This window comes from Vitis vinifera, chromosome 18 (genome assembly GCF_030704535.1).
Source record: "Vitis vinifera cultivar Pinot Noir 40024 chromosome 18, ASM3070453v1".
Taxonomy (NCBI): domain Eukaryota; kingdom Viridiplantae; phylum Streptophyta; class Magnoliopsida; order Vitales; family Vitaceae; genus Vitis; species Vitis vinifera.
In genome coordinates, this window is record NC_081822.1 from 22,594,577 (window position 1) to 22,655,524 (window position 60,948).

The following is a 60,948-nucleotide window of genomic DNA, read 5'->3' on the forward strand; positions in this document are numbered from 1 at the left end:
GATAAATAAGATAATTATTTCTAAAAAATCAAGATGTAAGGTGAAAATAAAATTTAATTATTATAATTCAAATAAATATTATTATTAATTATGATAATTAGAATAAATGATAATTATAATAATAAATAATAAGATAATTATCTCTAAAAAAATCCAGATATAAAATTAATATAAAATTCTTAACCTTATAAATTGAGGGTTCTCTCATTTCAAATCAAAGCACACTTAGAAGATTGAAGAAAATTTTGAGAGCTTTTAAAGAAATCCCTTGACGAGTCAAGATTTCTTAAAGACTCCATTTTCTCCATTATCTATTATTTATTTATTTTATTCAAAATTAAATATTAAATGACTTAAAAAGATGTTCATGTCTTTGTAAGAAGAATATTAAATTGCCTAAAATGATGGTTTTGTCTTTCTAAGAATAAGAGAGCACTTTAGAGATTATCCCCTCCAATTATCAAATTTTCAATTTTTGTCCATAATTTCTTTATTTGAGAAAATTTTAATTTAAAAAAATTATTTAATTTAAAAGAAGTTAAACTTTATAATAAAAATGATTCAGTAATAAAAATCATTATCTATATTGCTATTAAAAATAAGATGGGCGATGTTAAATGCATTTGTCTAAACTTTTTTACATCCACTTTATTTACAAATCCACCAAAAAAAAATTAAAAACTTCTAAATACACGGATCCTACAATTTTAAAAAAACTCAAAACACTCAAAACACCAATGTTTTCAGAACTGAACTGGACATTGAACCGGAAAAGTTACCGGTTCACAGTTCACTGGTTGGACCGATGGTCGAACAGGTGACATCATAAATATATAATTTATATATTATTAAAATTAATAATAATAATAATAATTTATATATTATTTAAAAATTAAATTTTTATTTAAAAAATCATAAAATTAGTTTCAAATTAGAAATTTGAATTAAAATCAGAATTTAAATTTAAATTTTGAAATTTTAAATCAAAAACTTATTTTATAATCATAAATTTATTTTAAAATTATAATATTTATTATTTTCATTCATTTAAATTAAAATCACAAGTTTTAAAAATCATGAAGTAAAAAAATAATAAATATAAAATAAAATAAATAATAACATTGATGGAGTAAAAAAAAAATTTTAAAAAAAAAATTGGAAAGGACGGCCAAAAAGGTAGGAAAATGTCAGAAAGGAAAATAAAAAATGTCAAAAATTTGGGCGGCCAAAAAGGAAAGGTTTTGGGGCTACTGGAAAATGTCAAAAATCTAGGTGGGAGCACGGGAAAGGAAATGGAAAAAATTTGGGTAGGAAAGGGAGAGGTAGAAGGATGGGTAGAGAAATGAGAGGTAGAAGGAAGGGTTTTAGCACCGAATGGTGAGGAAGAAGGAAGGGTTTTGGGGGGCACCGGAAAATGGAAAAAACCTAGGTGGGGACATCACGGCTGGGAAGAAGGAAAGGTTGCGGGGCACCGAAAATGGAAAGGGAAAAAATCTAGGTAGGGAAGAAGGAAGGGTTTTGGCACCAAAAATGGGAAAAAATCTGGATCGGGACATTGCGAGGGGCTGAGAAGAATGATGGTTGTAGGACGGCAACGGTGTTGAGGTGAGCTGATGAAGCGTTGGATGGGGGAGGAGAACTGTTCGGTTCACCCGAAACCTGCCGAGTCATCCGGTTCATCAGTCCGATTGCGGTTTCGGTGCCGATTTAAAGGCTCCCCGGCTCAAATGGTTGAACCGGACCGGATTGGTGACCGATCGACGATCAAACCGATTGGACTTGTCGGTCTGGTCCGGTTTTTAAAACCATGCAAAACACTATTTCCATTTTTCTCTCCATAAATCCATCTTCTTCTTCGTTTATCTCTTAACCAATTTTCTCCCAACCACAAACCCTAGTTACGAATCATCTTGTTTGAAGTTTATTGGGATCAGAAGAATATTGTAGTTATGTTCATAGCTTCTTTTTTTTTTTTTTTTTTTTGAATCCATATAACATATAACATAAAAAAAAAATAAAAAAAAAATAGGGCTTATTGATGTATAATTTTTTATTTAAAAAAATAAAAAATAAAAAACAAAAAATAAAAACGTGTTGTAAAATTGGTTGAAAAACAATTAGGAATAATATAATTGTGATTTAAAAGTGAAAAATTATGAAAGCTATAGTATAAATAAGTAGTCAAGCTAGAAATTTTGGTGGAGGGGCAAAATAAAAAATTAGTGTATTATAATAAATATAAAGAACTTTTCATATTTTACAAATAATAGCATTGGTATCATTCAATAAAATAAGTAATTATTGATATTAGCTATAAAAGAAGAAAAAAAGAATTTATAATATGATAAATTAAATAACAAAAATGCTAAAAACATTGACAAGAGAGTCTTGGATTTTACTAAAAATTTATCAAAATTATTTGAATTTTTTTTTACAAGATAGTAAGAAATTTGACCAAAATAATTTCAATAATTTTTAGAAATATTTTGGTAAAGAACTTTTAGAAAAATTTAATAATTTCATTAATAATTTTTTGGAATTTTTTAAAATAATTAAATATAAATCACTTGATAGTCACAAATTTTTTATTAAAAATTATCTATGATGGAAGTATAATGTCATTATTAAAACTTAGGTAGTCAACTCTAAGTTAATAAATGTTCGATTAAATCTAAAAATCTTTAAATTAAATTAAAAATAACCTATCAATAAAAAACATATTTGATAAAATATAAAATATTTAAGAAAATTAATTTTTATCAATAATAAAATATCAAATACAAAATTTTTAAAAAAAAATGTTAGATTTAATTTATGTGCATTAGGATTTAAATAAATTTAATTTTATTAACTTTAAATAAAATTAAAAATGCAAATAAACAAATATTTTATAAAATATATTCAATACTCATGCTTATCTAATTTTTTATTCTATCTATTTCTTTTACACACAAAATTAGTTTTTTCAATGGAGGTAAATTTGCATTTTTTTTTTTTTAACTTTCTAAAATTCCTAAATCAACAAAAGATTTTTTTTTTTTTTTAATATTTGAGGAAGGGCATGTGTCCCCGAGCCTATAGTGACTCCACCTTGATGTAAATGGAGGATAAAATAATAATAATAATAATAATGGGAATCGTGGTGTCCGGTCTTGGAAGGCTAGACATAATTAAGATGTTCAGTCTTCAAAGGTCAAACATAATTGAGATGTCCAGTCTTGGAATACCAAACATAACTGAGATATCCAATCTTTTAGTTCTAGATATCTCAACTATCTGGTCCTTAGGTGTTAGACATTTGAGCTTTGTCCGATCTTATAGGATTGGACACCACAAGTTCCAATTCTTTATTTTTTACTTTTATATTGAAAGGTACTTTGGGGATTTCACAAAAGACATTTCCATCTAATCTTAAAAAACAATCAAGTTTCAAGCCATTGAGCATGTTTAATGCGGTTTTGCTCCACTCAATCTTTTCAATTAATTCTTTAGAATCAAGTTACTATTTCTTTATTAAATTCTATTTATTTGCAATCATTTAATTTGTCATGCAATAGTTATGATTGGCGTCCTATATATATAAAGCTTTGTAAGAAAGAGAGCTTTAGACACCAACCCTAAAGAGGATTCCACTCCCCTAGTATTGAGATGCAAGGAAAGAGTCATTGTAATAGAATATCGATGAGTTTGTGAGATGTATGACAACTACCATGCCTTTAACATTTTTCTTTACTGATAGGATTTGATCTGGGAACATCCAAACCTAAGGCAAATCCCATTCTCATCTAAATCCAATGTTTTAAATGTTATATTTGCTACCATTGCTAGGATTCAAATAGCATAGGAAGAAATGCAAGCACCCTAACTAGTCCAAGGATTGGAATAGAGTCTTCTAGGGTTTCCTTACAATTGGTATTAGAGCCCTAGTTAAGCTTTGAGAATGGTAGAACCCTTTCCAGGTCATGCTAGCTTTATTTTACAAGGTTGTGTTTTCATCTGATGGCTCAAGTGATGAATGTATGTATGAACTTGTGGATGTGTTTTAATATCATGTGGTGGGATATGATGTTGGGATAGATCCTTATAAAGTTAACCTGATGTAACAAATTTTAGATTTAATTAATAAATTTATTTATTTATGATTATGGTTTTCTTTATTATCCCTTTTGTATTAATACTTTATCTAAGCATTCATGCTCATATCACTAGCATTGTACATGACTTAAGTGCATTAGGAGTAGCATAGAAGATCCAAGTTATGGGTTTCTTGCAATGTGATAAACAATTCATAGTTGGCACATAGATTTGGGTGTTTTAGTAGAGATTATAATGCACTACTTCCTAATTGAAGGGATAACTTGTCTTGCTTATTAGGATGACTTTCTTATAGTGAGTGCACTAGTGTGTATCGTTGCACATTAATAGGACTTACGGTTAACCATAACTTTAGTTATCGGATAGATATGATTCACTTAGCTAATATACTACAAGAACTTTCAACCTTGAGAGAATTTTAAATCTGTGCTAAAGTCAATAGGAGGAGACTTTAACTTATGAGTGAGACCTTAAGGTGGTCAAATATTCCATACAAATTAGATCACTATTGATGAAGGTTGGTGACAATTGGTATTTTGTATAGAGGCACCATGATATCTCATGGGACTGAAACAGTGTGTCCTCTTAGGTAATCCTAAGGACATGCGGTTAAGAAAACTAATATCATGGTAATTCCTTGAGTAGAATTTCACATATGCTCTTTGAGAGTTATAGTACATCAATTTTTCATATAATAAGAGAATCTATAACTCAAGGATTGAAGAGGTAATCTTGAGAGGTTGATAACACTACCTTGTTAAATTACAAACATCAGTTCATAGGAAGTTTACATGTAGTGGATAGTAGGTCAAGGACTTGATCTTTACCTCGTTATAATATCATAGGATACTGAAGTGCAATTGACTTTGATCTTTGGTAGAGTGTTGAGACAATTTTAGAATTGGATTCTAAGTATCCCATGGTGAGTGCACTAGTGTGTATGGTTACACATCAAATAGGACCTATAGTGAGTTCTGATGTAAGGTTATAAGGTTGTCAAGACTTCACCTAGTTGTTATATTGTACGGTATCTCAACCTTGAGAGAATATTGAGTTTGTGTCAAAGTTTTCAATGGCTTTAATCTACGTATAAGACCTTCAGATGTTCATATATATCCTATGGATTGGGTCGTTGTTAATGAATGTTGATAACAATGTGTATTTTCAATAGAAGCACCATAATATCTCATAAAAATTAGGACAGTGTGTTTCCTTGGGTGATCCTAAGGAAGCATGTTCATGAAAACCATAGTCATAGTAATTCCTTAACGATATTGACTATAGTAGTTGAGCTCAGCATGTAGTAAGCCATGTGCCTTGAACCTATGACAAATGCTCTTTGTGACTTAGGGTATGTTTGTTGATCACACAATAGAAAGATTTGAAACTCGGTGATTGTAGAGGTTATCTTGAGAGGTTGATGACATTCATTTTTTTATATTATAGACACCAATTCATGAGGAGCATCAAAGCATACATATGGTACGATAGTAGATCACGAACCTGAGCACTTTTGTCTCGTTGTAACATACATAGGATATTAGAGTGTAGTAATTGGCTCTCTATGGTGGGGATATTGAGTCAACTTTAGAATTGGATTCTTAGGAAGCTAGTAGTTGCCTAGGGGTCCCAATGGTCCATATTCGAGCTCATATTCCTTGATGGCAAGGTTTATGAGGGTTGATTGAGTTCTTTATTCACTTGTGTGCATAAGAACATTTTGGTAAATACGTGATATTGCACAAGAGCTTATGAATGATCTCTTTAGATTAGACTAATTCATTAATCAAAGCTCAATTGGGTTAATTAATAAATTAGACCCACATAGGATAGTTTAAGTGACCCAAACTCAAAATGGGCTAAAGTCATTTAATACCCCTTTTAGGGGTTAGGGTTTTAGTCTTGCTTGTTGTTCAATTTAAAGTGAGAGTCTAGCCACCACCCTTGTGAACTAACATCTTTGTGCTTGGATTCAAGGAAGAATGATTGTGATCAAAGATTTGTGGGTTTGTGAGATCTACAATGACTACTGTGAATTCAACACTCGTCTTCATCGAAAATATTAAATATGAGAACATTTAGATTTTAAGTTTAACACATTTATCTAGATCTAAATTTTTTTATTTCTTATATGCTTTTGTTGTGTATAGATCTAGATACTTAAGAAGAATTGCATGTACTTAATTGGTCATAGAATAAGGAATAGAATAATTTAATTATTCCCTACAAAATGAACTTCTTAAATTTTCTTGAAATGAATGCAAGGTCTTACTTTTCTTCATTAGCTTCCTTTTCTTTTATTTATTTATTTTTAATAGTGGAGGCTTTGAGAGCTATACTCATCGTCTTTTTGTCTTCCACCTCTTGTCAGTGTGATTTCATGAGTCATCAATGAGTTAATCAACTTCTCTAAATGAAGCTTTATAAGGTATTTTGCCTCTTGAATTGCAGTAACCTTGATATTTTCCATTACTTGGGTAAGGACCTTAGTAGCTTAATGAATTTCCCCATCTTAGTATACACCTTTCCTAAAGCTTGGAGGTTGTTGATGGCATCAATGAACCTAGTGAATATCTCAACAATAGATTAATTATCTTTCATACTAAACAATTCATAGGTATGCATAAGAATGTTTATTTTTTATTCCTTCACTTGATTAATACCTTCATGGGTTATCTCAAACAACCTCCAAATTTCTTCAACCGAATCACACTGACACACTCTATTATATTCATTTCTATTTCTAACATAATGAAGATAATAGATTGCTCTTACATTTAGTTGAGCATTTTTTTTGTTATGTTATATTCATGGTTGGGTTTGAGAATAGAAAACTCATTTTAAACTATTGTAGGGATATGGGGACCATGTTAGATGACATTCCACAGATCATAATCAATAGATTTTAAAAATCATGTTATCTTTTTTTTTTTTTTTTTCAATAAGAGTAATTGATTCCTATATAAAAAAAATAAAAATAAAAATGGATGTCTATTAATTTGATAACCCTTCCATGTGGGATGAATTTGATGAATTATTCATATCATTTTAAATGGTTAAGTATCAACAAAGAGATCTAGTTCTGATACTAAATGTTGAAAAATAGCTAATTTAACTTAAGGTAATCACCCAATAAGTGAATATATTAGATAATGGTCAATTTTGCAAGATTGTTAAATTAATGAATGCAAATGGAAAAAATATAAGATAATTAGCAATTAAATCGCAAAAAGGTAAGTATAGAGATGGAGAGATAATTGCAAGCATGAGTTTTATAGTGGTTTGACCAAGACCTTAGCCTACATTCACTCTCATCAAACTCTAACCGAGTGAAGATTTCACTATCTTCAAAAGCTTCAATTTAAATCTTTACCTTGCACAATTGGATTATGGTTCTAATTCACCCTTATACGGTCCTTTCCAAGTAACCATAAACAACGCTCTCAAATCTTTGAAGAAAGTAATGAAAGAACTAGTCAATCCTAGGAAGCAATAATAGCTGACATGCAAGATACAATAAAAGCTAAGATTGGATCAAAGGTGCACTAAAAGATGAGCAAGTGCGTAGATGAATGTACTTAAGAACGTTTAATGAGAATTTTGGTAGTTTTACAATTGAAAACTCAACGTCACAAATTCCTAAACTTATTTGGAAGGTCATATATATAGGTTGGAAGATTAAAAACCTCAAAAATCAAAACTTTAGTTCAACGGATCAAGCAACTGGTTTGATTGGTTAGTAATTATTAACCATTAAACTCCCTAACAGGTGACTAGTGTGGTTCAAGAGTTCAACCGATGGAGTAACCAATTTGACTAGTGCTTGACCGATTAAGGCTTTTGCCTCAATCAACTCAACAAATTCTTGTACACCAATTGTGCAATTTGAGACCAAATCAAGGTTGAGAAACTTTAGGAAAGTTTCCAACAGACTTAATAAACCCTTTGATCGTATTTTTGAAAAGATTTAAGTTTAGGCTTAGAAAATTAAGAACGCAAAATCATCGGATTTTAAGAAAATTAATAAACTCAATTTAATAAACTCTTGGAGTCCTAAAATAAAGAACTTGATGACCTATTAGTATCATTTTGTTATCAAATGTTAGGAAAAACCCTTAGTTAGCACAAAATAATATTCATAGCAAAAACAATACAAAAAATAAAACAATATTATTTTTATAGTACAAGAAAAATAATCATGTGATATGAGATAAGTTAGCAAAAAATAATATTCATAGGAAAAACAATACAAAAAATAAAATAATATTATTTTCATAGTACAAGAAAAATAATCATGTGATATGAGATAGGTTACAAGAATAACATTTTTTCACTTCATTCCTTTTTAATAATTTTGATCGTAATTAAGTATTGAATAAACAAATAATAGAAAATATAATTTTGAATCCATAACACTCCTAATTCTTTCAAATAAGATAAATTTATCTTTAGAAAGAGTTCAACATAGAGAGGGAGAGGTAACTGCAATGTTACTCTAACTCCTAACTAAAATTAAATATCCAACAGCTTTGATAAATTCAAAGTTCTTTTCTTTACAAACCACTTGATAAGGTATCAAGAACAATGTTACTTTTTTTCTTTTCTTTTTTCTCTCAAATGGTTTTTTTTTAAATAAAAAAAAAATAAAAATCTAACAACCCATTTTCTTAGGTTATGTTAGGTTCTTGAAAAATTTAAGGAAAAATGTAGGGGGAAAAAATAAAGAAGAAAAATGCAAGGAAAAAAATAAAAGAAAATAATAAATAAATTTAAAGTCCATAAATTAGTTTATATGTTTTTTCAAATTTATTTTACTTAATTTTCTCATGATACAAAAATTAAATAATTTTAAAATTTATAAATTTCTAACTAATTTTAATTATATCTAATTGTTTTTTTTTTTATGTTTTTCAGATAATGAAATCAAATACGAAAAAACTATTTTTTATTTATTTTTTTGGGTTTTCAATAGAGTTTGTTGGAAAAGGTTTTTTTTTTTTTTTTTTCAAATATCTAACAACCCATTTTAATAGGAATTTCAATAGATGGTGGAAAAGTTTAACATAACAAGCGGCAAGATATATTTTTTTTTTCAGATTTTTATTTTTATTTTTTTATTTTACTTGATGATTGTGGCCCTTTTTTTCCCATTGTATTTAAAATAAATATTTGAAAAAATAAATTAACTGAAAAGAGTGTAAATTCAAGGAGTCAGTAGTGGAAAAACTAACGAAAGAAAAAACGTGTGGAATTAGAAGAGTGGGAGATGGTAAATTCCACAAACAGAATAACAACTCTTTCTCATGAACAGCTAATATTTCAGCTTCACGGTTGGATATTTTAGTGTTTGATTCTCAGGAAACTCTGGAAAAGTCTCCCAGCAAAACCAGACTCTCTTTCTTTGTATATAATAGAATTAAGATTAAATTCTCACCATAAGAGATAAAGTTATCGGTGCAACATGGACTGCGATCCCTTCCCCTCCCAGTTGATTCGGACTCATTGGACTCGCCTTGATGATAAGATTTTTGAGCAGGCCTTGGCCATCTTCCCCGAGGAGATGCCGGATCGGTGGCTGAGTATAGCCCAGCAGCTGCCGGGAAAGACGCCCGAGGACATGAAGCTGCACTACGAGCTGCTGGTGGAGGACGTTACGAACATTGAAAACGGCAACGTTGAGATGCCCAGCTACCTGGAGGAGGCGTGGAGGCGGGAGACGGAGCCCAGAACGAGCCATGACTCGGTTGGGAAGAAAACAAAGGAGGTTGAGAGAAAGAAAGGGACTCCATGGACTGAAGTAGAACACAGGTCCTTTTATTATTATTATTATTAACATCTGTTTTTACTATAATAAATTTTCTTTTTCTGTTTGGTTTCTGAGAAAAAGTCTCAAACAATATTTTTTTTTAAGGGAATTAAAAAGAATATTGCAGAGGCGTCAATGTTTTGGCATTGAAATATCTTCATGCATGGCTCATGCAAAGCAAATGTATCTTATGGGTATACGTAGATTTGCAGATTATTTCTATCGGGGCTTGTTAGATTTGGAAAAGGCGATTGGAGGAGCATTTCAAGACATGTGGTGATAACAAGAACGCCAACCCAGGTTGCCAGCCATGCCCAGAAGTTCTACCTCCGCCAAAATTCTGTGAAGAAAGAGAGGAAGAGATCCAGCATCCATGATATCAACACCATCGAGAATTTCTCCCCCTCCGATTTCCCCAATAATTTCTCAGGTCAACAAAAAGACGAAGTTATTGACAACCTCGACAACTTTTCCGATCTCCCCAATAATTTCCCAGATCAACAACAAGTTCACCACTTCCCCAATAACTTCCCAGATCAACAACCTCAAGATATCAAAACTACCCTCAACAACTACCCCAACTATCCCACAAATTTCCCAGATCAACAAGCTCAAGATATCAACAACACTGTCTTCGACAACTTCCCCACCAATTTCCCAGACAAACAAGCTCAAGATATCAACACTACCCTCCAAAACTTCCCCAACTATCCTCACAATTTCCCAGATCAACAAGGTCAACAAGTTCAACTTGCTCAAGGAGAGGGAATAGGATATCCCACAAATTTCCCAGAGTTGCAATTGCAAACTTTTCCTCAACAAGGAGGGGGAGGGTTTCAAACTTTTACTCACTTTTTCTCAAGATGAATCTTGAATGTTTTCTATATCACCATATAGAAAGCAGACTATGTAGAAAGCAGCAGCATATCATGATTTAATGCTTTATCATGGTTTAGGTTATATGCCTTCCCCTGTAAATACCGACTAGTATTTTATCTTAAACTCAACTTAGTTGTATCACTGACAATTTACAAATGTTTGGATTTGGATAAAATACTCGATAACCATAGATTTTTATATTTTCTAATACAATTTATTCTATGAACAATATATATAATTTATGTTTTTGTTTTACCTGCATGTAGTTGTTAGTTGCAACGAGATCTTTGGAGTAGGCTTTATTATATTTAAGTTATTTACTTTAAATTTATTATTTAATTTTTATAAATTAGAAAAGAGATCATTGAGATAATTACGATAAATAGGTATAAAAAGGTAAAATAAAAATATGGACTTAAAAATAGGTTAATTTTTTTACTTATTATAAAATTGATTTTTACTTTAAATTATACCATTGAATTATTTTACCAAATAGGTGGTGTCAATTTTTTAGTTGAATAGAAAAAGGTAAAATATTTACCTTTTTCTATTCAGTTAAAAATTGTAATCAATGATTCAATTTAATTATGTTAATTAATATCAACAAGTTACTTTTAGTATGATAGAAAAAGTGTTTTAATTTATTTAATGACTTAAATTAAGTTATTAAATCATTTTAAATTATTAAATTGGTTTACCAAATACTACTAAAATGTGGGAGAAAAATTTGGTTCGCGATCTCTCCTCTTTTCTCCTTCGTTCTTGCCTTTACAATATTTTTATCTAAATATTCCATGTGATTTTAGTATTTGACCTCACTTAAATATTTATTATTATAGAACAAGCCAAAATAGAAATTAAAAATTTCTCAACATCTTGATGTTTACAACTGAGTTCTAGGTTCTATTTAAATTTGCATTTTTTTATGATTGTAAAATAAAGTTGAAGAACTAGTGTTTTTAATTTTAGAATTTAATAAGTGGATGATTATAATTATTTATGCTCCTAGTTTGCCTACCATTTAGCACTCTGGCTATGTTAATGTTTTTGAAAACCTTCAAGGGAAATAGAATAGAAAGAGAACATACAAGTAAAAAATATAAAAAATTTCTCCATTTTGATTATGTACGAAAATATTAAGACTAAGGTGGTGTTTGTTTTCAGAATGTATTTTTTTCAAAATTTTCTCAGTTTTTTTATAAAAGAAATGGTGAAGAAAAAAATAACTTTTTGTTTTTTTATCTCACTATATTTGTTTCTTGAAAATTTTAAAGGAATAGATAAAAGAAGAAACAAAGCAAAAAATTAATGTAGAATATGGAGGAGGTGGTACCCATCCCATAATTGTTATCATCTGTAAGATCCTATTTTACAACTATTTTTTAGAACAACTTTATTTTTTAGAACAAAAAAAAAAAAAGAAAACAAAAAAAACATGTTTTACAACCACTGTTTTTTAATTTCTGTTATTAAAAACAGAAAATATGGTGTTTTCAAGGAATATCGTTTAGTTATTTTAAATTCTATTCACTTGTTTTTTTTATGACTATTTTAAAAAATAATTATACAAACATGTAAAATAATGAAAAATAAACTACTACATATAACAATTTGTGATCATTGTAATTCTTAAGTGGAATTTGACATATATTTAGAGAATTAGAGTATGTCAGTTGATCACATAATAGAAGGATCTGATATTCAAAAAATGTAGAAATAATCTTGAATAGTTGGTAACATCTACCTTTTAAGAATACGAACACCAGTTTATAGGCAATTTGAATATAATGAATAATAGGTCATGGACTCGAACTTTATATCTCAATTTAACATCATAGGATATTGGATTGCAGTTGACTCTTTATAGCGGGATGTGGAGTCAATTTTAGAATTAGATTTTTAGTGAGCCAGTATTTTCCCATAGGTCATAATGGTGCCCATTTGAGTATATATTCCTTGGTAGCACAATTTTTTAGGGATGCATAAGTTTTTTATTCGTATCATGTATGCATAAGGACATCTTGGTAAAAACATAAGATTGCATAAGAATTTATAAATAGTATTTTTTTTATTAAGCTAATTAATTAATTAATTGGAGTTTGATAGGACTAATTAATTAATTAGGGTCTAGTGAACTAAATTCAGTGATCCAAACCTAAGATGGGTTGACTAAGCCTACATCTAATTGGTGGGATAGGATAGGATATGAATATCCTAAGATATTGTATCCCATTGAATAGAATATGCATATCCTATGATATGATTTTCAATGAGATATGATATCCTTGGATATGATATTTTATGGTAGTATATCCAATAGGAATACTATATTATATTATATAATATCATATTTAATTTGTGAAATGAATAAAAAATAATATGAAATATATATTATTTTCACTGTTTAAAATAAAAATTATATCACATTCAAATATTTTCTATTTTAAAAATTGAAAATTTCGTTATGTTTAACAATATTCATGATTAAAATAAACTTTACAAATAAATTTTTTTATGTTATGTTATTTAATATATAAAAATAATTTATATATCATATATTAATATTATTTTATAAATATTTTTTTAGTTTTATTTTTTAATCATAAATTTAATTTATAACAAAAAATTTATTGTAAAATGAGTATATTAAAAAATAAAAAATTGATAAAAAATAATTTTTTTTATATATGGAATTTTCCATGAGATTAGCATATCTCATGTGAAAGGAATAAATTTTAAAAATAAAATAAAGACAAATAAAAAATAAAAAGTAGATAATATATCTCACCACTTATCCTATCTCATATTTAGTTGAACATAGGATATGATAAGTAATGAGATAACTTATCATATCCTATCACCAACCAAATATGAGATAAAATATAATATTCCCTCTTTTATCCTATCTTATGCTATATCCGACCAATCAAAGATGGCCTAAAGGAATTACTACAAGCCTACAAATTTCATGATTACACGTCCTTAGGATCGCCTAAGGGGATATACTGTCTCAAAGTGCATGAGATATCATGTTACCTCTATTGGAAATACCTACTACTATCAGCTTCCACCAATAGTGATTAAATTCATAGGTTAAGTTTGGTTCCTAGGATAAGATAGGATGTGTATATTTTAGGATATCATTTTCAATAGGATATAATATCTTTGGATTTACATATCCTATTAACATGATATTTTAAAATAGCATATCTAATGAGATATGCTATATTATATTATATTTATATTTAATTTGCAAAATGAATAAAAAATAGTATGAAATATATATATATATATATATATATATATATATTATTTTCAATGTTTAAAATAAAAATTATATCATATTTCATTGGATAGAATATCCATATCCAAGGATATGATATCCTTTGGATACATATATTCTATGAACATATTAATATTTTAAAATAGCATATCCAATGAGATATGCTATATTATATTATATTTATATTTAATTTGTGAAATAAATAAAAAATAATATGAAATATATATTATTTTCCCACGTTTAAAATAAAAATGATATCACATTCAAATATTTTATATTTAAAAAAATGAAATTTCATTTATGTTTAACAATATTTATCATTAAAATATTTAAACTTTACAAATATTTTTTTTATTTTTTGTTATCTATTATATAAAAATAATTTATATATCATATATTAATATTATTTTATAAACATTTTTTTGTTTTTCTTTTTTAATTGTAAATTTAATTTATTATGATTTTTTTTATTAAATGAATATATTAAAAATAAAAAATTGATAAAATAAATAAATTTTTTATGCATGGGATATGTATATCCTATATTTTACCATGGGATTAACATATCCCATATGAAAGAGATGAAAAATAGAAGGTGGATAATATATCTCACAACTTTTCTTATCACATATTTGGTTAATAGGATAGGATAAGTGATGAGATAATTTATCTTATCTCATCACTAACCAAACATAGGATAAGATATACTATATCATATCTCATACTATATCCGACCAACCAAACGTAGCCATAAAGAATATGATCAACTTACAATCTCACCTATAAGTTAAAGTCACAATTAACTTTTACACAAACTCAATATTCTCTCAAGATTAAGAGACAATACAGTATAGCAACTTAATGAAGTTATGACTACCCGATAACCTCATGTTATGACTCACAGGGAATCTCATCTCAATGACCAAGACCAGTTATCCCTCCAATTAGAAGGTGATACACTACTGCCTTAAATTGATTACTTAAGTCTACAAATTAGTTGTGCACAAATCATCTACTTATAAGGAACTCATGAGTTGGATCTTTCGTGCAAGTACTCTTAATGCACCCAAATCATATACAATGCAAGATATGTGTAAGCCAGAATACTCATAAAATATAATGCATGGAATAAGGATAAATAAGAGTAAATCTAAAATGTCATCAAATGAATAGTGAATTTCAAATTTGTTGCATCATATCATGTTTTTAAGTGCTTTATCCTAACAACACCATCCTCTTATTCTATTGGAATTTATTTGGGAATATCCAAATTAGAAGTAAAATTTTCAAAGCCCTAGATCTATGGTTTTGTATTATTATTACTTTCATTACATAGATCTAGTGTCCCTGTCCCAAGATGTTTAAAGAGTATGCGCCTATGATCTAGGAGTATCCCAACAAAAATACCAGTATATGATGAAGACCCAACTTAATAAATTGTGTAAAAGCAATGAAAAAATATATAACACAATATATATAAGAATTTAAAATTATGTATTTCTTAACCCCCTCTCACACATTTGATTTTATAAGTGTAGGGTAATTTATACATGAAATAATAAAAAATTACTCCATAATCAAACTAATTATAATGATGGATCAATAATTTCTATTCAAATATTATTATGATCTAAATTAATATGCAAAAATAGATTCGTAGGCCAAAATTTCAAGGAAACTTATCATAATCTAAAACATTTTAGAATTGTCTATAACTTAAAACTTTTAATTGAAACACCATGAATCTATCTAAAATAATATATGCAAAAATATAACAAAATATATTTTGAATAAGATTTGAACCTAATGTATTCTATAATAAAATAATCAAAGTAATAAGAATACCATACATGGCAATAATTCACCATCTTAGCCATCCGCTTCTCTTGCTTTTCAAGTCTGCCAAGATAAAGTAGGTCCCTTTCTAAATAAGTCATCCTTCTCGAGAAGAGATATGGGTTACGACTCCAACATCCCTTTGGCGGGCTCCTTCATGGAAGCAATGAGACTTGTTCTCATTGGTGGGGGATGATTTCCAAGAATCCGAAGTTGGAGTGGGGAAAAAATCTTCAATGGAAGCAATCCCTCCGTTATAGTTCAAGACATATTAATTATTTTTATGTGACTCAAAATTTTTAACATAAATAAAAACTTGAAATCTCAAATTTCAACAATATACGTATATTCTATCAATTTTAAATCTCCAAAAATTTTGAAATACTTCTACATGGATATTCCTGCATAAGATATTAATTAAGAAATATCATATATATAAAATATATATATATATCAAAAAGTAAAACATATTCTCAAGATCATAATTTTCAAAATGAAGTCTTTCCATGTTCTAAAAAATTCAAATGAGTAAAAGCAAATATATTAATAGGTAACTAAAAGCATACCAGAATTTATAATTTTTTTCACATAAATATAATATTTATTTCCATATTCTTCATAAACAAGATATATAAGAAGGGAAATCAAATCATAACTTAACTCTATATTAATTCTAAAATCATCATCATATGAGTCAGGATTAATTTAATCTAAGTAATTATATTTTAAAAATAATTTCAATAAATTATTTATGTGATAATCTCAAGAAAGTGAAGACATAAAACTAATTTTCTCATATAGTTTTCAATATTTACAATATAGAATTTTTTGCATTAAATTCTTAATAAATAACCCAAAACTTTTTTAATGTAACAAAAAAATTTTATGCATGTTTCTTAGAATATTTAAAAATCGAAATTCTGTACAAACAAATAAAAAGATATTATTCAGAATATCCAGAATATAAGTATATATTATATCTAGAAATTTCAACATTCTCTATGAATAAAAGACATTTTAATATTATATATTGCTCTTAAATATTTTTAAAAATATTAAAATTAATCTCAACTTATATATGATATAGAAAAAAATCTTGTATATTAAACCCCTAGAATATAAAATATTGCAAGATGGCCTCTATTAGAAGAATCATAAGCGGCAAAATATCATGCTTTCGTACACTCAAAATTTCATTTCTGTAAACAAATATCTCTATCAGTGATTCTGCATAACTTCTAGTTATAAGAATTCAGAAAAATTATCAATTACTTACCAATTTTGTGTATCTTATAATAATAAACAAAATATTAATTTTTTGATAATATTTAAATATTATCTATGTACTTATTACCATTTAGTTTTAAGCATAAAAATATTTTTACATAATTTCGTTGTAATAAAATGTAGAAAAAAAAAAAGTTTCGAGGCATAAAATAATTTTTGATAACTTCTAGTTACATGAATTTTATAAAGTTGTACAAAATTGTTAATTAATAATTTTATTCTTTATAACTTCTTATTATAAGAAAAGATATAACTTTTGGCAATATGTAATATAAGTTTACAATAAATATTTTTCATATAAATTTTGGCTATAGAAGTTTTAACGTTTTATATAAAAAATTATAGCTTCTATATAGTTTTAGGATATGAATAATTAAAATTTGAATGATGTAAAAATAATATAAAACAATTGAAAAATTACAAAAAAATAAAATAAAAATTATATTGTTGTAAACTTTTGGTTATACTACATAATTAGAAATGATTTCTATAGCTTTTCAATATGGAGTTGTTAATTAACAATTTTGTTTTATATAATTTTTAATTATAAAGTTTTAAAATTATGTGCATAACTTCTAGGAGATAATTATCAATAGGAATCGTCTCATAGCTTTGACTATAAGGTAAATTTAAAAAAAAAAAAAAAACAAGTTGTAATAATAAAAACAAAATATGATTAAATATCATTTTTCATATATCTTTTGAATCAAAAGTGTTTAAAGAAAATAGGCTTGTGTAAAGATATGACTTACTATTTCAAATAAATAATGAACTTAGAATGTATTATAAAATAAATATAAAAATTAAAGGAAAAAAAAAAAAAAGAAAAGCAAATAAGATGAGTGAATAACTTAGTTGGAAAAGAAAATAAAATGGAAGAATAATTTAGAGTTTGTTTGTCCTATGATTTAAAAATCCAATTTTTTAAAATTTTCTAATACTATTTGGTCATTTTTTAAAAACAAAGTGAAATAAAAAATAATTTTTAGAAAATATATAAAAGTTGTTTTAATGAGTTTTTAAAAATGAAAAGAAAACATAAACTGTTTCATCATGTTTTCTGAAACTTATTTTAAAACCTATTTTTAACTTAAAGAATAAAAAATAGTTTTTAAAAACAAGTAGAGAAAACATGGCAAACATGTCTCTAGTTATTCAATCTTGCTTTAATAACTCATAAACTCTTATGTAAAATCCAAGAATAACATAGATATGGCAATAATACAAACATTATAATAATAATAAATTTATTTACAAACTATTATAAATATTTGTAACACAACTATATATTTCTTTTATTTCTTCATTTTCTACTACATTTGTTTGAACATTCTTTGAAATATTAAAAATGTTTTTGATAATATGACTAACTTTTTTCCTTTTGCACTTTCAGAATTTTCAATCAATCTATAATTACAACTCCACATTTTCTCCTAATTAATTGAAAATAGTACTTGTGCGTTTTTCTAATCAAATAGTTATGTAGTAACTTTTATTTGAAGAACTTCTAAATCCTAATAAGAAAATGATCTCTCCATGGTTTTACATTAAACAATTTGAAGATAAATTTTAAATTGTTTATTTTAATTTTAACTGTCATAATTTTTAAAAATATTATTATTTTTATTTAACTGTCATAATTTTCTTTTTCAAATTTACACGTGCCAATAAGAAATTAGGTATCAATAGTAGCAAATGATGAAGGCACCAAGGATGGATGACCATTGCGTTATCTTTTTATTTCTATATAGAATGATTACCTTGTTTAAGTTCTTAGTGGACCACCATGACTATGATTTCATACACGCCCAAACATTCATATAAACATCATTTCCAATTCTCGTCCCTCATTCCAATTTATTATTTATATATCATATACTTTTTCATTTTTTTTAGGAAGGTACAAAAGTTTTACTTTGTTTTAATTATTATCTTGAAGATATTTAAATTGTTGTGTGTATATATATATAAGTTTTTTAAAAACCATTTTGGATGGATTTTGAATTATGCAACTCAATCAATCCGATCAATTCAAGTCTAATCTAATCAACCTGAATCCAATCCGAGTTTAGAAAAATGAGGTTGAGTTAGATTTAGGTTGAGTGCCTCATATTAAAGGTCGGGTTGGGTTGAGTTTAAGTTAATTATCTCTTAATTTGGATTAGGTTTGGGTTAACCATCAACTTAACTAACCCATCAAAGTTGTAACCCTACATATAACTCTGGACCATGCATACTATATTTCTTATGGAATCTTCTTTTCAATATGATTTATTTTCTTATAGGCGCAATCACTATGACATGTTTGGTAACTGTTTTCAAATACAATTTTTGAAAACCATTCCATAATGTTTTGTAAAATAAGTTTGTTTGAAAACTTAAAATATTCTTAACTTGTTTTTAATATTTTTAAACATGTTTTGAAAATAATTTTTATATCTAGTATTTTATTTTTAACCATTTTATATATTTGTATAATTATTGTTTAACACAATTCTTAGAAAACAAGTGAAAATAATAAAAAATAATTAAAAGATATTTTATAAAACCATCTTATTTTTTATTCTTAAAAATAAAAACTAAAACAAAAAACAGTTTTTGATTACCAAACATGTTTTCGTAATTTTTTTGTTTTAGAGAATAGAAAATTGTTATGAAAATAGTTGTCAAACTAACCCTATATTTCTCATGGAATCTATACTTCTTAACATGATTTACTTTCTTTCAGGAGCAACCAACGTTGTAACTTGGATGTGTTAGTCAAATTAATGATCTTAACTTAAATTAAAAAATATTCAACCCGAGTCAAACCCAATCTAACCTCTAACTCGAGATATTCAATCTGAGTTACTCAAACAAAGTTTAGCTCAACATAATATTTCTAAGCTTGGGTTGAATTTAGATTAGTCAAATTAAAATAGAGTTGTTTTGGTTGATTGGGTTACATAATTCAAAATCCATTTATAATGTTTTTTTAAAAACCTTTTTGTATATATTTATATAAAAATTTAAATATTAAATAAGTAAAAATTTTATGATAGTAACACTTTAAAAATATATGATATAATATAATTCGATATTTTTTTCTTTAAAATTTAAAAATAAAATAAATATTATTATATAAGATAATTTACATCATAAATATTATAATAACATAATATCACATAATATAATTTGATTTCTTTTAAATTTAAAAGGTAAAAATAAATTTATACATCTTTCTTAAAAAAAAATATATGGCATAGTATAATTTCATATATATATATATATACATTGAAATGTTATAAAAATATTAAATTGAATTCTGGTTAAGCTTTAGTTATTCGAACCGTGCTCTTAACGCAACTCAAAATGCGTTTGGATTAAAAAAATCTAATTCAAGCTGACCCGAATATTAAAAATATTACTCAACTCATCCATTGGTCCAAGTAGCACCATTATGACCAACAGAACACTGTGCTTATCTTCCATCCTCTAATATAATGTTAGAGGTAAATATTTCTATACTATATAATAAAAATGGGAATCCACTTTTTGCTCTAATCTTTTCTACCATTATTTTCTTTAAATATTTGCCACACTGTCATTCCCTATCATATCTTTCATTTAATGGAACGGAAACCATGAAGTATCATGTACCCATTAAGAATGGTATTCTTGTAAATTGGTAAAGAAAATGGAACAAACTTACATTGGACTGTAAAAACCTCTTCCACTCGCTGTATGGGAGAGTGGCTAGGCACATGGGGATGGTCCATTTTGGCGTGAGGCTCAAGCCGTAGACATGTGTACGAGGGATTGAAGGAGACAGACAGGTTACCTTGCCCGTAGCACTTGGGTTTTTTCGAATCCTGACTGTCACCACGCCCAATCCTACACTACCTCAAAGTGTCATAGTATAACACTAATAATTGGTATGGAACAATCTTCATGCCTTCATATTAGGTGTTGTTCACTACCACAATTAACCACCTCGATTGTTGGTACATAACCAACAATGCTCTTCTTCAGCTAACTTCTTCTAAGTGAACGATGAATGTTTTTATAATAAGGTGCATCCAGATGGTTTTTTGAGACACACCTCTCAGAAGATCAAGTTAGTTTTTGTAAGAGATGAGCTATAAGTTTTTAAGAATTTTTTTGCATACTTAAATTCCGATGTATGATGGTTTTTATTTTTATTTTGACAAAGTTGTAACATTTCATGTAGTTTTTTTACTACTTTAAATGATCATAATTAACCTTGCAAATAACAATTTTCAGACTTAAAGTCAAACTTATAGTTGTAGTTCGAAACATTTATTACTTGCATAATGAATATGAATGATGCCCGAATAGCCCTTTACTTGTCTAAGGCCTAGACAAGAAAGGAGCTTGTACCTAGATGGATGCAAGTGTGGGTACCCCCATAAATAAAGGTGATGGGCCTATCCAAAACTATTCTTTGAGTTGGGCCAGCTTGGGCTAGGGTTGGAGCCCGACTAGCTTGAATGGCCCAACAAGAAAAATAGCAATATAGAACATGGAAGAACTATCCATGAGGAGTAGCGGGGACAATTAGTGCTTGGGGCTGTAACTACTTGAAATGGCAAAGAAAGTGCTCCCACGATCTCCACGCCTATTGGTAGTTTAAGGATATGTGAATGCAACTGGCTAGGCCACAAAAGAGTAAGAAATCAACAGATCAAAAATATTACTTTTTCCAAAGGAAACCCCAACTGACTTAACCATCAAAGAAGGTTGTCCTGAGGTAACATTGGGCAAGCCTTGTGTGGCAGGTAAGAGAAAATGCACGACGAAAGGAAGACTATTGCTCAAGAAATTCTCAAGTTCAACAAGTGCTGTCATCTATGGGAAGATTCTACATAAAAGTATCATTTTTTCTTTGAACTAAATGTAAACCGCCTTTTTGTTTAGATTTGGAAGCTTCATAATGGGAAATAGTCAGCCGTGGGATTCGGTTAGTACAATAGCTCCCCGAAGGGCTATCGCATCGGAAATTCTTCGTGAGGATTTCAAAAGGCGTCAAATGGAGCAAAAAAGAAGAATTGAATTCATCTTTGCTCAGACTGAGTTGTTAAGGCAAAAGAATGCCTTGCTATGGACACAACTCAAGGATCAACGTGCTCACATTCATGTGTTGTATCTATCAACGAGCAATCTTGATCATTTACACCAGTAAGATAATAATGAAGTAGTGGAGCCTTTAGATCATGTAGTTCCCCTTAGTTAAGCTCCTCACACCATTTTAAACTCGCATGGGGGATGCCGCCCATCCCACCTTAGGATCTTGAGAATGCTAGTCACTAAAGGTGTCGATGAAGTAGACAACACCTCTCGACGGGGGCCCCAACCCCCAATATATTCGAACCCTGGCAACCAACAACATATGAGGTTATCCTACGTTGAGGTCGTAGGAGGGATGGCTTGACCCCTAACTTCGACAGTTTGGCTCCCTCATGAGCGTCTGATTGAGATGTCCCTGGAAGCCACAACTCGACGTTTGAATGATATGATGGCAATGCCATTCACCCAATATATTTTGATGTATGAAACCCTAGGAGGGGACACCATTCCAAAGTTCGTCATGTATGATGGTTCTTATGACCTATTCGATCATCTAATGCATTACCGGAAAATGATGATGCTTGATATCGGCAATAATGATCTCCTTTGCAAGGACTTCCCAGCAAGTCTCTAAGGCACTACCCTAGCTTGGTTCCACCGACTTCCCCCTAATTCTATTCATTCTTTTAGGGAGATGTCAGAAGTCTTTGTAGCTCATTATTTATGCTCAGCAAGTCAGAAGTTCAATATAAGTAGCCTTTAGAATCTGAAGAAGACAAAGAGTGAGACTTTGTGCCAATTCATGGACAGGTTCAGCCAAGCAATGCTCCAGGTAGAAACATACAGTATGGATGCTCTATTATAAGCCTTCAAACATAACATTGGGCCAGGGACCCCTTTCTTCGAATCTTTCTCCAAAAAGCCATCGAAGACAATTGATGATTTTTTTAGGAGGGCCAATAAGTATGTTATATTGGAAGAAGATTTACAAGCTGCAGCCAGCCCCGTCTTAGTGTCAACACAGGCAACATAAGTAAGAAAAGATGTAAGGAATACACGTCAGAGCCTAAGGAACCCCTCACAAGGCAAGAAGTCGCGTAGGAATGAAGAGGGCCAAAAACCACCTCGGCGGTAGAAACCGATCAATTGGATTTATGGATAGTTACTTCCAATTAAGAGCAGTTTGCCCGATTTTAGATGGCCTTTCACTCTCAGGGGGGAGTCGGCATAACGAGATCAAATGCGGCATTGCGAATATCATAAAGAATGTAGACAAACCACCGATGAGTGCTAACACCTTTATTATCTAGTGGAAGACATGGTGAGAGTCAGTTTGCTTTACCAATATATCAAGAAAAGTGAAATGTCGACAACTAGGAGTAGTGAGCAGGGTGCAACTAACATGATTCAGCCAGGAAGAGCCTTGCCAGTCATTCATGTCATTTAATGAAGACCTGTTGATCAACGTTGGGAGTCAAAACGCCGTCAACGAGCAATGGTTCAAGAAACAAATGATGTAGAGAAAATTGGGATGGAGTAGTACTCCTTTGTGCCAGGAACAATGGAGCCAATAGACTGGGTTGTTTCATTTAACCCACGAGATCTCACTCGAATAATAGTCCTACATGAAGATACCCTTGTTCTGTCACTCAAGATTGCCAACTTCCAAGTTTGTCAAGTATTAATTGACTCGGGCAATTCAACTAATTTGCTCCATATCTTGGTTTTTAAGCAAATGGGTATCTCAATCTCCACTTTGGGAAGCTTGGACTGGGTGCTAATAGGCTTCAATGGCTCAACAATCCAATCTTTAGGAGAAATAGTTTTTCCAATAGAAATTGACCCCACGGCATTGAACATTCATTTCTTATTCGTGTTGGATCCTTCACCATATAATACCATACTAGGACAAGCATGGATTCACAAAATGAAAGCTACCCTATCAACTTATCACCAAAAAGTCAACTTCCTTACTAAAACAAGACAAGTTGACTTATTTGGGAATTAGCTAGCTGGTCGATAGTGTTATCAAGTAAATGCCAAGCCTGCACGAGAGAAAGTTGAAAATACCTACATTAACGCCGGGTCCCAATCGAAATAGCAATTACTTAAGAAGAGGGGTGATCGAGAATCCCCAATCATTACCCCACTCGTTTTTGTAGAAATACAAAAAGAGGGACCAGAAAAGGTTACCTATGTCAGCTCTATGATGACAAAGTGGGAAATGAAGCAATTAGTAAATCGGATGGATATGAATGTTGAAGTCTTTGCTTGGGAACTTTTGGACATGCTAGGAATATCCCTTGAAGTGATTAGTCATAAACTTGGGATCCACCCGGGATCGAAGCCTATTCGTCGGAAAGTAAGAAGACTCAATTTGGAAAGACAACATATAGTTCAGCTTGAAATATCCCGATTGCTTGATGTGGGATTCATTCAAGAGATCTACTACCCGGACTAGCTAGCTAATGTAGTGGTTGTGCCAAAAAAAAAAAGACAAATGAAGGGTTTTTATTGACTTTACTAACCTGAACGAAGCGTTCCCAAAAGATAATTTCCCATTGCCACGCATTTACCAAATTGTTGATGCCACTTTGGGGCATAAAATGTTGTCATTTATGGATGTTTTTTCTAGTTATAACTAGATTCCTATGTACCCTCCTGATTCGAAAAATATAGCATTCATAACTCATTTTAAGACTTTTTGTTATAATGTTATACCTTTTGGCCTTACGAATGCAGGAGTCACTTATCAGCGACTCATGACAAAAATATTTTATCCAATGCTAGGCAAAATGGCGTAGTTTTATACAAATAATATACTTGTAAAAAGCAAGAGACGAGAGGATCACTGTGCAGATTTACAACAAGCTTTTGACTTGCTACAACACTTTGGGATGAAATTAAATCTTGCTAAGTGTGCCTTCGACTTGTCTACTAGTAAGTTTTTGGGTTTCTTGGTCACAAAGCGAGGAATTGAAATTGATCCTGCTCAAATAAAAGCAATACAAGAGCTACCCTCTCCTTGAAATAAAAAATAAGTACAACTTTTAACAAGAAAAATGGATGCTAGAAGCCGTTTTATTTCCTAATACACTAACCGCTTGAAGCCCTTCTTTAATGTGATAAAGAAGGCCAAGACTTTTGAGTGGACAATTGAGTGCGAGGAAGGGTTCTTAGGCATAAAAATCTATTTGACTTCTCTCCTAATCTTAAAAAGTCCTCAATTGGAAGATTCGTTGTATATGTACTTAGCAGCGTCGAAGCTAGAAATTAGTTTAGTTTTGCTTAAGTTGGCTCCCGATTGAAGTCAATTACCAGTCTACTATGTTAGTACGACAATATTGCTAGCCGAACAAAGCTACATCCTACCAAAAAAATGTAGCATTGGCACTCTGAATGGCCTCAAAGAAGTTGTGCCCATACTTTCAAGCACACTAAATCAATGTCTTAACCAATGTTCCTCTTCGAGCTATATTGCACAAGCCTGAGTTATTCGGACGATTGGTAAAATAGGTCGTGGAGTTAAGTAAATTTGGTCTACAGTATTTGTTGAAATAATGCCAAAGTTAGGTTTTTAATTTAGGAAAGTATTTTAGGAATAAAAAAGGAGAGATCATTTAGGATATTTCCTTATGATTCAGTTTCCTAATTTTAGGAGAGAATTAAGCTAGATTGATTTTTTCTTATTCAGTCATTGGTGTATATATATGTGTATGGTGTGAACCGAATAGAATCAATAAAGGAGTTCAGAAATTCTTCATGGTATCAGAGCCAGTTTTCTGAAACCCTAATCCCTTCCGGCCAAATCTCTCTGGTCATCTCTCATTCCGGTCATCAGTCCCTATTCTCAGAGTCAAGGGAGAAAACGCTTTCCGGTCGGTCTAATCGTCGTCAGAAAACATTCACCGCCGGCAACTTTTCAAGTGAACTTTCCGGCGAACTTCCCCGCGACGATTTTTTCTACACCACAAGGAGCGCCTGGAGGAGATCTCCAATTTGTCCCAAAGCACCGAAACCAGAAACCCATCCACGCGCCGTCCACGCGCGCTTTTTCCGGCCGGCGATTGCATCTCACGCGCCGGCGCGTGAGGGCACGTGAGCCACTTTCCGGCGACACGCTTCCTCCTCCAAGCTCGTCTGACGCCGACCAGCCACCCTTCTTACCTGTTTTTGCCATCCGAGCCCTGCGTGTGCCTCTTTTGGGGTTCTTTTGCTTCCGTGGGCACTTCGATCAGTTTTTCCGGCGTCTTCCGGTCATTTTTTCTCAACTCCAATCCCTGCACGTGCCTTGGGAAGTGTTCTTCTACCTTTCCGGTCCATGACAAAATACGGAATGACATCATCACAAGTATCCAGCGTCACGTCACCAGAATTAGGGGGCAGATCTGAAATTCCAAACCTTGGTGGCAATGATTCCTCTCCTGTTCTCATCACAGGACACAAATTAAATGGCCATAACTATTTACAGTGGTCACAATCTGTGTTGCTGTTCATTTGCGGTAAAGGAAAGGATGAGTACCTCATTGGAGAAGCAGCCATGCCAGAAACTACAGAACCGGGTTTCAGGAAGTGGAAGATTGAAAACAGTATGATCATGTCATGGCTTATCAATTCCATGAACAATGACATAGGAGAAAATTTCTTGCTGTTTGGGACTGCAAAGGACATATGGGATGCAGCCAAAGAAACTTACTCAAGTTCTGAAAATACTTCAGAACTTTTTCAGGTGGAATCAGCCCTACATGACTTCCGCCAAGGAGAGCAGTCAGTTACTCAGTATTACAACACACTCATAAGGTATTGGCAGCAACTTGACTTATTCGAGACTCACTCATGGAAATGTTCGGATGATGCAGCAACATACAGGCAAATTGTGGAACAAAAGAGACTGTTCAAGTTCTTCCTAGGACTAAACAGGGAATTGGATGATGTTAGAGGCCGAATCATGGGCATTAAACCCCTTCCAAGTCTCAGGGAGGCTTTTTCAGAGGTTAGGCGTGAAGAAAGTAGAAAGAAAGTGATGATGGGATCCAAAGAGCAACCTACCCCAACATTGGATGGCTCTGCCCTTGCTGCTCGGTCATTTAATAGTAGTGGTGGAGATCGTCAGAAACGAGATAGGCCTTGGTGTGATTATTATAAGAAACCAGGCCATTATAAGGAGGCTTGCTGGAAGCTTCATGGCAAACCGGCTGATTGGAAACCAAAGCCACGGTCTGACAGAGATGGTAGAGCACATGTGGCTGCCAACTCTGAGAGCACATCTGTTCCCGAGCCGAGTCCATTCAACAAAGAGCAGATGGAGATGCTACAGAAACTATTGAGCCAATTTGGCAGTGGCAGTACTACCGGGATAGCCCTCACTGCTAGTCGAGGAGGAATGAAGTCGTGGATAGTGGACACAGGTGCTTCTGATCACATGACAGGAGATGCTGCCATTCTTCAAAATTACAAGCCAAGTAATGGTCATTCATCCGTCCATATTGCTGATGGTTCAAAGTCAAAAATTGTCGGGACAGGTTCTATAAAACTTACTAAAGACTTATATCTTGACTCTATCCTCCATGTTCCAAACTTGGATTGTAATCTTTTGTCCATTAGCAAATTGGCTCGTGATCTCCAATGTGTTACTAAATTCTATCCAAACTCATGTGTTTTTCAGGACTTGAAATCGGGGAAGATGATTGGCAGTGCTGAACTGTGTTCCGGGCTCTACCTCCTCTCATGTGGCCAATTCTCAAACCAAGTCTCTCAAGCAAGTTGCGTACAGTCTCAGAGTATGTTAGAGTCTTTCAATTCTGTGTCAAATTCTAAGGTCAATAAAGATAGTGAGATTATAATGTTACACTATCGCCTTGGTCATCCTAGCTTTGTTTACCTTGCAAAATTGTTTCCCAAATTATTTATCAATAAAAATCCAGCATCTTATCACTGTGAAATTTGTCAGTTTGCAAAGCATACTCGAACAGTATATCCTCAAATCCCATACAAACCTTCGACTGTTTTCTCTCTAGTTCATAGTGATGTGTGGAGTCCCTCCCGGATAAAAAATATTTCTGGCACTCGATGGTTTGTGACATTCGTTGATGATCATACTCGGGTAACATGGGTTTTCCTTATGAAAGAAAAGTCAGAGGTCGGACACATTTTTCAAACCTTCAATCTTATGGTTCAAAACCAATTCAATTCCAAAATTCAAGTCCTCAAGTCAGATAATGCAAAGGAATACTTTACTAGTAGTCTCAGTACTTATCTTCAAAATCATGGCATTATCCACATAAGTTCTTGCGTTGACACCCCACAACAAAATGGGGTGGCTGAACGCAAGAATAGACATCTCTTAGAGGTTGCCCGATGCCTTATGTTTTCCTCTAATGTTCCAAACTATTTCTGGGGGGAAGCTATTCTCACAGCTACCTATTTGATTAACCGTATGCCATCCAGAGTGCTTACCTTTCAATCCCCACGTCAACTTTTCTTAAAACAATTTCCTCACACCCGTGTCGCCTCTTCTGATTTACCACTCAAAGTATTTGGTTGCACGGCATTCGTTCATGTGTATCCTCAAAATCGTAGCAAATTTGCTCCTCGAGCAAATAAGTGCATTTTCCTAAGGTATTCTCCAACCCAAAAAGGGTACAAATGCTATTCTCCAACCAACAAAAGATTTTACACCACCATGGACGTCTCTTTCTTTGAACATGTCTTCTTCTATCCCAAATTTCATGTTCAGGGGGAGAGGATGAATGAACATCAAGTTTGGGAGTCTCGTCTTGAGGGTGTACCTTCTTTTCACTCAGAGTCACCAAATCCTTCCCAATTCGCGCCCACTGAGTTGTCCACACCCATGCCGTCATCAGTCCAGCCAGCCGAGCACACAAATGTTCCTTCTCCCGTGACCATCCAGTCTCCCATGCCTATTCAACCTACAGCCTCACAACTTGCTAATGAGAACTTACAAGTTTACATCAGGAGGAGGAAAAGACAGGAATTAGAGCACGGATCACAGTCAACATGTGGCCAATATATTGACTCCAATTCAAGTCTTCCTGAAGAGAACATAGGTGAGGATAGGGCTGGAGAGGTGTTAATTCCCAGCATTGATGATTCTACTCTGCCGATTGCATTGAGGAAGGGTGTTAGGAGATGTACAGATCATCCAATTGGAAATTATGTTACGTATGAAGGGCTATCACCATCTTATAGAGCATTTACTACTTCTCTTGATGATACTCAGGTTCCCAACACAATACAAGAGGCATTAAAAATTTCATCCTGGAAGAAGGTAGTACAAGATGAGATTGATGCACTTGAGAAGAATGGGACGTGGACAATCACAAATTTTCCGGTTGGGAAGAGGCCTGTGGGGTGCAAGTGGATTTTCACCATAAAATACAAAGCAGATGGATTAGTCGAGAGATTCAAGGCTCGTTTGGTAGCTAGAGGGTTTACACAATCCTATGGGATAGACTATCAGGAGACTTTTGCTCCTATTGCAAAACTGAACACTATCAGGATTCTTCTCTCATTGGCTGTCAATCAAGATTGGTGCTTGCAACAACTGGACATAAAAAATGCGTTTCTAAATGGTGACCTAGAAGAGGAAGTCTACATGGAAATACCACCTGGTTTCGAAGAAAGTATGGCAAAGAATCAGGTTTGCAAACTCCAAAAATCCTTGTACGGCCTTAAACAATCTCCCCGAGCCTGGTTTGATAGATTCACAAAAGCAGTCCTGAAGCTGGGCTACAAACAAGGTCAGGCTGATCATACTCTATTTGTCAAGAAGTCTCATACCGGGAAAATGGCCATATTGATAGTCTATGTCGATGATATTATTCTATCTGGGAATGATATGGAGGAATTACAGAATTTGAAGAAGTATTTGTCAGAAGAGTTTGAAGTTAAAGACCTTGGAAATTTGAAATATTTCCTTGGTATGGAAGTGGCTAGATCAAGGAAGGGAATTGTAGTCTCTCAAAGAAAATACATACTCGATCTTCTTAAGGAGACCGGTATGCTTGGATGCAAACCAATTGATACTCCTATGGATAGTCAGAAGAAACTTGGTATCGAGAAAGAAAGTACATCGGTAGACAGGGGGAGATATCAGCGGCTTGTCGGGCGCTTGATTTATCTCTCACATACTCGGCTAGATATTGGCTTTGCAGTGAGTGCTGTAAGTCAATTCATGCACAGCCCCACTGAGGAACACATGGAAGCAGTCTATAGGATTCTTAGATATTTAAAAATGACACCAAGGAAAGGTCTATTCTTCAGAAAGACAGAGAACCGTGACACTGAAGTATACTCAGATGCGGATTGGGCAGGAAACATCATTGATAGGCGGTCCACTTCTGGATATTGTTCTTTTGTCTGGGGAAATCTTGTTACCTGAAGGAGTAAGAAGCAATCAGTTGTAGCCAGAAGTAGTGCAGAAGTTGAGTACAGAGCTCTTGCACAGGGAATCTGTGAAGGGATTTGGATAAAAAGGGTTCTTAGTGAACTGGGACAAACGAGTTCATCTCCAATTCTGATGATGTGTGATAATCAGGCAGCTATAAGCATAGCAAAGAACCCCGTGCATCATGACAGGACCAAGCATGTTGAGATTGACAGACACTTCATCACAGAGAAGGTGACTAGTGAGACGGTTAAATTGAACTATGTTCCTACCAAGCACCAAACCGCGGACATCCTCACCAAAGCTTTACCTAGGCCTAACTTCGAAGACTTAACTTGCAAGCTGAGATTATATGATATATATTCTCCAGCTTGAGGGGGAGTGTTGAAATAATGCCAAAGTTAGGTTTTTTAATTTAGGAAAGTATTTTAGGAATAAAAAAGGAGAGATCATTTAGGATATTTCCTTATGATTCAATTTCCTAATTTTAGGAGAGAATTAAGCTAGATTGATTTTTTCTTATTCAGTCATTGGTGTATATATATGTGTATGGTGTGTACCGAATAGAACAATAAAGGAGTTCAGAAATTCTTCAGTATTTACCTAGCTTATCACTCAAAGGGCAAGTCTTGGCAAATTTTATTGTTGAGTGGCTCAATTTTAAAGATTGCTCAGACCAAAAGACAATGGAGTGGTGGATTCTCTATGTTGACGAAGCATCACGCGATGTAGGAACATGAATAGGACTTGTCTTGCAATCCCCCACATGAGAACACTTGGAGTAGGCAGTCTGGTTGGGCTTCCATGATTAGAACAATGAGACCAAGTATGAAGCCCTGCTTGTCGGTATAAGCTTAAACACTGTCAATCCAAGCTAGCCACCTCAACGTGCGGAATGACTCACAGCTAGTGGTAAACCAAGTGCAAAGTAAGTATGAAGCAAGAGATGTAAGAATGGTAAGGTACCTCTAGATAGTGAAAAATCAGCTTCAGAAATTCAGTAAGTTGAAGATGACTGATATTACTAGGGAAAAAAAAAATGTTCGAGTAGATGCATTAGCTAAGGTAGTAGCTTTCTTGGCCATTATGCAAACAATAACCCTGCATGTTTATTATCAATACAACTCGTCAATTCTAGAAAATGAACAAGTGAGTCAAATGTATGATGCCCATGGAAGTTGGATGGAACCGATCATCAAGTATCTAGAAGCAAGGGAACTCCCAAAGGATGAGCTTCAAGCACATCATATCAGGATTAAGTTCGCAAGGTATAACATGATTGGAGATCAATTATAGGGTATTTTTACAATGGGCCTTATTTAAGGTGTTTGGACCCAGAAAAACCAAAATATGTCATCTCAGAATTGCACGAAGGAGTGTGCAGGAATCATGGCTGGTCACTTACTCATTGAGCTTGCACACAAGGGTACTACTGGCCCACCATGCATAAGGATGCCTAGGACTTAGTGTGAATGTGTGAATGTGTGACAATTGTTAACAGTATGCACACATTCCTCGGCTACTGTTAGAGTCTCTCACTCCTTTAGTCAGTCCTTGGCTCTTTGTCCAATGGGGAATAGATATAATGGGGCCTTTTCCAGTAGCCCCCACCCAAAAGAAATTCTTATTGGTGGAAATTGACTATTTTACAAAGTGGGTCGAGACAAAGGCTTTTGCTACAATAAAAGATAAAGATGTAATGAGATTCTTATGAAAGAGCATTATTTGTCGTTTTGAAATACCACAAATAATAATATTTGATAATGGGTCACAATTTGATAACTCAAATTATAGAAAATTTTGTACCAAGTTGGGAATCAAGAATTTGTATTCATTACCACGTTACTGACAAGTTAGCGGGCAAGAAGAAGCAACAAACAAGTCCCTTCTTGTTGCGCTGAAGAAAAGGCTTCAAGGAGCTAGTGGACGTTGGGTGGAAAAGTTACTCGAAGTATTGTGGGCCCATCTAACCATGAGACGACGCCCAACTGGGAAGACTCTTTTCTCCCTAGATTATGACATGGAGGTTGTCATTCCAACCGAAATAGGAATGCTAACATTGCAAGCAACCTTAGGAACCGACAGACAATCAAGAGATCGAAGCTAGTTTGGATTGGGCAGATGAGTTAAGGGAAGCAGTTTTGATTCGAATAGAAGCTTATCATCATCAAGCTATGGCATATTATAATAAGTAGTCAAAACCGCGACAACTGAAAGTTGGGGACTTAGTCTTGAGGAAAATGTTTTGAAATATGGAAGACTCAGGCCTAACAAATTACAAGCCAATTGGGAGAGACCCTATCGTGTAATAAAAGTAGGTCATAGGAGAGCCTACTACCTAGAAAAACTGATTGGGGAGCATTTACCTTGTTCTTGGAATATTTCAAACCTAAAAAGGTATTTCCTATGAATAAAAATCCTTTGATTAAGTAAAGGATGTGAGCACACTAGAAAAATGCTTTAAAGGATAAATGCAATATCATAAAAACCTCGAACAAAGTGGAGACAAAAATAATTATTGGAAGCAAGGAGTTCCAAAGAAATCCCTGAACAAAGTAGGGGCGAAATAAGTAGGGCTCAAAGGCCTATTGTTAGGGAAAAATCCTACTAACACTTAAACAAATACAAAAAAAAAATGATAAAACCCGCCCAGGTCAAAAACCAATGTAACTATTAAGTTTTTTACAAAAAAAAAAAAAAAAATACTATGATTTCAAGTCATTCTTCTAGGTCATCAATATGTGTAATGGGATCCAAGTTGGCTAGCAAAGACTCTAGTTCTTCAGTTCTTCCTAAGGTGATCTCTTAATTATCCTGATTACCTGTTACTATAGCCAGAGAAGGCACATCATCGACGTGACATGAAGAAGAAACCTCATCTGGGCAGGGGACTATTTCTTCTTATAAAGAAATGTTCGAGGGAGTTGACACACCAGCGGGATTGACTTTGTCCCTGTTTGTATCAACTGACGTCACTTTTTTGTTAGATCTACTAGTGCCTAGAAATGAAGTTTCAGGGACAATACATTTGTCTTCAATGACAAAGTCATCGTCAGTATAAAAGTCTTCAGTGATAGCATGCTTTTATTTGCAACGTCTATACGTGCACTAGTACATCTTCTCCACCTACTGGGTATACTCGACAGTTAACTTTGCATGCTGAGTTTTTAGCGCGAACTAGGACTAGTTAACTTGAAGATGGAGTCGTTCTATCACCTCCACATTCCTTTTATGATCCTTCTTCAAGTCCCCGCATTCAGTTTGAAGAGTTTGGATTGAAGCCTGAAGGACTTTATTGGAATTCTCAAGTTCAGCCATGTGTGACTTGGTTGAAGCTAGCTTCATCTCAAGGTTCCCTTGCTTGGCCACAGACTCAACAATGTATTGCCTAGGCTTATTAGCAGCCTCCAACTTCTTATTGGCAAATTGAAGCCAACGTTTCAAATCTCTAACAGCAACAACCCCCTGACACATAAATATGATAGTGTTTAATGCATTGAAAATTTTTAAGGAAAAGCATTGAAAAACTGCTCAGTTTGTGATAGTACCATTTCAGTAATTTGATCTTCATCCAAACCTCGGATGGCAACTACCGTTTGAGCAACCCAGGCAGGAACTCCAATGGGAATGCTAGTAGTAAAGTTTAGATATAGCCAACCAGGAACCTCCACAATGATCTGCTCAGTAGTAGGGAAAAAAACATCCATATTTGATAAAGGAGGATCATAATTGGTAATGAGAGATACTAATTTAGAATTTCCCCTACCTCTTTAGTTGAGATGGGGCCAACCTTGTGAGGTTGCAGATTTTTCCTTAGATAAAGGTTGGGAACAGTTATCTTGTCGTGAGAATTCACTTGTGGATTGGTGTCCGATAAAGCGCTCTATGTAGTCGACGCTTCTTGATACGTACTAGAAGTTGGTTAGGTGGTCTTAGATAGGCCGACTTCTAGTTTTTTTTCTCTCTCTAACCTAACTAAAGATGTGAGGTGTCTCACCTTTTGCATCGTCCATTTCTTCCACAATCAAAGGCATCGACTTGGTTTGTTCAACAAAATCGTTGTTCGACACCAATAGTGGCAGGTCTATTAAGGCGATAAAAGCTTAATCTTGAGCAAAAGGGGTGTGCTTGGGCGAAAAGTCGGGGATTGTGGTAGAAGGACTAAGTCGGGCAAGTTGTTGAGTAGTTGCTAGTGGGACAAGTTGCTCATTCTCACCAACAGTTTCTGTGCTAGTATCAATGGAATCATAAGGTTTGTCTATTGTAAAGTCTTTCAGAACAAAATGCACCCCGAGAATTAAGTCACTAGGAGAAATCCTTGGAAATATTTAAGAGGTAAAAGGGTCCAGATTCGAGAGCACACTTTGAAGATTGTTCTCGGTAAGCAGAAGAGAAAAACTTCTTTACTTGTAGTCAATGTTGAACAACTTAGTGAGTCGCTCCCAAGAAGGTTTTTCCATCCACTCTACTAGGCGTCCTCGACTATTTTCACTTGTCTAGAAGTAAGACTAGTGAAATTTGAAAAAAGAAAAAAGAAAAGAGGAAGTCAATGCCATGTTTTGAATAAATCATTATGAATCACTTACTGAGAAGTTTTAGAGTATGATTCAGAGGGTAAGGATCGCGGGGATCTGGAGTTGAAAATTCTCATTCCCCAAAAACAATCACACATCCGATGGCCCAACCTTTCTTAGAATTCGGTAAGTTCGTGACTAGTTGCAATTGTCATCTACAAGCAAAAACGAGGTGTTTCCCCCATTTGTTCAGCTTAATGGTATAAATGAATAAAATATCAAGCAAAGATAACTTGAGGTTGAACAACTGGTTTAAAATAGAGCAACCCATGAGAATGCGAATTGAGTTCAGATGGACGTATGAGGCCGGAATTTGGGTATAGTGTAGGAATTGCCTCACTAACGAAGACAAAGGTAAACGTAATCCAACATGGAATTGCTCCCTAGTAAATATTGGTTGGAAGAGGTGTTGTGTTGCGTAGTAGTTAGACATTAACATTGTTAGGAATATTGAAATCCCTTCTAAATTCATCAATGACAAAATCATCCACAATACGAACTGAAGTGTGGGTTGTGTTATCTGAAAAATAACCTTTTTGGGGTCTTTTCCTTTTCATAGAACCTTCAGATTGGTTCAACATTCTATAAGGACTTTCGCTGCTAGCAAGAAAAGAAAAGGAGAAGGGAAACCTAGGAAGGGGTTTCTAGGTGCACTTTTGTGTAAAAAATTTGGGAGGTCAGGCAACTAAAAGAACTTATCCAGATAAGCGAGAATGTGAACAAGATAAGTAGAACAAAAACCAAAACTTGCATGTAAGGATGATGAAAGGGATGGGTTTTTCCTCACTTGACACCAATAACATAGGATTAGCAGCTTGATGCAAATGGAAAAGGAAAAAGCAAAAATATTGCGATACGGTAACGGTGCTATTGAGACTCCAAATGGAAGTATATCTTAACTTTTGGAATTTGAAAAAGCATAGTGCACATGTCACCACTAGGGGGAAAGAGAAACCCCCAAAGGCGGCTGATGGGTGCATCAATAAATGTGTCTAATGCAAAAAAATTGAAAAGTCCAAAAAAATTAAGGAAAAATGTGTTCCTGCCAAAAGTAAAAGGAAAATTTTCATTTGACCTCATGCTAAGGTCAACAAAAAATTGGGGGCAATTGTGGGTACCCCCATAAATAAGAGTGATGGGCGTATCCAAAACTATTCTCTGAGTTGGGCTAACTTGGGCCAGGGTTAAAGCTCGACTAGCTTGAATGGCCCAACAAGAAAAGTGGCAAAATAGATCGTGGAAAAGCTATCCATGAGGAGTAGCAAAGACTGTTAGCGCTTGGGGCTGTAACTACTTGAAATGGCAAAGAAAGTGCTCTCATGATCTCCACGCCTCTCAATAGTTGAAGGATATATGAATGCAACTGGCTAGGCTACGAGAGAGTAAGAAATTAATAGCCTAAAAATATTATTTTTTCTAAAGAAAACCACAACTGACTTAACCATCGAAGGAGGTTGTCCCGGGGTAACATCGGGTAAGCCTTGTGTGGCAAGTGAGAGAAAACATGTAGCAAAATGAAGACTACTGATCAAGAAATTCTCAACTCCAACAACAAGGTCTCACATAGATGATATCAATACTCCTTATCCAAATTATACATGAAAATCAGTTTCATTTTTTTTTTCCTCAAAATTAATTTTTTTTTCATAATATGATTTGAGGGTGGAAAATAGAGAATTTTTTTTCCATTTTTATTTTAATTAAAATAAAATTTCACAAAATCCCTTGAAATTTTTTAGTTTTTTATAAATATTTCAAACACCAAAATTAAGAATTTAAAAATAATAATAATAATTTTTTTTTTCAAACATATTATAAGAATATTTGGATAAAAATCACTAGTGGTGCTTGAGATTAGGTTAACAATTTTGTTTTCAATTATACCAATGGTCATAACTTTCATTATCAAATTGAAAGTACTCAAAGTCTCGAATATATAAGTATATATTAATGAGAGATGTAAGACAAAACAATAATAATGTAAAAGTGAAAAAAAAATAAAAATTCGTAACTCCTATCAAATTCTCGTTACACAAGTTCCATTCATTCGAAACAGACACAATAGGCAAATAATTTTTTATTTAATTATTTTTTAAGAAAATACCATAATTATCCTCATATTTAGTAAAAATATTTTTGAAATTCAAATTGTTATATATATTTTTTGGATTGCTATTTGGAATGAAATGAAAATTTAAAAATTAGGACGGTCGCCATCGGAATGTCCGAGCAGGAGTCTAAGACCCAAACTATATGTATATATATATATATATAAAGGAAAAAAGAAAAAGAAGAAGAAGGAGAAAGTACATCGCTGGCTGGGTCGAGGAATGTGCTGTTGTTTGGCACAACTCAATTAATTAAAGAAAGAGACTGAGGAGAAATTGGCGCCCCTTTTTTCTGTTTCTATAATTTATTTCATCCCATCTGCCTTTTCTCTTCCCTTTTTCTCTTTTTGCTTTCTTTCTCGCTTTTTTTTCAATCCATCTTTCTCCTTTTTTTTTTTTTTTGGTTTTTATTCTTCTTTCGCCATGTCCGCTCGTAGACGAACATTGCTCAAGGTCATTGTTCTCGGCGACAGTGGGTACTTTTTTTTGTGTTTAATTTTTGATTTGGAAGTTTTTAGATTCTGGGTTTTGCTCTGTTTATTTATTTATTGTAAACATTTTGGTTACGAAATTCGCTAACGTTGTTTCTCGTTTGGTTTTTTGAATTTTTTTCTTGGTTAATGTTAGGGTCGGCAAGACGTCCTTGATGAACCAGTATCCTTTTTAGTAATTGATTGATCTCTGAGAATTTTCTTTCTGTGTTCTAGGTTCTGTGCTCTTTGAATCCGTGTTTCTGCACGTAGTCTCTTTTTCAAATTTATTTGTTTATTTATGTTTTCAATTTTGAAGTTTGATTATTTATTTATTTTTTTTATTTTAATTTATTTATTTATTTTTTTACCTAATATTTTTTGCAGCTCTTGCTGGTTTTGGTTATTTATGTTATGTATGTTTTAAAGCATGGGTTGTTGTTGCTTCTTCTTCTTCTTGAATCATGTGATTAAAAAAAATGGTGCATTGTTATTGATCCAATAATATTTGGAGGGTAGTTAGTGAAACTTCTGATTAAAATTTCCTGAACTGAACTTCTGAGTCCACTAATTTTGTTGTTTAGTCCACTAAATTATGGATCTTGGGTGATTTAGAATCATATCCAAGAATTAATTAGTGGAGGCAGAAATATGATATGTGGAAGGAAAATCTGATCTGAGTGTTTTTCATAGTGGTGTTTTTTAATGATGCCTGCAATTGGCTACTCGGTCTTGGTGGAGAAGGCTAGTTGGGCCAGGCCATCACTTTAGTAAAAGATTAGCATATGTGGTTCTTAACTGCTTATCTAGATATGTACATAAGAAGTTCAGTCAACAATACAAAGCTACAATTGGTGCCGATTTTGTCACTAAGGAGCTCCAAATTGATGACCGGCTCGTCACTCTTCAAGTGGGTTTATGTTTCAATGCTACTTTTTATGTGATGCATACTTTTATTTAGAGTATTGTAAATGAATATGCTTTGGTTAAATGACGGTATGTTTCCCCGGGTAGATATGGGACACAGCAGGGCAAGAAAGATTTCAGAGTCTCGGTGTTGCATTTTATAGAGGAGCAGATTGCTGTGTTCTAGTTTATGATGTTAATGTTATGAGGTCATTTGATACACTTGACAATTGGCACGAGGAGTTTCTCAAACAGGTTCATGATGCTTTCTTTATTCCTTTGTTTCTTGTTGTTGGTGGATATTCTTTTGCTAATTGTCTACCTGCTGGGTCAGTGTGTGTTTTCTTGAATATTCTTTCCGCTTGTTGTATCCTTATGTCTTGTTTTATCAATCTTCTTAATGAAATAAAGGCCAAGTGTGGATCAAGTTGTTCATTACATCTCATTTACAAGAAATAAAAATAAATTGTGATATCAAACAGCAGCCATATATCAATCTACTTTTCCTGTTTGAAGTAATTCCTATCATTTAGGTTCGGTAATATGGAGAGAAGTCAATTGCATATTACTTTAGCTTGAAATTCTTTCCTAACTATTAATGTTGGTCTCATAAAACTTGTCTTTGGGACTTCATGACATATAGCCAGTAACTGTGAATTAAACTGGTTTGAAATTAAAGAATATTACTATCAGGTTTTTATTTCCTTTTTTTTTTTATTATTTAAGAATTTCTCATTGTATTTATGTCTTGATAAGTATAGGGTCTTTAATTTTCTAAATTATTGTTAGTTCAATAATGGATATATTGTAATCTATCTACTCTCCATACTCAAATAATATAAATATCAATTTCACCATCATTTTAATAATATTAATATCTTTCAATAGTCAATACTATTAAATTTTTGTACCTAAAGTCATGTTAGGGAATTAGCAAAATGATAATAATGGTTTAAAACATTAAATATTGTATCCCACATAACACAAAGTGTCAAGGTTATTTAGATAAAAAGTTCACCTTGTCCAATCCAGTTTCCTAGACATCAAGAAATTCAAAACTAAACAAAATTAGAATGAACATCCTTGAGAAGGTTTATACTCTTGATCTTCATTAAATTGAAATTATCATCGTTGGGTCTGTTTTTTAAAGCAACAACTCACCTCTTTTTGAAACTGTGTTTGCCCTCATTGTCTTAGTGACTTGGTTGAGGCAATTACCTAGATGCCACTTCTTTGGAGACATTTTGCCTAGGCCTTGCCTTGCCTAAGCAACCTAGAGGATCACCTTGTAATAGCAGTGTCCTTTTACACCTTTCTACTTTCGTTCCTTTAAAATCCATTAAATGACAAACGTCTTTCATTTGAAATATCATTGATGTTCTAGATATGGCATTTTTCTTATTCTTTGAAAAGCTTTTCTAATAATGATAAAAAAGAAGCAAAGGAAAGTGTAAAAAGGATGCAACCTAAATAATCTAGATGAATTGGTAAAGTACTAGCACCTTCCTCTCTTCGTTGCACAATCATTGGGTCATCTAATGTTAATAACTTTTTGCCCTCATTTCCTGACTTCAACACTCAACTTATTGAACACTGCCCTTTTTAATCTGCATACTGTATGTAATGCCTTGTTAGAAACATACAAGGAGGTTGGTGCATATATATTTTCTTATGCGTTCTTGATATCAAGCTAGATAAAGACGTAAGCAGTGAGATGGTCCCTAAAGTAGTCTACCACAAGATTCGTAGCTTTTTGCAATAAATTGAGTTTTAAACATTTCAGTATTCTATTAGATTTATATTTGGTAACCCAAACCATTGGCATCCCACAATTTGCTTTCCTAGAGGTAAAGGGGTTACCTTCCATGCACCATTCTTGATTAGGACGAGCCTCCAAAGTTTACCCACAAAGGTAATGAGAGGGAACAAAGAAATCCTAAGTTGAGGGTATTTGGGTAATACTATAAAATTAGTTTATTTTGAAGTCAACTTTAATAGTAGTTTGTAATTTGAGTTTGTATAGAATTTAGAAAATAAAAGTTCAATTCCATGAAAGAAGATTTTCTAAATTCTAATAAGACTCCAATAAGTAATTACTGCTAATTTGACTCCAAATAATCCAAATATGAAAAATTACTTAAATACCCTTAACTTCTTTTTGTCAATAAACCTAGGAAGCTCATCCTCATTTGTTTTTTTCCCCTTTTTGTTTGTATCACTCTCTTTCTCTCTCTCTCCATCCCTTTCTCTTATTTTTTGGATTTTGCCTCAATAAGAAGCATCGGTTTGATGGAAAAGAAGGGAAGTTTGGAGAACTGCACTTTCCTATGTTATTGATGGAGAATAAGGTGGAAATATCCTTTGATGACTTCCAAAAGGAGGGGACAGGCTAGTTCCAATGCTCAAGTCTTAATTTGGGACACTAATGACTATTTAAATGTATCTTAGGACTTCCCATAATTAGTTTGTTAAGTTTCAATTTTAGTTAATGGTTGAAGTTTTGTCAAGTTTGTATTTCTTTTAGTCTTCTTATTTCATTAAAATTTTTTTTTATTTTGTTTTAGTGTCTAAATATCCTTTCTTATATCTTTCCTAAGGAATTATGAAAGTTGTTGTGTTAGGGAAGGGTAATAAGAGTCTATGTATACCTATGTAGTCTTTCAAATTGAGAAGAAGAATTTTAATTAAAGTTTCAGCATCTATCATGTTTGAGGATGTGATTGCCTTCTTTCTACGTATGATTGCCTAGGAACCCTAGCGTGATTGCCAAGGAACCTTAGCGTGATTGCCAAGGATATATATACTAGCCATCTTTTGTTTTCTTTACCTTATCTATCACAACTAGAAGTGATTGAAGTTATAAGGGAAATTTTAAGATCCCACCTCAGTTATTTTTGTCTTTGATGGAAGAAAAGGAATTGGAGGGTCTTTGAAGGGGTAAGGCTCTTGGTACTAAATCTTAAAGTGTCTTCCTTTTGTCTTGTTTTTTTATGAGATTATGGATGCTCGTGGAAGGGGTGTTGTCTCTTCTTGACTAAATAGAGAGGATATGATGGGCACAAGTGGTCCTTTTTGGTGCTGTTTGCTGTTCTGTTTTTCTCTCTTTTTTCATCCACTTGCTTTGGTTGTCTGTGTTCTCCCTATGTACTAGTTTTTGCCCCCTTTTGGCCATTTAGTATACATCATCAGTTACCTATTAAATTTAATAAGCATGCCTTTTTCTAAATTTGTTTATATATGATAAAAACACTTAACAACTTGACCGGATCATTTGCCAGTTCTTGGACAGAAAATTGTGCTAAACGAGCATAATCAAAGACATGGTATCAAATTGAATACTGATGCTGCAGCTGCAACACTATATATGGTGCTTCACCTTTGAAAATATAGGTAGACAACTTAAAATGTGGCCATCTGTAAACAATTGTTTTCTACCACCCCACCTTCACCTCAAAGACAACTTTGGAACATGCATGTGGAACATAATGTATCTAGAGCAAGTTCTATTTAGATATTTGGACCATGATGGCTATTCTGTTGTTGAGCAATCAAGTTGGAACCAAAGCTATGACTAGCATTTGGATCAATATCATGGAAGGATAGATCATAGATCATCCTTCATTTTCTTTCTATTGATCCTTGATAAGATCTTTCACATTTTGAGGATAAGATATCACAAAATGGCCATGGTTTTTGGTTAATACTGGTGCATTGTTGGAACATAATGTTTCTATTAATCCTTGATAAGATCTTTCACATTTTGAGGATAAGATATCACAAAATGGCCATGGTTTTTGGCTAATACTGGTGCATTGTTGGAACATAATGTGAATAATGTAGGGTAGCTTTGTGCAAAGAAAAAAAGAAATCTATCCTTAGTTGAAATATAAGCAAACATACCCAATTTAATCAGGCATGAAGTATGTTTTGAAGTAGCATATGTAACATTACTTGGTTGCTCTCAAAATGGTGGAAAATTGTTGTGGCCTTTAAATGAAGGCATTGAAGTTCTCATGGGACAATGTAGTCGTGTCTTCTAATGGTTTCATCTAAAAAGACCTATGGTCGCATGACCTAGTTCCCTATTCCCTAATAAGTCTAATTGTTGACTATACCTCAATTATTTAGAAAATAAAGTTTGTTATTATTGATTTCAGCATTTGACATATGTTCACAAAAGGAAGAAAATGATATTTTAGTGATCTTTTATATATTTAAGTTGTTGGGAGTCAAGCTAGTAGTAGTAGGTTAATTTAAGTCCTACTTAAAATTATGGAATCTTCTTTACTAGAACTTTCTATTTTTAAAAGTTTTTATTTTCCAAAAACCATGTTTTCTAAAAGTTCCTAGTTTTTAAAAAATTTCTACTTTTTGAAAAAGTTTTGATTTCCTAAAAGAATCTATACTTGAGAATGATTTTATTCTCTAAGAAGTTTTTATTTTCTTTTAATTCCATTATTTTGAAGGGTGAGGAGTTCTAGGAAAAGAATTAGATTCCTAATAGGTTATTACCTTAACTTCATTTCTCCATTCTTTTTTTGTTTCCTTTTCTTTTCTTTTTTTGAAAAGATCTGGTATACCCTTATTTGATTGTAGGTGGCTTCCTTAAGGTTGCCTTTCATTAGTTGCAGTGTCATTTATTTTATTACTCTGGGGATGATAACTCTTAATACTACATGTAAACAAGACCTAAAAAAGTAAATGAAGTTAGCATATTCAGGTTGAGTTTAATCATGATTGTGTTATAATCATGTCGACCAACTTAACCCCTTTGTTAAATGAGTTACATTCAGTTTGAAAGCTCCCTCCAATTTTGATCCATTTAATTGTCAATTCCTGTTGACATGATCACAACTGAACTCTTATATGACCTGTTCGATATTTGTGTTAGGTTGAAATGATTGTATTGGCTTGTGTAAGATCATTTAATTCATGTAGTTGTATATTTTAAGATTTTCTTTTAACTTAAGAGTTTTAACTTTTCATGAATAAATTATATTTATTTTATTATCTTTTAAAATAGAGTTTTTGTTAATAAATTATATTTATATCATACATTTATACATACATACATATTTGAATCAATCATGCCCTTGAGGCTTTGCTCAAGTGGCAAGGTGCTGGGGTGGGGACTTGGGAGGTTTGAAGTTCGAGTCCGAGCAAAGAAAGAAAAAAAAGATTCCTAAAAAAATATTCCTTTTTTTTTTTTTTTTTTTCTCTTAGAAAACAAGTCTTGAGAAAACATGTTGAAGTATAATTAACGTAAATTTAAAGTCTTAAATTGGTTAAACAAAATATGTCAAATAATATGATTATTAAGCAACTTCTCACAATTTGTTCACAATACAAACAATTAGTTTGACAAAGTCTGTCTGAATTTTTTGATGTGGAGCTAGATGTGTATAGCGGAGCTGCCTACTAAAAACCACTACCGCATTACTCACAGCTTGGCCTGGAATCAAACCATGCTATGCCATGAAATCATTGGATAAGATACATGGACTTGGTTCACAATGATAGGAATGGAGACTCTTGGGGCCTGGCTTCTAAACAATTGCGTTGTGGTCTTGGTAGAGAATTTGAATTACATCTAACTTTCTCATGACCACTAGAAGATCAGTAGAAGTGGGGCCATTGACCATTAGAGATTGTTGTTAAAAGTCAGTGGGTTATGAGTGTCAAATTAAATCCTGACTGAACCAGACCTGTTTATTAAAGAAGTTATGTAAATCTTGTCATATTACGTGTGTAATAAATGGGTTGTATTCATATTAAAGGACTATGACATGATTATTAAATGGGTTGTATTTGCTTGACCAGATTTCGCTATGATCTTATCTCAACATGGAACAAACTACATATAACATGACTTTAGTGTCACACAAATATTACTCTACAAATCCATATAACACGATTCTATTGCCACTCAAATGTTGCCATTGCCTTCCTTTGTTCAATAAATTGACACGTGATCTTGGGCTGTTGTTGATAGACCTGATAGTCAATCTTCTTTAAATTTCTTCATTTTGGTCTACTGTGTCCCTTTTTGCAACCATACTAAAAACTGAAAATCATGCTGAAATTATGAATTCTCAACTCTTCAACCAGTTTTGGCAAGTTACATAGGTTTCAAATGGTGAAATTGACATTTCTTTTAATAAGTCAAGGGATATTTTGAAATGTCTTAATTATTATCTTATGGCAATCTATTATTCAAAGCCTTAACAAAGGTCCAAACTCAAACTCATTGTCAATGGGGCCATAATATGTAGTAAATGGCTTAAACCGAGTCTAATATCTTTGTTAATGAAACTGATGATTTTTCTCTCCATAGTTTGACCATAATTATTTTCCCTTTTGATATTATGAAAACCTGCTACATGCTTTGCAAGATGGGGGAAAATCACAGAAACATGATCCCCTTCTGAAAACCTACCATGCATTGGGTAAGCTCAGGACTTGAATCTCAAGCCACCTCCTGTTCCTGAGGGGGAGTGCTGTTGTCTGAGGCTTCCCAGTTTCTTATTATTTTTTTTTTTGTTTTGCACTTTTTTTTGTTTGCTTGTTTAGACTGACAACTTCATGAAAACTTGTTCAATGGAAAAATAGGTATTTAAATTACAATTTTTTTTGTTCAATGGTACCATTTGCTTCAGGATTTCAACTAATGAATGATCTAATGGTTTGCAAGAGTTTGACATGATATGGTGTATTACCATTATGTGTTGCCTGTTTCATGTTCTGATTTTTATGCTTTTCCCATTGTTTTCTAATGTATGGTTCTTTTTTCTTTTTGATGTATGTAAAAGAGTCTAGAAGCAGATTTGTCAAGGATTACTATAGCTTTTCTCTGAATTATGTTGTAATGGCCAGTATTTTAGTGTCAGAAGGTTTGTGTATGCTAGCAGAAATCTGGGAAATAGTGCTTTAGGGGTTGTAGGTCATTCTATTTAGGAAAAATGTGTACCAACACAACATGATTTCTGACAGTGATTTGTAGGAAAATCTTGGCTAGCTTGAGTCACTAACTGTATGATGGTCTTCTTACCATGTTTTCTGGTTCACTGAATTCCAGAGGCAGATTTACAGTAAATTTAAAATGTAGACCTTGTGCATTGTCAACTGCCATTTCTTAGTTAGCATTGAATTGCCTTCATGACTTGCACTTCTTTGCTTTAGATATAATCTCTTTTTATTTTTTATTTTTGGATGCTGAATTGGTTTCCATCTCCATTGTGTTCCAGGCAAATCCATCTGATCCCAAGACATTTCCTTTTATATTATTGGGAAACAAAATTGATATAGATGGTGGAAATAGCCGAGTGGTAAGGACTATAGTTACTGTCCTATTTTAATTTTGTTATTTATTGCATCTGGTCCTAATTTATTTGAATACAGGTTTCTAAGAAAAAAGCAGAGGACTGGTGTGCTTCGAAAGGAAACATTCCTTACTTTGAAACATCAGCAAAGGAGGATTACAATGTTGATGCTGCATTCCTTTGTATTGCCAAAACTGCCCTAGCCAATGAGCATGAACAAGACATGTAAGTTAACCTTTAAGGCTGATTTGTTCTTTGGAATGATCTGACATGGAGGTGATAATTGCTGCTCAGTTTTTTTTTACATGTTAGGTTCATCTGTATTAAAGGAGTGTCTATTGTGTTATGTGCTGTCCATGATTGTTATACTTCAATAGGAAAACTATATTGGTTTATGATAGCTGGGAAGTAAGTATATGCTAGTTATTCATCCATTAAATTGGAGATTGTGCTCCAAAATTACACTAGTTATTGTTCAAGCATGATTCTTGGCAGTGTATGTACAAGCCAGAACCATTTCTTTCTTATTTGCTAGAAAATATTCTCTTTATTTTGGTGCAAGTGGTTGAGTATATAAAGTTCTAGTCACATACGGAGGGTTAACTATCACCATTTTTGATGAAATTTAATTTTGTTATGATTTCCATGTAAGTGGTTCACATGGAATTTCATGAGGTCATAGTGATGATCTTGAGTTCTGTTTTGATGGTGTTGTTAGATCTGGGTGTTTTGAGCCTTCTTCAGGTTTGATGTTTCAGAACACCAGGACTTTTGAAGCTTCTTGTTGAAGTTGATCTGAAGACATTTTTTTTTTCATGGGCCATGTTGCGTAGCCAGGGTTGTTGGCATCTTTGGTCCTAACTGAGAGAGCATGCCACCTTTTGCTCTCTCATTTAAGTATTGGGTGCAGTGATCGTCCTGGTTTTTTTTTCCATTTCTTCAATGATTTCCGTCTTTCTTTGTCTTCTCAAATTTGATTATGTAGGGTTAAGATCATTCCAGCCTATGGCTGTTTTCTACAAAGTGAACAAATATTTCAACAAGCAGGTTCTTTCGAGAGGGTCTAGGATCTTAGAAAGAGTGAAGGGTACTTAAGCAAAAGATTTTTCTCATTTGTTTTAATGAAGTGTTCATGTATTTTAACTTTACTGCATAACACGTGATGTAGCTATGCATGAGCCCATATTGCCATTTTGCTCAGATTTTCATGTTGTAATGGTAAATATTTCTTAGATCCATTTAGTTAAATTAAGCCTAATTTGCTAATAATTTAAGTGCTTGAAATCTTAGTGACCTTTCTATGTGAAGATCTCATGTTTCTTCTAGCTCAATTTTTGTTGACATTGGGGCTTGTAAAGTTAGCCTAAAATTCATGGTTGTGTGTAATTGACAGGAAAATAAGAGATGGCCCTTTTCATCATTAGATTGGATTAGGCACACACCCCGCACCGCCACTCCCCCACACTACCACCACAATGAATCTGACCTTATACATGGCCGAAATGGCTTTCTAAGGAGACCAATGAGTTTCTCTCTAAGTGATTTTAGAATTCAATCCACCAGTCTAAAGGCCAAATATAGTCTAGAGTGCCAGATGCCACCCTTTGTTTTCTAGGAAATCTCCTTGTCTGTTTGCCACAAAGAGCCCTGTGTGAAAGCATCATTGCCTAATCTCAATCACTCTTGTGCTTAGCTTGGTGACTATAATCCACCCAATCAGATGACCTCCGCTTGGTTTCCTAGGGCCCTTAAGAAGCCCTTTGGATCTCCTCTGTTATTTCTGCCACACTATTAGGCATTCTGAACATGTAGATGTAAACTTAATTGTACCTTTTTAGGGGTAGTCATAAATTTGTTTTTAATATGAGTCCATTTTTTCTTGTTAGGCAAATAAGAATATACTAAATTAGTGCTTGAAAAGAGGGGGCCCAAACCTAGGTATGTAGGTTGTATGTAAGGAACACTTAAAGCACAAACAAGAAGAGCTCAACCCATTCCCTACTCATTGTTAAAATTTAACAATAAAAGATTTCCATTCCTGAAAGATATACTTAATGATGAATCCTTGCACCAACAAATATTTCAAATAGAAATCTCAGTTTCAGAATTAGTGGCTTCACCTGTTCAAAATCCTTTGATTCTGCTGTTTTTTTAAAGCTATGATGTAGAGAGGTTACCATCAAAGCCAAGGTGATCACACATTATTTATCAAAACTTTCATCTAGGGAAACTTAAAGCATTAATTGTGTATGACAATGATATTGTTGTCATTGGAGATGACCAAGAAGAGATTATGGGGTTGAAATCATACTTAGTTGAAGAATTTGAAATCAAGGACTTGGTAAGCATTGATATTTCCTTAGAATCGAGGTGGCTAGATCAAAGCAAGGATTATCGATTTCTCAACAGAAGTACATACAAGATTTACTTAAGGAAATGAGTATGCTTGGGTGTAAACCAGTTAAGACACCTATTGAACAAAATCACAGACTAGGAGAGAAATCTGAAGGCCAACTAATTGATTGAGGCAACTACCAACAGATGGTGGAAAAACTAATTTACTTGTCACTCACAAGACCAAACATTGCATATGCCGCGAGTATGGTAAGTCACTTTATGCATGCTCCACTTAGACCCCACTTAGAAGCTGCATACTGGATTTTGAGATATTCGAAGGCAGCTTCTGACAAGGTTATCTTATTTAAGAAGGGTAAAGAATTAAAGTTAGAAGCCTACACAAATGGAGACTAGGCGAGATCTATTGTGAATGGACGATCAACTATGGGATTTTGTACTTTCTTGGGAGGTAATCTTATCATTTGGAGAAGTAAGAAATAATCAGTTGTACACTGTTCAAGTTCGAGAGCAAAATTTAGAACTATTGCATAAGATATTTCTGCACTTCTTTGGATTAAGATCTTACTTAGGGATCTCAAAATCAAATTTTAAGAACCTATGATATTGTATTGTGATAATAAATTTGCCATCAATATAGCTCACAACCTAGCCCATCACTATCGAACCAAGTATGTGGAGGTTGACAGATATTTTATAAAGGAAAAGTTGGATGGTGGTCAAGTGTGCATGCCATATATTTGTACTACTAATCAACTAGCCAATGTTCTCACTAAAGGACTCCCAAGTTTAGCATTTCAATGAATGACTGACAAGCTGGGAATGCAAAACATCTTTGCACCAACTTTAGGAGGAGTGTTGGAAGAATTGCAATTGGGTTGTTGACCATGTAATATAGTTTCCATATATAAGTGTTGTATAGTTGTACAATATTATAGATCCTAAGGTTTTGCTGGGATTAATTTGTTTCCTTGTTAAATTTTCTGTTTCTTTCTTTAGATTCTAGAGTCAAAAGCTTTGTTCAATATATAGCTCTGTATCAAACCTTAGAAGGAATAAGAAAAGAATTATTTTCTCCTGCCTTTCTTTAATTTTAGCATGATACAAGTATAGGGATGAGAAATTTAGAAATGTGAAATCTAAAAATTGGGAATTACACAGAAGTAATCATCCTCATGCATCAGGTTGCATCACTAAGACAGCCAGCACAACCAAATAGCTGGATGGAAAAAGAATCTAAGAAAAAACCCTAATGGTAGGGTCATTAGATGCATCAGGTTGCATCACTAAGACAGCCAGCACAACCAAATATCTGGATGGAAAAAGAATCTAAGAAAAAACCCTAATGGTAGGGTCATTAGATGTTTCTTATTTATTTTTTATGGTTTTTTAAGATGATTAAGTCATTTATGATCGTAATAAGGTGATCTTCTTTCTTGTTCTATGGAATCAACAACACTCTAGATACCCAGTTTTTGGTATATTCTTTAATAAATCTACAAGTTTTAGAAGATGCTGCATTTTGTTTGTTACTCAACCATGTTTTTATGTACTTGTTGCATTAAGTGGTGCCAGAGTAATGTCATGTTTGGTGCAGGTAAACAACTCTCAAGTATTATTCTTCATGAATTTATTCATTAGCAGCCAATAGAGAAGTGAAAGGTTTGTTTGGTGAAGTTTTTTAAAACAATTCTCAAAAAATTATTTTTGAGAATAGTTCTTAAAAATAGTTCTCAATTGTTTTTAGCAACAAAATTCAGTTTAAGAACTCAAATATGAAAAACATTTTTCTTGTCTTATTCTAAGTGAAATCATTATGCATTTATGTACAATGCAAAAATTCTCAGCCTATTCTTTATGTTTCCTGTTGTCTTTCAGAACACTATAAAAACCACATGAAAATACCTCAAATTTGTTTTAAAAAATCATCATGTTTCCAGAAAAAATTATCAAAGAAATTTGTCCAGTCAAAAATTTGCCAAATGTGTTTTTGAAGTTAGAATATGTTGGATCTCTTTATCCAGATGGTTCAAGGTTGAGTATCTGCAGACGAATTAGTTTAAGATCTTGGTGAAATTTTGATGTTCAAGAATAATTTGTAAACAGACCTTAAGGTTGTTGGTAGTTGGAATTTGGATGTGGATCATGGGAACTAGAGTTTGTGTTCCATTAGGAGCTCTTATGATTGGGAATTAGTGGTAGGGGTTTCTTGTAATGCTCATCTCATTAACAACTTATGCATTAGGGAGGCCAAGGGGGATACTCTGTTGTAGAAGTTTCTTTTAAGTTTCTCTTCTAGGTGCTTCTTTTAGGCATTCTCTTTGTTTTCCAGCTTTGAAGGTTTGGGTTCCTAGGGTTCAATTCAAGGTGTGCATTTTCGTACGGGAGGTAGTATGAAGTAACTTAAGTAAGATCCTTGCCATGGATCAGTTGATGAGAAGATGTGTTTTGGTTAACTGACATTGCTTTTATCCTTGGCACATGGAGTCTCTACTGGCTACATTGCTGTGGTGTTACTTTTTTCCATCTTAGAGATTTTCTGGGTTTTTCTTTGTTTTGTGAAGGACCACTTTGTTAGTTGGTGCAGCTTTGAGAAAGGAAGACAAAAATACTAGAAAACACTACTTTTCTTTCGTTTTTTTTTCAATCTGTTTTGGTGCATTTGGAAGGAGTGTAACCAAAAGTATCTTTGAAGGGGTGTTGTTTGTGTTAGCTGAAAGCTCTCCTTATTGTGGCTTTGTTTCATTAGTCCGGAGATCCTCCAAGGCAGGGAAATTTGTCTTTATCGGATTCTTTGGATGGTATTATGTTGGTGGGGTTTGCTTTCTCGTGGTGCTTTTTATTGTATTTACCAGGTTGGACCTCTGGTCTTTTAGCAGAACATAATATTAATTATGGTTAATAAGTAACCATTTTTTGTGCTGATTATAGTTTAAAGCTGATTCTAACTTGTTTGCCTATAATGTTCAAGAGTGACTTAGGATGATGTTGCCCATTGCTTGTCTGTGTTTTAATTGGTTTAATAGATTCTTTATTCTTTGTTATAATATTGCAGAATCGATTTCCCCCAAATATATCTCTACATACTTGTTTCTACCATTTCTTTTTAGCGTTAAAACGATTTTATATGGCGTAATGAGAATCACTGAATTGACATATTGGCCTTTTTTCCTTCTTAAATGTATATAACCAGCTATTTCCAGGGCATCCCTGAGGCAGTTTCTGAAACTGAGCAAGGAGGCGGTTGTGCATGCTGAACTTGAATATGGAATGATGCAGACTCGGTCCCACCTGATTGTTCCCTATTTCTTCAATTTGTCTTTTTTTTTTTTTTTCGTTTTTTCATTTGTTGTGATTTATAGTCATTTTTTGCCTTTGAAATGTTTGAGCTGTTGTCTTGTGTTGCCACTTTAGAAGAAAGCAGTCTTTATTTTGCTGAACATGAGCTTTAGTACTTAAAATTGTAGAGTAGAAAGCCCCATTGGATTCATTCACCAGGAATCATTTTCATCTGTGGTTCGGAATTGAGATCCATTTTTAGTAGGAAAAATCATTGCTTTTAAGCTCAATATGTATTTTCTGTACGGTTTATTTAACTTGTGGAGTTTTAGTTGGATCGAATTACATGTAATCGAACTCCTATTCTTTGAGATTGCATGGGAAGCTTTGTTTTACTTAGAAAATCTGTGGATGTTCCATGTACTGAAATAATATGAATTGATTTCAAGTTTTCTATATAGGAAACAGAGTTCTGATTATCTGCAGACCTGCTAGTTGAACTGGTAAAACGCTAGCCTTCTTTCACCAGGCTTTTACTGAATCACTGAAATCTTCCAGCACAATTGGGGATGGATCTTGGCATGGCGGCATGTATGCAGGAGGTGGAAGGATACTGGTCTCAGGCGTGCCGCCGTCCTTCACTATGAAAACAGTGTCCATACCCAAGGTGAGATGTCGATCCAAATGACAGTGCCATAGCCATACACCTGCATGCAACCATCCTTATCAGTTCCAATGATCAACATCAGTTTTTATAGTATACTTGTATAGTCCTGAAGAATACACCCACCAGGATTATTTGCTACAAATCTGAGGGCAACCCATCCATTCTGAGGAACTGTAACGGTGTTCCGTTCAGGTGGGTCAACCAAATTAAACCCTTGGGGATCAGTCTCATTGTCGAAAACTCCATAACCCGACCCAATCACATAAAAGGTATAACCATGTAGATGCAGTGGATGATCTTCGGGTGTATATTGCACATTAGTTCCCTGGAATATGATCTCCGCTGATTCATTGTAGTTGAGGACCTTCACCTTAGTCGCCTGCATTGTTACGTCGGAAGGCATATCGTACCCGGTGAAGTTAAAATAGTAGGACGGATGGTCTGGGAAATCTGTGGTATAAACTCCACCAACATGCCTGTAATAAACCCTCATTTGGAGACCATCATAAACAATAATCCAGGAAAAAAAAAGACTGAAAAAAAGAAAAGAACAGAGAAATAAAAAACACAGTGGATTACCTGTAGTAGGCTTGCAGCACATCCATCTCGGGGTTCAGAAAACTAATGTTGTTCAAGCTTGAAGCTATGTAAGTCCCTGTTGTCCCCTCATCTTCATAGACCACTGAATTCATTGCCACTGTGATGTACATTCTAGTAGTTATATCTAGAGGCACATTCACTGGGTGCTCTGGGCTTGCTAAGCTCCGAAACTGGGACAAAAAGCTGTATGCAACCCCCAATTGGTGGTAAGCAGGAAGGTTGGCTGGAAAGGAAGGTGCGGCCGGGGGTGTGTAGTTGCCTCTATATTGAATAATTGCAGTAACATTTGAATCATCGAAGTCGGGAACTTCAGGATTTTCAGATACAAACTGCCTGGCAGCCATGTAATAGTAACTTGGAGCCTGGTCCATTGTGACCAGGACATCCATAGTTTGTCCCGGGGTGATCATTATGAAACTGGTGACAAATGGTTTGGTGTAGGTTCCGTCGGTGCCAACAACAGTGAGGTTGTGGCCGGATATGGCGAAGAAGGTTTCCGAGTTCATGATTGCATTCACTATGCGAAGAAGATAGGTCTTGCCATAATCCACCAGTAAACGATATGTTGTTCCTGCAACAAATTAGTCATGAAGATCAATAGATGTTGGTGCCTGTAACTGTTCATACACAGGACACATTTATTTGCTAGTTGTATGTTGAGGTACCATTGGAGCATGCTGCAAAATCTCCTGGCTGGCCGTTGATGGTGTAAGCATCTGATACCGGAGTAGATGAAGTGGAATTTTGGAGCAGTGCCTCCTGAACCAGCAAGTTCACATCTCCCTCGAACCAAGATGCTGCAATAAGAAAATAGTAAGATCCACACCTAAATATCCGGAATTAATCCATTCCATTCATTGTAGTTTAATAGAAAAAAAAAATTCTTTCTCATGGTACTAGCTAGTTATGGGCCATCTTTTTTTTTTTTTTCTGTTGAAAGAATAGCACTTTTTGTTCTCATCCTCGCTTGTTCCACATAAGGCTGTTGGGTCCCCTACCTTATTTTCCAAAGTATACAAAATCACTTGGACTCTCAATTCCCCGACCTACTTTTCAAGACTAGAAATCCATTGTAGTAAAAAATATTTGCAGAGTTACCAAGCACAATAACTTCTTCAGCATCAGGCTTGGGATATGGATAGGTGGTTCCTTCAGCTGGCAAAACTACAATAGCACCATGTATTACTGAAAATTCCAAGTACCCTATTTCTTGAATAAAATTGAAGGAGATATTTTTTTGAGGGCTTGATCAGCATGGAAACAAGTATCTTTTACTAGCTTTATGGTGTGGTTGTGAGCAATTGAGATAGGATCCGACTGAGATGGTCCAGTTTTAGTGTGGACAAACCATTTTGCCCCAGGTTTCGCTTTTCAAAAGCCTAGGTTTTGGAAACTGATGTGCACCTTGTAAATTCTAATTAGTATATTGAACAACTTTGATAAGATTCCCTCTCACAAGCAAAGGGGCCCTACTGTATTGGACTCTATCAGGCTGATTAATTCCCCAGAATGGACATTAAAAGAGACGCTTTCAACTTATTGGACGTTGAACTTACTTTTTGATTGCAAAAATGAAGAGGACCTTGTTCAAATGCATCAGTAGAATGGCCAAGTTGTGGTGTATAGAATATGAAAAATATTCACCTTTTCCAGTGGTTTTTAAGGACAAGCCTATGGTATATGGTAGAGTTAAATCTCTTTAAATATGGAGGAGGTAGATTGCGTTGAAATCATATAATCCCAATTCATTCTATTACGGTAACTTTCGGGCATTAAAGTTACTTTAAGCGTGGCTGAATTAATACCACATGTCCTGTTATAGTGTCAAAGAGACGCCTAAGTTTGGTTTGCCCTTGAAAGTGACATTTATATTGAGACGTCCTAATGGTCATTTAATATTTTTTATTTTTCCCCTTTTAGGTTTTTTATTGTTGAACTTGCTTCCATATGAAATACTGAGACTGATGTGGATGTCATTGTTGTGAGCTCCATCTATCTTCCTTGCGTTATCTGAACTCAGGTTGCTGTTACAAGATTCCCCTAACAAGGCTTTCTTTAGTTTAGACCATCTAATCTCACTAAACAAAGCCTTCATGTGGTCCATTCTTGATTTAAATTTGAAAATCTTGCTGATGCAATATATTATATATTATATATTATATATTTATATTTATATTGATGTAAAGCTTCCTCTGTATACTTGTGTATTTGGATTTCTTAAAATTCATTTCTTTGCTTGCCATGACTTCGTTTTTCTTACCCTCTATTTGTTTGTTTTCTGCCCTGGAGAATTTCCCATCATCCAAACGGTCTTTTCTCCCTCTGATTTTTTTTATTTTTTATTTTTTATAAAAAAATCTCCTCTCCCCACGCTTTATTCCTTCTACTTTAGAGTTTTGTCTCTTGCACTAGCATGGTGGGCATCAATGCATCATCTGTGCGATGGGAGTGCACACCACGCGCAGACCTTGAAAAAAAGAGGATATAACTGCTCTGAAAATTATGCGGATGTTAGAGGTTCAAAGAAGATCTTGTAGGGACTTCTTATCAGTACAACGTGGTAAGACTCGAGTCTGTGAAAGCCAAGCTTTTGGGATCCCCCTCCGAGGGATATACACCCACCACACGTCTCTGCCCACCGATAATCCTTAGCTTCTACACGCTGGTTAGCCAACCTTTCTCCCCTCTGTTCTGTCGGAATCGGTTCAGAATTTGGCGGGGGTTCTCTGCACCTGCCATGTGTCTCACTACTCCCCAAAACCTAATCATTTTTCACTCGAGGGCATTGTGGTAAAGAATGACTTCGGGGTATTGAATTCTCATTTTTATCTATTTATTTATTTTTTATATGCTCCCATTTGTCCTGTAACTATTCACTTCCAATAGTTTCATTGGCCGTGACAATAACAATTGATGGAGAAAACTAATCATAGCTTAAAATAGACTCTATACAATTCAACAGTTGGAGTGCGACATGCATAACTAAATGGGCACTGCCTTTTTAAAAGGTCCCCCACCATCTAAAACAATATGACAATGTCCATGGACCAAAGTGTGTGATCAATTTGGTGGTCTTGCCTTGGAATATTTTAGGTTGAGCCGGTTTGTTTTCTCCTAAATTTTATTTCACTTTAGTCTTGCAATCTCGACCACTCTTAATATCCAATTCCCAAGTTGTATAGCCAGCCATTATAAACGATAAGGACCAGGTGGCTCCCACCTAAATTATTCACAACCTGTTTGCCCCATTTCTCTTGTCATATTGTGCCACAGAGACATGTTAAATTTATTGATTTCAGATTACTCAATCATCATGATTTAATTGTTGGCGGTTCCCAAAATGTCATCCAAACATGATGGATTAGTAGAACAAAAATAATAAAAAAAAAAAAAATTAAAAGTAGACTCTCCCCGATTTGCAAAGTAAACGATGGCCCTATTGTGACAAGAATTTCACAAGAAAAAAAAGTATCACCAGCTGATAGCTATCCTATGACGTGCAGAAATGCTTTGCAAATCACTGTCCAGTCTTCTGCTTAAATTCAGCCTCCATAACTGACTATCCTACGATAGGCAGTAATGTTTTGCAAGCCACTGTCCAGTCTTCTGCGTAGATTCAGCGTCCATAACTGACTCATTGAATTGTATACATGACTGCTGCTAAATATGTACATGACCAAGGCTAAATCCAGGCAAAAAACTTGGAAGAAAAAATTGGAAAATATATATAAAATTCCGAACAAATCAGCCTATTTAATCCAAAATTTTAGGTTACTAGATAACTTCAACACTTAAAATTTAAAAATTAATTAAATAATAAGTTTTAAGTTAACTAAAAGATAATAAGTATTAAGTTTTATCAGATATCCTCTTAGCTTTTATTTGTGAGTGATTGTTATGGTTAAAATAAACGTTTCTTTATTTTTTTTGGGAGATTTACTAACTGATTAAATTTTTAGTTGAAGACTCGTAAGAAATGTTAATAATAGTTAGGTGTATAGATTGGTCGTGGTTCCTTTTTCTTGAGTGTGGAAGAAAGTTAGGTTTGAGGGTAACCCTTGAATTGCATGTAGAAAGCAAAGAAGCAAAATGATTATAGTAATTAAGCATGCACGGATGTTTTGTGTGTACGAGGGTGCAAGGAATTTAGGTAGCTCAAACTGACGACAAAAATTTTACGATATATTATAGAAATATTGCGGAAATTTTGGATGTCGGCTGACCGCAAAATGAAATGGAGTGGAGATTAAGCCAGCAAACAATCGCCCATATATCGGTGATGTTTTTGTCCACTCCCATTTTTTGGTGACATAGAAGAGAAAACGTGCCCAACTGGAAAAAACGTTCTTTTGGTTCGATGGTTAGAAATGAATTATAACGTTAAAATGACAATTCAATAACTATTTTGGTTTAATTTTTTTTTTATTCTTTTAAAAAATACTTTATTTTTAATCAATTTCAATCACAATTTAATTGAAGCTCTTTTGATCTCTTATTACTCAAATTTTATTAGTGATTGCTATCAAAAGTTTATAAATTTGGGAATTTGATATTAAAGTTGTGGATTAACTCTAAATCATGGTTGATAAATTGTTTTAAGGTATATATGTAATTTAATTTAAATTATTTAATTAGTAGAAATTTAATAATTTAAATGATTGAAATTATTAGTTTAATTTTAATAATAGTTTAACATTAAACATTAATTATAGTCACTTGTGTTTATATATTGAGTTTCATTTATATGCATTGTTTAATCTTCATTTTATTTACTAACATTATATTATAAGTTTAAATGTCTATTATATTTAAATCACCTAATTAGTACATTTTCAATAAAAACTAGTAATTTAATTTAGTATTTTTAAATTTAGTATAGTACTGAAATTAAATTATAGTTAATTGTTTATTCAATTTCATATAATGCATAGTTAACTTTCAATTGTAGTTAACTTTAATATAAGTTTTATATTCAAATTAAATTATAGTCTATTGTATATAAAATATCATTTATATATATAGTTCTATATTTTTAATTCATTTAATTTAATTACAAGTGTAAGTGCAAGTGGGAGTGGAGTAGTGGGATGAGATCCTACTTAGAAGCATTGTACACTAATGGAGCATAATAGAAACATTCTATTGGTTGAACATAGATTGCACTTGAGAAATCCTTGAAGTTTTGATTTTTTTCGATTTACTTCACCCTTCATCCTCACATCCAAGATGTCCCAAGAGGATTTCAAGGTCATCATTATTCATGAAATATGCCTATAAATATAAAAAAAAAACTCAAAGAAAGCATGAGAAAGTTGGGCATATACAAGATGACATATAATTGCTTAGTTGAAGGGTTCTTTTAATGATATACTCAAACTTAGGATGTGATATTGACCCTATTTTTATGCAAAAATATGGTATTAATAAAAAACCTATCTAAAAGAACAAAAAATTTAAACATCCATTCACAATAGTCCTCAAGACATACATGCATTCATTCATTCATCCCTTAGGGCCATGGGATGAAAAAAAAAAAAAATTTACAAAACCAAGTGAGCACACCATAGTAAGGTTTTAATATGCTTTTCCCTAACTCAAGGCTCCAACACTAGTTGTTAGAATCTTTGGACTTCTTTATTCTAAGCCTTCGATCGTTGGGGTGTATGCAAAACTATCCTAAAGATCTCTAAATTTATGTAAGGGAAGCATTCACAAATTTGAACCTTAGATTTAGGTGCTCAAAAAACTTTACCTTGGTCTGAATGTTCTTAGACCAATTCCAAATGATCACAAGTTGACGTGGATCTTGAATGCTTTGCGTTCTTTGGTCTAATGGCTCTCTCTTAGAGATTAGCTTGAAGATGGTACAATCTTCTTTGTGTGGATGAAAGCTAGAATTTTTCTCTTTAGAAGACCGAATAGCAAAGATTCGATCTCTAAATCCTTAAAGGAGTTTATATAGGTTTACTTATAGGCTTAAATGACCTGAGCCCACCTTGGGCTTGGGTCACTTAACCCTTAATGCACATATATGAATAATAACCTAACTATCCCTCAAATAATGTTCTATCAAGGGATATGAGCTTGAATAAGGACCATTAGGATCCATAGGAAAGTACTGAATCCCTCATAATCCAATTCTAAAATTGACTTAGCATCTCACCTTGGATATCAAAATTTTTAGTGAAATAAATTATCGCTAAATTGGTCTTCAAAAAAATGTGGCTCCCTAATTGATAAAATTTGGGATCGACAAGTGATAGGTCTTAAACACATTTGACATGTGACATATATTAAAAGGTGGCACATGGTAAAATTTGGATGACTAAAAAATTTTGTCTTCCAAATAAAATTAAAATTTTCAATTATAGTAAAAAGAGAAGTAAAAAAATAAATATTCTCTTGTTGACAAATTCTTAAAGGAAACAAATATGTCAACCGAAGTCAAAAGAGAATAAATAACAAATAAATATTCTCTTATTAGCAAATTTCTTTAACAAAGAAGACAAGCTGCTAAAATCAAACAACTAAATCTTGGAGAGTTCCAAAATTTAATTCCTTAATTTCAACTATAAACAGGGGTGACTTCCTTCAATGGAGAGATTTCTTCGGATCAACAAAATGACTCTCATGGGAAAAGAGGCTTTTGAGGATTGAAAAAAATGACTCCACACGGAAACAAGGCTCCATAAAGAAGAATAGGCTTCACAAAATATCCTTACAAGTCCAAGAAATCATAGAAGAACTACATACATGATCTTCGTTGTTCAATGAATTCATTCGGGAACAAGCCACTTGTGGTCCTCGATTGATCTCTGAAATCAAGAAAACGTTTTCATCGTTGTCTTTCAAATTGTGATCAAGGTAAAATAATCAGAGAGATATATTCTTTTATAAAAGAATATTACCACAAAAATTGTACCCCATAATTTATTAATTTTAATAAAATATTTTGTTTCGCAGATTTTTCCTATTGTTTTGCTTACATTATAGAACTTTCATGAAATTTGTGCATATAAATTTCTAGCACGATTGTTGGAACCTCTTTGCCTCTCATCTCTTTTTCCAAAAAGGTGATCACTACCAAGACAATGACATTTAAAAAGGCTGAAGTTACACATGTTGACAAGGGTGATGCCAAGATTGTCATTACCCAATCAACATATAGCAACTTTATCAACCTTATCACATGTAGCAAAGCAAAATTGACTACTGCACCACTAACAAAGTTAGCAAGCGAGCACACTTGTTTGTTAAAAACAACGGAGACGTATGACAGTTACCAACTAGTCATCACCTTGGCCTCTTTGGGGCCAAAGGGATAGAGTTTTCATGGTAGGGAAAAATACCATTCAACAATGAAGGACTTTGAGGATAAGTCTCTATACTCTATTGTTGATGCTAGCTCAACCACTTGCTCACCAATTGGGGAGTTAAAGTAAAACAATCCCTTTGACCATTCTAGTTTTTTCACTTCTTTATTCTTGATGACCATGTTGGTAATGGCTACTGGCATTACATCTGTGGAAGAACAACTAGTAGAAATGGCTTGTGCCATCGATAAACTCACCAAGACTATATAGGAGAAAGATCTACAAATAACCTCTTTCATAAACAAGGTCGAGGCACAAGCACAAAACACATTGAGTCAAATTAAGGACTCACTCACCCCTCGAGGATCGCATCTCCAAGTGATGTACCACATGTGTCTAAGTCGGTGTAAGTCGAGAGACAAACTGTTGAATCTGCCTCGATGGCATCGTTGTCTATCCAAAAACTTTAGGACATGATAACTAACACCATCGGAGAGCATTATGGTAGACCCTCAGAAAGTACACTTATTTACTCTAAGCCTTACACCAAGAGGATTGATAACCTATGTATGCCTGTAGGTTATCAACCTCCACAATTTCAATCATTCAATTGGAAAAGGAAATTCAAAGCAACATATTTCCCACTTTGTCCAAACTTGCAATAATGCAAGCATGGAAGGTGATCTATTGGTAAAAC

At 33.3% G+C, this 60,948-nt stretch overlaps 3 protein-coding genes across 4 annotated transcripts; 2 read left to right on the forward strand and 1 right to left on the reverse strand.

Moving 5' to 3' along the window:
- Window positions 1-9,458: 9,458 nt before the first annotated feature.
- On the forward strand, window positions 9,459-10,858 carry LOC100252776 (transcription factor SRM1). The gene is made up of 2 exons (XM_002264161.3): window positions 9,459-9,903; window positions 10,114-10,858. Exons 1-2 carry the CDS (start codon window positions 9,557-9,559, stop codon window positions 10,766-10,768), a joined length of 1,002 nt encoding a protein of 333 aa, XP_002264197.1. The 5' UTR covers window positions 9,459-9,556; the 3' UTR covers window positions 10,769-10,858.
- Window positions 10,859-37,510: 26,652 nt separating this feature from the next.
- On the forward strand, window positions 37,511-52,075 carry LOC100252781 (ras-related protein Rab7). 2 transcript variants are annotated; one of them, XM_002264320.4, is made up of 7 exons: window positions 37,511-37,818; window positions 37,970-37,996; window positions 38,623-38,722; window positions 38,827-38,973; window positions 45,963-46,043; window positions 46,117-46,262; window positions 51,586-52,075. In XM_002264320.4, exons 1-7 carry the CDS (start codon window positions 37,766-37,768, stop codon window positions 51,647-51,649), a joined length of 618 nt encoding a protein of 205 aa, XP_002264356.1. In that variant the 5' UTR covers window positions 37,511-37,765; the 3' UTR covers window positions 51,650-52,075. The 2 variants fall into 2 exon arrangements, with proteins under 2 accessions (XP_002264356.1, XP_059590409.1); XM_059734426.1 differs by having other exon boundaries at window positions 37,706-37,814.
- Window positions 51,707-60,496, reverse strand: LOC100263059 (laccase-14-like). The gene is made up of 6 exons (XM_019217858.2): window positions 60,288-60,496; window positions 54,037-54,182; window positions 53,604-53,735; window positions 52,918-53,509; window positions 52,462-52,814; window positions 51,707-52,378 (listed from the first exon to the last, which is right to left on the reverse strand). Exons 1-6 carry the CDS (start codon window positions 60,494-60,496, stop codon window positions 52,194-52,196), a joined length of 1,617 nt encoding a protein of 538 aa, XP_019073403.1. The 3' UTR covers window positions 51,707-52,193.
- Between the last annotated feature and the right edge of the window lie 452 nt (window positions 60,497-60,948).

What these genes read in the sequence shown, in the direction of transcription:
- LOC100263059 (XM_019217858.2), bottom strand. Translation starts at nt 60,496, where the DNA reads ATGGCACAAGCCATTTCTACTAGTTGTTCTTCCACAGATGTAATGCCA. An exon ending in AAGTCCTTCATTGTTGAATG is followed by an intron (nt 54,183 to 60,287) that starts GTATTTTTCCCT and finishes ATGCTGATCAAG; the next exon opens with CCCTCAAAAAAATATCTCCT. An exon ending in TGAAGAAGTTATTGTGCTTG is followed by an intron (nt 53,736 to 54,036) that starts GTAACTCTGCAA and finishes TTCTTATTGCAG; the next exon opens with CATCTTGGTTCGAGGGAGAT.
- LOC100252781 (XM_002264320.4), top strand. Translation starts at nt 37,766, where the DNA reads ATGTCCGCTCGTAGACGAACATTGCTCAAGGTCATTGTTCTCGGCGAC. An exon ending in AAGACGTCCTTGATGAACCA is followed by an intron (nt 37,997 to 38,622) that starts GTATCCTTTTTA and finishes CTGCTTATCTAG; the next exon opens with ATATGTACATAAGAAGTTCA. An exon ending in ACGAGGAGTTTCTCAAACAG is followed by an intron (nt 38,974 to 45,962) that starts GTTCATGATGCT and finishes ATTGTGTTCCAG; the next exon opens with GCAAATCCATCTGATCCCAA.
- LOC100252776 (XM_002264161.3), top strand. Translation starts at nt 9,557, where the DNA reads ATGGACTGCGATCCCTTCCCCTCCCAGTTGATTCGGACTCATTGGACT. An exon ending in TGGACTGAAGTAGAACACAG is followed by an intron (nt 9,904 to 10,113) that starts GTCCTTTTATTA and finishes GTAGATTTGCAG; the next exon opens with ATTATTTCTATCGGGGCTTG.